Raw genomic sequence first — 72,089 nt, forward strand, 5'->3', positions numbered from 1 at the left:
TAAGAAGACATCATGGAGCAGGTGACTACCCAGCTGTGTCTGAAAGCGTGTCTAAGAATAACTGGCATCTTTGGGAAATACAATTACTGAGGTGGTGCTATCTTGGATAGGTATCCAGCAACACATAAAAGACAAAAAGAGGGCTGTAGTCCTGCTGAATATGCACTGCATTAGAACTGGTGATTTTCCCTTTAAGAAAATGATTATATATATAACAGAATTATCATTGTCCTTTCCTTGTCTGTTAAAAGCATGTCATAGTTACAACAGGGCAAGAAAATCCAATTTCTACTGAGCAACCTAATGTCTATTACGGTTAGTTTTCTGCACACTTAGATGTGAAGCATAACTAAAATGCATAAAATTAGCATTCCCAGCATTAGGGCTGATGTCGCCAATACAGACATTGTACACATGGGGAAGCCTATGGTGGAAGTCAGGACTAAGGGGCAGAGAACGTGGGTCCAGGGTCCTAGTCATGCTCTGAAACTTACCCCACAGAGCTGGGGTTTCCTTAGATATGAAATAAGGGGTCAATCTGTACCTCGCAAGCCAGGAGTCCATACATTTAGTGGAAACTTTGGAAAATGTACAGGTTCTGAAGAGCTAGCCTATGATTTCTGTAGAGAGTAAGACCTAAGAATGTGCATGTGTAAAATCTGCCCAGGAGAGATTGCTGCTCCCAATCAAGATGGAATAACAGGGACTATGTTAACTCTCCTGCAGAAGCAACTTAAAAACTGGACAAAACATGTGAAACAATGGTTTTTTAAGACATTAAACATTAGACAACAAAGAACAATGATCCCTGAGGAGTAGGAAACAAACAGGAGAGCCCTACCACTATGCTGATTACTGTCTGGAGACAGCTTCCAGGTTGTGTTGCTGCTGTCTCCCTGTGTTGGGGAAATAGCCGTGAGGGTCGCAGAAGGACAAAGTGGTGAGAGTTTGCAGAGCAAAGTACTGGAGAAAGAGAGAGCAGCGTACAGAGCGAGCCCCGACCACTGCGGGGGGTTCCCTCTCTAGTCTTCAGCTGAGCACGAGGAGTGCATGTATGTGAGGAACCTGTACAAGGGCAGGAAAAACACAGACTGACTCCCGATAAACACTCTCCGCAAACTAGGAGGAAAAGAGCTTACTCAACCTCATAAAGAGCATTTACGAAAAGAGAAAAAAACACATTATACTGAAAGGTGAAAGCCAGAATGACTTCCTCTTAAGACCAGAACCAAGACAAGGATACCTGCTCCCATCATTTCCATCCAACACAGAGCTGTGGCTCTAGCTAGTGCAGTTAGGCAAGAAAGATAAAAGTAATTGTGTCCAGATTGGAAAGGAAGAAGTAAACCTGGCCTTATTATCTGTGTGGGAAATCTGATGGACTTTACAAAAAGAACTACCAGAGCCACTAGATGAGTTGCAGGATATGAGAGTAAGAACTAAATGAGAAAAGAGCATCTGAAGAGCGTGGCACTTACATTAGGACTTTTGTAATGTTAGAAATATACTTGGTTTCAACCTCCCCCCCAATAATGTTATTTTGGTTTTTTGGGTTTTTGTTTTTGTTTTTAGAAGTTAGAAGAGTAAAAGCATTCCCTTTGGAGAGGAATTATTGTAAGTTATGTACTTTGCTCCATTTCCATTATCGCCATGGTTACCTGGAAGCTCAGAGCACAGTCCTAACAATTCTAAAATGCCTTCGATTTCATATCTGATTCCTCTTTCCTTTAATGCTAGTTTACTGTTTCAATTAACTTTCCTATAAACTACCTATTTCTTTTTGGGAAGAGGGAAAAAGAAAGAAGCAAATAAATATAACTATATAATTTGTTTTCCTATATGTATATACTTGCTATTTATGTCTAGAACACACTAGCTACATATTTACTCACATTCATTCAACAAACATCTATGAACCCCCAAACTGGCTCCATTCGTGCATAATTACCCAGTGTCTGTGAGTGTGTGTGCCTGTCTTGTGTGTCTGTGTCTACCCCGATTACACTGAATTTCATTCTGTAGGGACTTTGAGTTAAAGGAAAGTCCATCCTTTTGGGGCCAAAGAAGAAGGGGCGTTTGTTAATTAAATACTTCTCAGGTGTCCTTCCTGGTGCATTAATACTAAATCCAGATTAAAGTTGTCTTGGCAACTGCCTTGGCGACTGTTACCAGCCTCTTTTTAGGCTTGGGGATAACAATGTTTGAGAATGTAAATCACCAGTTGAGGTCTAACAGATTTTATCCTTGCTCTTCCAATGAAGCTGGGTGCTAATTGATAATATAGAACAGTTTCGTTTATGTCTGCATAATAGAGCAACATTCACAGCTCAGCCCTTGGACGATTACATATATTATTCATGCTTTCAAAATGTAATAAAGATACATAATTTCAGCTTCCCAATGAAAGTTTATGACCAAGCTTGGTGATGGTTATAGTTTTTGGCAGAGATTTTTAATTTTCTTCAAATGCTTCCTTGGGATTCATGAAACAGTGTCAAGCATAAACATGTTTAGCTTGGGGGAGTGGGAGGGGCAGAGACTAACATGCATATGCTTATAACATGTACATGCAAAAATTATTCAGGTGATGAATCTGAGAAACACTGATGATAGTCCTATTTAAAAATTATTTTTAATATAAAAATCCTTTTAGGGTTCATATGCATGGGAGAAATTGGCTAGTGAGTATATTTAAGTAAGTATATATCATTTTTGTGGCTAGCTCATGTGTACTGGTGTCCTTTCTTGGCATTAAAATAGTACATGCTGATAAAACTATTTTTACTCAATAACGAAGTAATTCTCACTTAGGCTTCACATTGAATACTTCATAGAAATCTAGGCTATAAAACAATTATGTAGAATTGAAAGGGGCCTAAGATCATTTGGTCCAACCTCTTTACTTCCAGGAGGGGATCCTGAGATGCAGAGAAACTATAGGTGTCCTGAGCCATGATCAAGCCATGAGTTCCCAGCATTGCCAAAGCCATGTACAGGGTCCTGCCATAGCAGCTTTCCCTGCACTTATTTGTGGCTGAATTAGCCCTTTCCTGATATCTTTTTCTGATCATAGAGATAGCACAGTATGATTTAGAAGTTTGGACTTCTGAGTCATATAGGCTTGGGTTCAAATTCAATTACTTAGTTTTTATTTACTGATAGATTTTTAGAGAGAGAGAGGAGAGAAGGAGAGAGAAACATCAGTTTGTCGTTCCACTTATTTATGCATTCATTGATTGATTCTTGTATGCGCCCTGACCAGGGATTAAATATCTTATTCTCTTTAATAACCTGATACAGATTTTAACGCCAATAGCTTTTAAAGTGCTTTAAGTCATTAAGTGCTTTAAATCCTCACATCTAGATTCTGTTCTTAAAATGGGTAATGATTTCATTTTCAACAGCTCTGGTCACCTACCTCTAGTCTCCCATCCCCATATACTGTGCGAGTATAGATACTAACCATGCCATCATTGTGTGTTCACTCACTGCACAAACACCGTGCTCCCTTCCTTCTGCTGGTGCATTTGTAAAAGACCAAGTCTTTTATAGTAGCCCTTAGGAAGGTTTCCTAATTTCAACAGAAATTTCCCGTGTCTAGCGTCTAGTGTCTGGCCTAGAGATTTTGTTTTGGGAAGCCTTTGTCTCTCAGCTTCTAAAGTTGCATTCCTCAGCTGTGAGTTCTGAGTGCATGGCCCATGGTTCTCAAAGCCCAGCCCTGCTCCTTCAAGATTTGACTTTCTAGACACCAGCTGGCTCATGACCCAGCCAGGTAGGAGTCAAGAGGCAGAGGCTCCTTGGTAGCTGAGTACAGGGTTGCTTTCTAAAGCTGTTGCTCAATAAATAACTTCCCCAAACTGCACCCAAATGTGCACTTTAACCCACTCTGATGACTATGGTCATCTATTCAGCACTTCCCAGCTCCTCCTGGCTGTCCGAAATAGCTTTTTCATATTGTTTCCTGATGATGTAAATGGTTTGCTTCTTGCACCCTTATAAAATCCTGTACCTGCTGATGAACACTTTGATCAATTAGCCCAAACATTGAAAGAAAATCACAGTGTAGGTAAAGAAAACGATGATATTCATTCGTTTAATATTTTGGTGCTTCCTGTCAAATGACTTTGTCTGGGTACTGCTTTTTGTTTGTTTGTTTTTTTGTTTCATTTAACAGCAATAAGAATTATTAGCAAGTTGTCAATACCATTCTTAATGCAGTTGAGGAAACTGCAGCTTAGGACATTCAAGAAAATCCTGCAAGATCTCGGAGCTCAGAATGGTGGAGTTGACAAATCCAGGTCTGTATGGCCCCCAGGATGGCTCTTTCCACTTCTCATACGTTTAATCCTCTTTAGAAATCAAGTTAAGTTGGTGTGAAGTATTCAATTTATACTTCATATTTAGATTCCAGATCCCTTTGCCAGAGAGTCTTATCTACTCATTAGAGCAGGTTGGACAAGACTTGAAAATATAGATATTTGTTTGAGTTAGTTTGTGTCTTTGAAGAAAATGGATTTCTTTAATGGTATTGCAAAGCATAATGTTTCATGAAGTAAAAGTTTCTATCATCCATTAATCCTCATAAAGTTTAAAAATTAGTCCTTATAGAGTTTAAAAAATATGTGGGCATGTGTATATATGTATGTGTGTATTTCCCCCCCACATGCACACACATAAGTCCAGTTTTGAAACTTTACTTTTGTTCCTGTATTTTACTTCTTAGGATAAAAAGGAATCTCATTTTATTTTAAAGATTTTTTAAAATTGATTTTTAGAGAGAGAAAGGGGAGGGAGAGAGAAAAAGAGAAACATCAATGTGAATGAAAAGTCCATCTGATCTGCTGTCTCCTGCACACCCCGTACTTGGGATCAAACCCAGGCCTGTGCCCCAACCGGGAATCGAACTGCAACCCTTCAGTGCTCAGGGCGATGCCCAACCAACTGAGCCACACTGGCCAGGATAGGAATCTCATTTTCTGAAGACTTTGGTTTAAATAATCAGTTCTCGGTTTGCATTCATCTAACAGTTTGCCGTGTAACTTTGACAGAGATCATTTACTCCTGGGGCCTCTGTCTCTCAGCCTGTGAGATGGGAATAATGGCCATATTACTAACGTTTGTCTACTTTTTTCTCACGGAAGTATGACTTATAAATGGGTTGACCTAACCAATACCTAGACCTTGGAAGTAAAATCTGGTTTGTGATGGAGAATACTGCCTTTCTGGACCTCTGCCACTTGCTATTCAATGGCGATAAGTAAACCTCCTGCCCATATAACCTCTGCATCATGCCTGGTGTTACTATTTGAAGAATTCTTTCCACCATGGAGAACCCAGGGCCTTTTACTTCTTATTTCATTTCCCAGAAGTATCAGAATATAACACTACGCTTCACATATAATTCGTGAAAGAATACAACCTACGGAGGTCTGGGATAAGCCTGTTTTAAGGAAGTGGCTGTGACGGCAGCTGCAGAGTGACCACAAGGTGGCAGTCTCTTAGAACATCAGGCCTAAGCAGAAGTCTTGGGGCCACTGCCTTGGCGGTTGATCTGTCTTCATGGCTCAGACGTATCACCAGTGTTTGCCAAGGTGATAGCTGTCAAGAGGTCCATCAGCCAGCCATCTAGGAGATCACTTGTTAACCATGTTTTCTAAAAAGCAGTAACAGCATCACTTTTACTTTAGAGTGCCATAGCTTTCAGAACACTTTATCCCACTCAAGAATCTAAAACATACAGTAGTTATTTTCCCACTGTTTAAAGTCATTGTTTCTCAGCCTTGATTGTACATTAGAATACACTGGGAACTTTCAAACCAATCTCTGGGGTAGGGTCCCAAAGATTGATTTTTAAAAGCACCCCAGCTGTTTCTAAAGTGCATTCAGAGAAGAGAACCATCTCTTCAGGTCCTCTCCATTCATTCATTCATTCATTCATTCATTCATTCATTCATTCGCTCACCATTGACCTCATGCTTCCTCATGTCATCTTCGACCAAGGTGATGGTGATGATGTAAAATGAGATTCTACAATTGCCCCAAAGACTGCATGAGTTAGTAATTCAATTCAATGGAAGTCAATTCAGCAATCCTTTATCAGGCTCCTACTACATGACAGGTACTATGCTAGATACGGATGGGGCTGAGGTGACAGCAATTCCTGCTGTCTAGCACGAATCATTCATTATATGAGGCAGAACTGGGTATCGTTCATGTCTTGTCTTTCTATAACACTTCACAGTAGCACAGGGCATTTTCACCAACCTATATAACTTGAAGCTCACCCAAGAGATTATTTGAAGTTCAGAGAGGAAACTGACATGCTTTGCCTATAACAAGCAGAATTAAGTCCTTACACCCAAGTCCATGGACTCTGTGGCCAGTGCTCACTGCTTCCATCCATGCTGTGTTGTGGGATCAGGAAAGAGTGGCTGATTTTCACCGCAGAAGTAAAGGTATTTGTCCAAGGGTGTATTTGTGCATTTTCCTTGGGAATTTTAGTTCCTGGACAGTGAATAGAGGACCACTTCTGTCCACATTTCCTGGCATCATCCTTCCTCCATCCAGTAAGAGGTCTCTTCTGATGCTGCCTCCATGCTTGTATCCTTTTTACTTTTAAAAATTTTATTTATTTCAGTTTTTTGGTTTATTGAGACATTATTGACTATAACATTGTGTAAGTTCAAGGTGTTCAAATAACAATTCAATACATGTATATATTGTGAAAGGGTTACCACATTAAGTTTAGTTAGTTAACATCCATTACCTCACACAGTTACCATTTTTTCCTTGTGACACCTTTTCAGGTCTACTCTTTAGGCAACTTTGAAATACACAAAACCATATTATTTGCTGTAGTCATTATATCAAACATTAGATGCCCAGAACTTGTTCATCTCATAACTGAACTTTTGTACCTTTTCAACATCTTCGCCCAGTTTCCCCCATTCCTGCCTGTGGCAACCACAAATCTGATCTATTTCTATGAGTTTGGCTTTTTCAGATTCCACGAAGTGAGATCATACATTATTTGTCTTTTGCTGACTCTTTCATTTAGCATAATGCCCTCAAGGGCCATCCATGTTGCTTGTAACCTTTTTTATATGACATCCTCTGACATTCACCACATTTCTGATCTCTAAAATTGTTCTGAATGTCTACTGTCATGAAGGGGAAACTGAAAATATTGAGTTCCATCAGCAGCTCTGCTTGTTATAAGATTTTGTCAATCACAAAAATATTTAATTAGGGGGTTGGAAATTAGTCTAAACATATATAAAGAAGAAGACAGACAAGTCTCATTTTCAGAGATCTCTATTCTGTCAGCCAATAAAGTGTTCAGCCCAATGCCATCTGGACTGGGAGTGGCACATAAGATAGTTGATGATGAACATGTTTTAGGAATTAACCTTTTGGCTGATTTGGAGAATTGACTCTTAAGGGAGTGAGGTATGGGTACATATCCTCCTCATGTGAAGACTCAAAATGATATTAAAATCCTTTAGGGTCAATAAACATTGGTAGATGTTCCTGGGCCACTATTTTATTTTCTTATAATAGCAGAATATCCACTAAGTGATTGAGTCCTAGAGAACCAATGGCCTTTCTACTGCACAGAAGACTTTACTGCAGAAAATCCCTCTGTGGGGCTATGGAATTACCTGTCCTTTCCCTAAAAGCTGTTAGAGGATTGTCCAGATTTAGGTGCACATAGCCTAAGAGAAACACCAAAAAATTGGAGTAGAGCCAGGAGAAGACATTCATATGAAGATCATTTTGAAGAGGAACAGTTGGGGGCCTGTCAAGTTATGGGCTGGAGAAGCAGAGATGAGTTACTTTCAAATATGAAGACATCTATCTGAAGAAGTTCATCCTATCTAGCACCAGAGAGAAGGAACAATAACCAGGGTTGGAAGTGACAAGGGGGCAAATGTTAACTTACCCTGATATGGAAGAATGTTAGAATTATTAAGTAGTAGAAGCAGTTGCTTCACAAACACCCCTTTTTTCAGAGATGTTCAAGAGTACTATGTTAAAAATATGGAACTAGGGATTCCTCAGTTGGGTAAGAAGTTGGTTTTAATGAACTTTCCTAGGACTATCCATCAGTTCTGGATATCCACCTAAAGATGGGTTAATCTTCACGTCTCTAATTATGCTTATCATATTGTCCATGTTATTGAACTTCACTCTCTCAGGTGGGGAAAATATTTGATTGATGTTAAAAATTAGCCACGAATGTGAAGTGGACAGGTAATCCATTACTCACACTTCTAGGTATATAGGACATTCAACTAGTCCCTGGTAAATGAGCCTATGTATAACTTTAACTTTATTTTTCTCATGTCAAATCAGCTGTGTACCAGAGGGGACTAAGGGTCCCACACAACCTGATTCCAGTCTACCTTACACTTGAGTCATATTCAACTGCTGGGAGATTTCAGAACACACTCTTCTTTATCAGATCCTTTGCTTAGGCTGTTCCTATGTCAGAGAACTACTCCCTCTGGCACCTCTACCTGCCTCACCTGTCTGTTTTCTGCTCCTCCTTCAGGCTCATCTCAGACATCATCTTTCATAGGAGGTCATCCCTGACTCCCAGGGCTGTGTTCATTGACAATCCTCTGCTCCCATATACCACCTACATCATAGTCCTGTCCCTTACCGTCCTGGCGCACATTGCTAATCAATGATGGCACACTTTCTTGGCTGAGCCTGGATTCACTTTAGGATTCTTTTCAAGTCATTAGAGGCAGCCCCTACTAATGAACCAGAGTTGACTATGTAGATGAAACCTGGCTGCCAGTCCCAATCTGGGTCATACTCCACTCATGACACTTTCTATATTGCATTAGAACCATTCATGAACTTGTTTTATACAAGGCTGCAGCCACCACTAGGGGAATTGCTGTCATTTAAAATTTTTAAAACCCCCAATACCATGGCATAGTGCTTGATATTGGTCTTTGCATAAGAGCTCCTTGCTGTAGAAGTAAACTGGGGACCTGGCTGGGAGCAAGCTAAAAGGTGGCAAAGAGCTCATCATAAAGGCAGTGTCGTGGAAAAATCTCAGAATTTAAGATCAAACAGAGGTGGGTTCAGGGCCTGGTTCACCATTCTACTACCTGTGGGACCTGGGAGGCCAGTTAACCTCTCCACACCTTAGCTGCATCATCTGTAAAATGGGGATGGTAATTACACCTACTTTGTAGTGTTGCTCTGAGGTCAAAGGCTGCTGTGGATAAAGCACTGAATTCCGTCCTGACACTTGCTGCTCTTGCTCCCCCTCCTCATCTCCCTCCTCGCCCTCCTCTCATCTCACTCCTCTCCCTTCTCTTCATTCTCTTCTGTTCCCTTCATGCTCCCCTTTCTTCTCCCTCTTCTCGTTATGAAATTTATAATGTGGATTAAATCAGTGCATATAAGATACAACTCACTCCCTTTTAATATTCACACCTAACCCAAATCACTCCTACCCCAGGAACAGTTCTAGACCTTCTCGTTGGGTTGAGGCCCAGAGTGGTGGAGCAGCCCTAATGTAATAAGCGTGGCTTTATAGGAAGAGGCATGGCTCCCTCCCCTTCTCGGGCTTAATATGCTTGAAAGAAGGAGTTTTTCCATGAGAAGAAGAGAGAGAGAGTGGATATGTGTAGCCAGTATGTGAGGAATGGCCGGAGCTCAGGAGGAAGCCAAGAATTCACCGCACCAACCTTGCACAACACCACGGGAAGTCCCTCACTAAGAAAAACCCTTCTCCCCCTGTCTGGGGTCTCCCTGGGTGCTTGTACTTTAGAGGTGCAGCAGGAAGAGAACCTGCTGTTTTATCTCCTGGCCTGTTTCTCAACCTCTTGTTGAGGACTTGTGCTGCCTCCGCCCAGGGCATTGTGGGAAAGATCAATTAGCTAATACTGGTAAAGGGCCTCTGATGAGGACTGCTTAGTGTTTGCACCATGTAATTGCCATTTCTCCCCCCAAGAAAATATCCACAGGGTTACTAATTAGGCATTGTTGAAGCACCTCAAGCCCCATTATTTTACAGTTGTCCTGCAATTAACTAGCATCAGTACCATTTCAAATGGCATTTATTGCCCATTTCCCTGGTTTAATTTTTGGAAGTTTTATGGGAAGCCTGGGCATTGTTTCTTAGTCACTGTAACTTGTATAATTAACAGTGTAAATGCAGCTTCGGGTGGTGATATTGTCAATGAGAGTTCTTTAGAGGTTTTAATTAAGAACAAACACTACAGCACTGTACCTCATGCGAAAGTTTACTATGGAGCCTAAACACTATAAGCATGTTTTCCCTGTGGGTCTGTGGCTCCTGCTTGAGTGTTTGTGCATGTGTAGGTGTGTGCATGCATATGTGCTCACATGTGTGCAAGTGTATGGTTTCATGATCGGTAGTGTAACATGAGCTATGAGGATGAGAGCTGAGTCCTCCTTCAACTTAGTCTTCTCTTAGGCACAAACTGGAGAGTTGATTAATAAACTTTTCTCCATTTTCTTACTACAACCTGGAGATTTCAGTTGGCTCAAATCAAGCATCATATGTTAAATGTCAACAGTGCTATCAGGTATTGGAATAGATGTGTTTTATACTTGCTTTAAGCTTTACAGCAAGTCAGTGAGGTCTTTCATGATGATAAAACAAAGTCTCAGAAAAGTTAAGTAAGGTGGCCAGGGTCACCAGCTAGGAGTAAAGACAGGGCTCAAGCCCAACTTTCTATCACTGTCATAGTCTGACTGTTATTTTAACTGTGGATCAGTGGGGAGGACAGTACCATACAATGGTCCTTGGAGACACCTGGATTATTTCTCACTCTGTCTCTTCCTATCTGGGTCATCTTGGACAAGTTTCAGCACCTCTTAAGCTTCATATTGTTGATGTAAAGATGAAAGGGGAACATTATGGAAAGTGCTTAGAACATTTCACAGCACATAGAAAACATATCACACATAGTGGGTGGATAGATAGGTGCATTAAAAAAAGTATGAATAATGAGTGAATGCCAGAGACTTTTGCTCATTTGTATCATTACCTCCCCACAGTCTTTTTTTCCAGTTTTATTGAGAATTAATTGATATATATCACTGTAGAACTTTACAGCAAATGGCATGATGGTTTGGTTCACACATATTACAAATGATTACAACAATAAGTTCAGCTAACATCCACCATCTCACACAGACACAAGGAAAAGAAAAGAAAGAAGAAAAAGAAAAGGGAAAAAAGATCTCCTTGTGATGAGAAACTCTTAAGCTTTCCTCTCTTAACTTTCCTATTTATCACACAGCTCTGGCAACTACAGTCGCAGTGCTGTCCATTCCTAGTACGAATTTACTCCCCAAATTCTTTTTGTTTTTTGTCTTTCATTTGTAATCCTCACCCGGGGATATTTTTCCATTGCTTTTTTCAGAGAGAGTGGAAGGGAGAGAGAGAGAGAGAAACATCGATGTGAAAGAGACACATCAATTGGTTGCCTCCCGATCAGGGCTGGGGATTAAGACTGCAACCGAGGTACATGCCCTTGGCCAGAATCGAACCTCAGACCCTCTAGTCCTCTGGCTGACGCTCTAACCACTGAGCAAAACCAACTAGGACTACTCCCCAAATTCTTAAAAAATAAAATTAAAATAAAGATGAATCTCAAGTTTTGAGAAAGCCTAGTGTAACTAACTGACTGGAGCCCAGGTGGTCTGTCTCTCTGTGGTGGGAAAACTGGGTAGATCACACTGATTATGAAAGGGTAGCCAACATCTTGACAAAAATTTCCATTAAGATCAGAAAATGGTGATGCTTGATGAGCTAAAATATGTGGGTCTGTTGTGTTGTGACTTTTTGCATCCTATTTCAAGGGTAAGGACAGAAAGAGCCAAGAGGAGGCGTAGACTTGAAATCACAAGATTCAATTCAGAATCCCAGTTCCACCACATATAATTATCTATGTAACACTTTGACCTTGAAGAACTCTCTACTATAAAAAGTAAATTTCACAGGAAAATGGGAAAGTCCAGGAAAATGGACTCAAATGGAGATTTTCTTGTAGAAACCAGGAAATCTTGGGCAGTGTTCTGTGTACAACCATCTGCCAGGGACTGAGAGAAGCAGGACTGGGAGAAGGTGCTGCAGCAAAGTGGAAGCTGATCCCCTAGGTATTTCTGGGGCTGGGAGGGCCCTTCAGAGCTGTCCTGAATTAAGAAGGAGGGCCAAACCTTTGAATCCTTGCAGATTGTCCCCCGGAGAGGGGTGTAACTTTGAGCAAGGCCAATGGAGGGCAGTTCCCGGGGAGGGACTCAGCTATGAGCTGTCAGCACCCCACACACCCAGCAGCTACAGGAATGAGTTTCTTAGTCCTGGGAAGGAATCTGAGTGCAGCACTATAGCACCCACTGCAGCGATGGGGCAAAGACTTGAACTCTTAGGAGTGCTCTGCAGTGTTTTTCCTAGTCCTTCCTAACTCCTTTTGCTCTCTGCTCTTGGACTTGCTCAGAAGCTGGAGCCCTTTCCACCAAAGATAAAAGACTGCATTTCCCCAGCTGAGCCAAAACACCAAAGATGTCTCAGCAGGGCAGACCAGTGCAGGCCAGAACAGACTGGCACAGAGTGGAGCAGACTGGCAGGTAGCCGAGCACAGCAGACGGTCAGGAGCAGAGCTGAGCTATCTAGATGGAGAGGGGCCTGGCCCCAGGGTCATAAGGCCCCAGGGCTGCCACACAGCCACGCTCGGCTGTTTTACAGCCATGCTGTATCACAGTTGAGCTGTTTTGCATGAATCATGCTTCTTGTTGACTCTGAATTGGTGCCAACAACCATCCACGGACCATCAGCTGACACCTCTCTTTCTCAAGGCATGCTATCCTCATGCTCAGGGCCAGCTCAGCTTCCTGAGAAATGTAAATAGAGGCCTGTCTGCCTTTCTTTCATAGCACTTTACTCTTCAGCTATGCATTCTCTAATGGATCAATTCGTTAACATTTGCTTTTCCTTTTTGATTATAAGCTTCACAAGCTCAGGCACAATATGGAGTGGCAGGCATGGACCTTAGATGGCTGGATCTAAAGTCTGACTCTTCACTTGTTAGCTCTGTGAATTTAAGTGCACTACTTAACCTGTCTTTGACTTAGTTTTGTCATCTGTAATATGGGGGTAATATCAGTACTTATGTTGCAGAGTTGTTGTAAGGATAAATAATTTAATACTTATTTTATAAAGTGTTCAGAACCGATCCTGACACATAAGTACTTACTATTATTTTATATCTTTAGGAGGCAGATCATGTTATGCCTTTTCAGGTGCCAGCCCCTATAATCACTTCCTTTCGAAATCTCCTACTATTCCTCTAATTGTTCTAGCTTCTTCAGCCTCCTTTTGACCAGAGTTGCTAAAATCTGATCATTTCCTGAGCCTACTTGGATTATAACAACATTGTTTTTCTTTCCCTATGATTTCAACTGAAAAGAAAATTTCCTTTTGATTTTTATTTCAATTTCAAAATTCAAATTTCAATTTCATTCTGATTTCCATTGAAATTTCTCCACTGGTGGGAAGTAGTTCTACAGTTTCAATTATACTTGAGTTCTGCCCCAAGAAAATCTGGTTTAACATATTCAGTCAGCTCCAGGGAATGGTGCTGGGGAGGCAGAAAGCTTGAGAAAGGAGGCCTTTGCCAGTGTGAGTAAGCCCAGCTCAGCTCCACTTTGCTAAGTGGACCTGTAAGTCTCAATGTTAGTTTTCATGCCCATTACTTTCCCCTTTCTCATCTCTCAATGGACCGCTTGGCTAGCAAGTTGACAGAAGTTTTTAACCTCAGCTCTACTGGCATCTTGGGCTGGGTAATTCTTTGCTGTAGAGAGAAGTCTTAGGCGTTGCAGGATGTTTAGCAGCACCTTTGGCCTCCACCCACTAGAATTCAGAGCACACACCCCACCCTCATCACAGCTCAGCTGTAACAAGCAGAAATGTCAAATATCCTCTAGGGGACAGAGTTGCCCTCAGTTGAGAAGTACTATTTTAACCCAGTTTATATCACATTTTCGATCGTAGACAGAACAAACTGTTATTTTTCCTTCTTTTGCCTCTCAAGTATATCTGTTATCCTTATACATTTACAATTCTACTTGAATTCTAGATTCATTTTCCAGTATATTTAAAGTATATTTAATTTATATGTTAATTCAGTGGAAATAGCATTTAAAATATTAGTTATCCAATACAGGTGTTTTCCACTTATACCAGTTTTTTTTTGTTGTTTTTTTTTTTTTACACACCCTAAAGTACCATGTAGTCCCATAATTGGTTATAAGTTTATTATTAAAAATATTTTCAATTTGTCCTCTTGTTTAATTCCTATTATTACTGATGGGATAAGTATATAAATTATTATTTCCATGTCATAGATGAGACTCAGAAGTTGGGTGGAAGAAGATAGAACCCAGGCTGATTACTTGGGGTTCAGGGGCCTTTTCTTCCATCCTCTGCCTCATTTGAAGGTCTAAAATCGGAAAACACTACAAGGAAGATACACGAGACAGCGAGAGGCATTTCCTACATTTAAAAACAGCGTCGACAGCAAAGCTTTCAGCATTTACTAGAGGGAAGATTTCCCCATGGTTTAGTGTCCTAACTTCCATCAGCCCAGAAATCCTATATATTTCCTTCAACTAATTTCCAGCTCAGTCTTGCAACTCAAGGGATTGGTACAGGTGGAATCAGTTTGAAGATTGCCCCTTTACTAGCGATGCGTGGGTGAAACCCTGAGGCACTGGCACCTCGTTCATCCTACCAGAGCCCTGAAACTTCATTTAAAGGACCAGCAGCCTGTGCTAACAGGTGAGTTATGTAGCCATGAACCGACACTCATTATGACCATAAGACTTTTGACTTTCCCCCTCCTTTCCTCTCTCTGCCTAGAGTTAGGCATGTAGGAATAACTTGGAACATAAAAATCACTGTGCTCTCAGATCTTTCTGCATGATCATAAAAAAAAAAAAAAAAAAAAGTCTCTTTTCTTCTGCCTCAGGATGTGTTTAGAAGGAACCTAATTTACTAAAATAGGATGTGGAGGGCTAGGTGGTGTCAGAAACAGCAGTGGCACCTTGCCCGTGAGTCAGGGCCAGCTTGGGGTGACAGGTCAGCTGGAGAGGAGGAAAGCCATCCAGGCCAGGGAGATGACTGTATTATGTCTGGGAGCATGTAGCAGACTATAGGGAAGGTCTACACTAGTAGCTCAGATTACACAGGGTATGAACTCAACACAAGTTAACACGGGTGTGCCAAGAGAGAACCACTGAAAACCCAGGAAGCGAGCAGCATGACAGAAAACTGTCCCCAAATCCGGGCTCCAGCTTCTCAGCAAGTCCAAGAGCAGAGAGGGAAAGGAGTTAGGAAAGACTAGGAAAAACACCGCAGAGCACTCCTGAGTTTTAGAGGAACCACATGATTGAAACGAAAAGCTGGCTCAAGGAACATGTCAGAGACTCTATTATCTGGGGTGGAGAGTAAGACCCTGTAAGATCAGTAGCAAATATTTCTTGATTTTATATCTTTATGTGTTAGATGGACCTGCTTTCATCACACCACAAGTGATAGTTTATCCATTAAATGAGCAAATGCTTTTTGAGCACTTACAATAAGAAAGACTTTATTTAAAAAGACTATTGCAATCGGGAGAATGCTCTGATCTCAGAAGAGAGCAGCACTGTGCAGAAGAGCATAGCTTTCTTCTATAGCAGGAAGTTTGTGGGGAGTGGGGCAATAGGGTGGGGCGGCCAGGTGGCATCTTTGTGGTTAGCAAATTCAATTCTCAGGATTAGGTGTTAAGGAGGGGACGTTTTGCAACTTAGTGAGTTAGTGCTTGCTGAAACTTGAGAACAAGCTAAATTTTAGGGCTTCTGGGAGGAGGGGAGTCTGACTAAAGTTGGTCAAGGCAAAATTCAATGGCTATGTCATGGGCAATTGTGAGCACTTGGTCATAAGGGGAGTGCTTATGTATAATGTTAAACGGGGTGGTCAAAGATGGGCTCATTGAGAAGGTGGCATATTAGCAGACTTGAAGTAAGTTAGAAAGCAAAGACTTGCGAACGACGAGGGAGCAAAAATTGCTGATACTGGGAGAAAACCATCCCTGGCAGAGGAAAAGGTTAGCGCAAGGCATTAGCTGTCACGTTTGAAAAGTAGCATGACAGATTCTATTTTTCAAAGGTTCGCCCAAGAATGCCTCCCATCATCCCACATGCTCCTTTGCAGTGCAGCCTTGCCACACTCTTGTGAACAGGTAGGTTTATCTCTCCATGTCCTTAAATTCTGCCAGGCTCTGGGACTGCATAAACCAAAACAATATGACTCGAGTGTCAATGTGCCGGTTCTAGGTGTGGCTCTTACTTGGCCCAGAAACTTCTACTTCCTGCCGCCTGCAACACTGCTCTTGTGCTGTTGACTGTCAGGACACTGTCTCCCCTAGCTGCCTTGTGAGAAGCCCAAGGCACATGGAGGGGCCACAAGGTCCACAGACCTAGAAAAGGCCACCATCCGCTTTCAGTCACGGGAGTGAGCTGTCTTGAACTTCAGGTACCTTCAGACCCAGCTGACACTGGATTCCAGCCATACAAGAAACTTAATGTCCAGCTGATGTCAGTCAACTGCAGAGTCACAGCGGACAACAAATTGTTGTTTTAAGCCACTTAATTTTGGGTAGATTGTTAAGGAGCAATGAATGGCTGAAACACATTGCAAGGAGGGCACTGTAACTCGGAGCGAGCAAGAGGGAAACTGGTAGGAGGTAAAGTCAGAGAGAAACATGGGAAGTCCAGTTGGATATTTCCTCATAAGGACTTCGGGTTTTACCTGAGTGAAATGGAGGCCGCCGCAGGGTTCTGCGAGAGAAGTGACAGGCTCTGACTTACATTCCCCAAGGCTCTGCCTGGCCGCTGTGTGGGGAGTCAGTCCAGGCGCTGTTGTAACAGTCCAGGTGAGCGACGCCGATGGCTCAGATCCGGTTGCAGAGGGGCGGGAGGTGAGAAGTTGTTGGCATCTGCAGAGGTAGAGCCAAGAAGTGTTACCTGATGGGTTGAGAAGGAGATAGTTCAGCACACCTGACACTAGAAGAGTGATGTTTCTATTCTTAACTGAGATGAGGAAGCCTGCTGGAGGAGCAGGCTATAGAAGGAAGATTGAGAGCTCGGCTTGGAATATATTTAATTTGAAACATTATTGGACATCCCAGTGGAAATATCAAGTAGGACATTATAGGTTTGGAGTTAGTGAAGGTGTCAGAGCTGGAGGTGTACATATGGGAATTATCAGCACATGGGTTTTTTAAAGCCATGAATTATTGAGATCTCCTAAGGGATTAAGTGTTAGAGAAGAAAACAGAAAGGAAGGGCACCAGGGGCTGATCCCTGAGAGGCTTGGAGGAGACAAAGACAGTAAAACGGACAGAGAAGGAACAGTCAGTGACATGGGAGGAAGGCTGAGAGAGTGTGTCCCAGGATTCTAGTGGAAGGAGTGTTTCCAGCAGGAAGGAGTTGCCCACTGGGTCAAATGCTGCTCACAGGTCAAATAAGAAAAACAAATATGGTATGTCAACTGTAATGGAAAAAGAAAAATAATTTTTTAAAAAAGAAGACAACTAAGAATTGACCTCTCTCTTCAGCTACGTGGTCTCAGCTAAATCATCTCACTCACTCTTTCTCCCCACACACAACCCAGTATTTACTGAGCATTTACTACATGTCAAGCACTTCCTATGCCTAGGGGATGCTAAGGTAAACGAAATGTTCCCTTAAGGAGTCTGTTACCATCCAACCGATTAAACAACATTTACTGCATAAGTACCATGTGGAAGACATTGTGCTAAATATTATGAGGGATATAAATGTTGTATCAGACATGTTTAATCTAATTAGAAACATTAGACAGAAACACATGGACTGTTAAATTGTAGTGAAAGTGAAGCCTGAAGGAATATCACAATGAAGAGTAAGGTTTCAGCAAATGGCAGGCATATGTTATAAGAATAATGCTCTGTGATGGGGGGATCGGTTGCCTAAGATGGAAAAATCTGGAAAAGCTTCATGAAAGGCACACAAATAGAAAAATGCAGGCTGGGGAGCATGTGGCACAGGCACGGGAGGTCAATACACAGGCAACTTCCGAGGAATCAGAAAATGGGTATAAAGTAAGTGTGACAACGGGGACGAACCTGGAGGACATGATTCTAAGTGAAATAAATCGGACGCAGAAAACAGTGTATGATTCCAGTTATAGGAGAAATCTATGGTAAGTTAAACTCACAGAAGCAGAAAGCAGAAACCCCCTGGTGGTTTCCATGGGATGGGGGGTAAGGAGTGGGGGTGGGTGGGGGGGCGGGGCTGGGGGGGGAATTGTATTCATGGGGCAGGAGTTCTGCCATCTACTGGACTACATCATGCCTACAGTTAACAATACTGCATTGTACTCTAAAGAATTTGTTAAATTAACAATACTGCATTATACACTGAAGAATTTGTTAAAAGGGTTTCATGGTAAATGTTCTCACTACAGTAAAAAATAACCCCCAATAATTGTGAATTTTAACAAGGAAGTGGAGATACACTGTTGTGCATGACTTTGGATTTTGGCCTTTCCTGAGCTATGACAGGGTGGGGTGAAGAAGTCTGGGACCACTGGATGGCTCATAAATTGCTCTTTTAGGGTGACCAATCTGGTGGTAGAAGTTAGGGTGAAGTGTGGTTGGGGGATGACTAAACTCAGAAATAATATTAATGGAATGAATTGCTACCTAGAATAGTACAGGTATTTTAAAGTTTTTTGCAACCTCATGGAGACTTTCCCTTTTCACTGATGTGTGTTCTTATACATTTAGGGTGGTGTGTGTGAGTGTGTGTGTGTGTGCGCGTGTGCGTGATGAATATCTATTTCTTGATGCATTAATTCATAAAATACTCCATTTTTGCTGTCTGGGACAGAGTCCATTCACTTCACATTCTAGATATCACTTGTACTTAAAAATTTAGTTTCAATGCTTGGGTTTTTGTTTTTGTTTTTAATATCGTACAACAAAAATAACTTGTTTTAGGATTTATTTTTTTCTTATTTTCTAGTTCTACCATCACATCATCCACAAACACTGGTATTTCAGTGTTTTTTGTTCTCACTCTTAAACTTTTATTTTTAATCTAGAAAATCTGGGAATGGTGCCTGGCACATAATATCTCTCAAAAAATCATAGTTTGTTCTTATCTTCCTTTCCCCCTTTTTTAGATGTCTAGAAAAAGTATCCACTAAATATGCCACATTTAGGTGATTTTATTTTTAAGTCACTGTTAACCTTTTATATTTTAAAACTCTTAATCTTATCTTGTAACTTAAAAATCCCTCCCCCCCAATCTCTTCCATTTAAAAACATTTATTGAGCACTCATTACGTGGGTAACAAAACCTGAACACAACCCACCCACCATCCCTATGAAGGTCTCAATCTTTCTGTGGGGACAGACACTAATCAATGTAGACAATATAAAATAATAAATATTCAACAGGTAAAAATAAATTGCTAGATTTCTCATTTCTTGTTTCAAGTTTTATTGTTATATTTTAAAAATTTTGATAAATTGGTTAAATTTGAATATATAAATTTATAATTTTTTCCAAAGCACTCTTAGTATTACTACTGTATTATCCGATATTAATTTTATCTTTCCACTGTTTTATTCATGACTTTATGTTGTCATTCTTCTTTCTCCCTTTTAAATATTAATTTACTACATGTTTGAGGGTAAGTTTAATGTGTTAGTGATAGTAATAGCACGACTTACTACGTTTTTGCTGGTTAATTACTCTTTTGGTGAATATTACTTCTAGTGATTTATTTTTATTTTTTTAAATATATCTTTATCGATTCCAGAGAGAGGAAAGGAGAGAGAGAGAGATAGAAACATCAATGATGAGAGTCATTGATCGGCTGCCTCCTGCACGACCCTGACTGGGGATCGAGCCCACAACCCGGGCATGTGCTCTGACCGGGAATCGAACCCTGATCGCCTGGATCCTAGGTTGATGCTCAACGGCTGAGCCACGCCCAGCCGGGCTACTTCTAGTGCTTTAAATACATGTTTTCATTTTGTTATATTAAACATATCTTTGGAGGCTATTTGTTATATTTTACTTTGAAATTTAGAAAAGATTCTTTTCAGTAGAAACCACCAGGATGTTCACAGTGAATGGTATACTGAACACATTTCAGATTTTCTCATTTACCCTATAAATTTACTTTTGCTATTCCTAGAGTTCCTGCTTCATGCATCTACTTGTGCATTAGATGCTTTAAAACTCCCCCCCCCCTTTTAAAACTCATTTAAACTCATCTAATTTTCATTATATTTAAAATATTAACGTGGGTTTTTACAACTCTTTCTACTTTTCCTTTTATTTACTTATTCGGTTTTTTAAATGAACAGATTATTTCTACTCTCTGAAAAACTTCTGGCCTCAGCCTCTGTTAGTAGATGATGTCAATTTAAACAAAACTGGCTACAAGATAGAGCGAATTCTGGCAAAAGCCTCTTGAATGATTTGGAGGTAAAAAAAGGCTGTATTTGCTACTAGTAAGAGGGTCAGTCTAAAGGTGACATGGCCCTGACATCTGGCAATTAGCAGAGATTTTGTACATTATGGGTCCCATGGGTCCTGAGGCTGGTCATGAGGCCAGCGAACTGAGAAACATGAGTGTGGTTTGAGGGGCTGGGCAGATGTTCTTTAAGATTGATTAACTTTTGGCAACTTTTTCTGAGAAGTGAATTAGAAAGTTAGCTTTTGTTTATTCTCAGAAAACGTACCATAAAAGTAAACAAATCTGAGAAAGAACCTTCTGTACATTTTGTGGTTTGCACTAAGGAAGGTAAAAGGGTGGTGTGAGCTTGAGGCCTGCAGCGTTTGTGAGCACCTCCAGCATCCACAGATCATATCACAAGTCTGCTCTGCCTGACACGGACAGCAATCCACATTCATATAAGTGCCACCAACACAAGGGGGGACTGACCCAAGTCACAGGTACCGCTTCAACTCCACAAAGCTGAAATGGATCCCCCCATTTTCCCTGCTCATTAACCTAGAAGTTAAAGGGAGAGGTTATCTTGTGGTGCCTGTGAGTGACTGAGTGAAATCCAGCACCACATTTTGAAGAACAGCGTGGAGAGACAAATAATAATAGTAATAATAATAACCTTAGGAAAACTGGTAAAGAAGGGCAAACTACTGACTGAACACTGCCTGGAATTCCTAAGGTTTTTACTTGGCTACAGTTCTAGCTTGTACCTGCTAAGCAGAAAGGATGTCTTTCCCTTTCTCTCAGCTCACTTCTAATTTCTCTTACAGTGAGAGTGGACAGTTACAATTCCTGGCAAGGTAAAAACGACAGCCACATCCAATGTCTGGGTTTGTGTGACCACAGAGAGGGGCAGAATCTGCAGCATCCACCTTGACCAAATATAATTTTACGACTTGCTTCTCAAACTACCTATGAAAAAGGGACAGTTTCATTTTTTAAATTTCTAATCCATCATAGTCTGCTGATTCTTTATAAAACATAATAAAAATAAATTACTAGAAAAATTACAAAAAGGCAGAAAGTGAAACTTTTTTATTATTAAATGGAACAGGCATGCAATTTCCTTGTCAGACTCCTATGAAAGTTCCTAAAGGCTTTTTCTCAGTTTCCCTACTCACCTTGTCATAGGTGGATGGCCTGCTTTGTTTTATGGGCAGATCTGAAGTAGCACTTTTCCAATTGTAAATATTTTGAGGGAATATTGTGACTAAGCTTTTAAAACATACACTTGTTGAAATCTCTCTATCAGTATATCTATCTATTTATGAATCTATCATATCTATTATCTATACCTTTGTATATTATTTTCCCTGATTCAAACTGTATGCTTCAAGTGTATTCTATTCTATTCTATTCTATTCTATTCTATTCTATTCTATTCTATTCTATTCTATTCTATTCTATTCTATTCTATTCTATTCTTCTATTCTATTCTATTATTTCCTATTCTATTCTTATTTCATTCCATGGACCCCAAAACAATTGCTGAAAAACAATGGCTCTGGCAGTTCACTTTATATTTCCTGATTGCAGATTTTTAAGTAAATGATGAAAGTCATGCTAAAAAGTGAATCTGTTTCTATTTTAGGCTTGCTCCTCTTCACTTCTTGATATAAATTTCTGGGGGTCATGTTTTGATTGACAGAAATTCCTTTATTCTTTGGTTATACCTTAAGATTTTCACAATGAAATGCCCAATTGACCACTTTTCTTCAGATGCTTTACCACCCCCTTTAAAAAAAAAACCATAGTGGGAGGGAAGCTGGCGGCCCTGTGAGAAGCAGCAGAGGCCCCGCTCCCAGCCACGGACTCGATTTACCCCTAAAATGCTACGCACCCAGCTTGGAAAAGCCAGAGACGCATACCTGAGTGGGCGGAGTGCGAGTGGGGAGCACTGAAGACACATCACGGAGTCCGGTAGGAGGGGGGCGTAGGAAGGGGGAGTCCCCCTGAAGCCTGTGCTGGGCGCCGAGCCCCGAGGCTTGGAGGCTGCAGGGCTCCCTCCCCTCGGGAGTGTGGACGGCATCCAAAAGTGGGGATCCCACACCCGGAGCAATGAGAGGGGAAGGAGCGCCCCACGCACAGGGCAGAGGGACCCCGGGGAGCGGAGAGTCCCGGAGGGAACGGCGCCTTCCTAGGAAACCAGGCCTCTAATGGCGGATGGCGCCTTCCTAGGAAACAGAGCCTCTAACGGCGGCCACGACCCGCATCTAAGCTCAGGGCGCTGCCCATAGGAAAGGCTGTCCCACAGTGTGTGGCACCTGAGTGGTAAGGGACACAAGGACCCTCTGCCTCCCTGTGGGGCACTGTGTCGAGCCCCAGAAAGTGCTGAATCTGGTTGGCGTGGGGGAGGGGAAGGGAGGAGCCCTCCCGCCCTGAGCTCCCAGTGGGAGCGGCTGGGACCTGTGACCAGCCCTGGGGGCGCCGTGGTGGCGCCTGAAGCAGCCCCAGCTTTGCTGAGACCGGCGGTGCGGGGAGCTGCGTGGAGCTGACTTTGGGTCCCCTCCCGCGGGCGCCTTGGTGCGCGGGTGACAGGACCTTGCGGGGTGGTGCTCTGCGTTTGTGAGTCTGATCGCGGAGCTGGCTCCCACCTTCCCCGCGTGCACTGGGGGACAGACCAGCGGAGGCTGGGGTTGGGGTCTGCACAGTGGACGGTCTGAGGGGCGGGCCTGGTGCGACCAGCCAACCAGAGCTGGGAAGGGAGGGGCAGGGCCCGCCGGCCTCTCCTGCAGCCGGGAGCACCGCCCCCAGCAGGAAAGGGGCGGGTCCCGCTCACTGAGCCCCAGACACCCCGCAGGGCACAGTCCTAAGGGGAAGGGAGAGCGGCTCACAGGAGGACTCTGCAAGAATAAGACTCTCGGGGACTGTTGTTTGGGAGCCGGAGGAAATGCCGAAAACCCCTGCTGGGGGCTGGGCAGGCAAAGGACTCACCAGAATGTTCTTTAATTGAACCCACTGGGCCCAGGCTGCTGAAACGGCCCAGACAGAAAAGGCAACAGGCTGAAATCAATCTGAAGCTGCAGCAGGTCAGAGCCTGAGGAACTAGAACCAGAGGACAGGGTAGGGACTGAGGAGCTGGCGGTGGAGCAGAGACTAACTCCCGCAGAGTGACCTCCTGACAGCGACACCTCTAAGGGGAGTGACACCCTGAGCTACACTAGCCACCCTGCACCCTGAAGACTCTACAGAAGACTCGGGGGTAAGACCAGGCAACTACAAGGTTGCAAAATAGCTGACAAGAGGAGGTGGCCCACGGAGAGCCTCAGATCAACCATCTACCTGAGGACACCAGAGCCAAACCCAGATGGCTCCTCACAGTGGCTGATACACAAGCACGTCCCAGGAGAACGGAAATCAGGACACACAGCGAGCCCCAAACATAAGCTGCCCAGAAGAAACCCACCTGATTACTGTCTTTTTTTCTTTTCTGTTTTCTGTTTTTGTTTTGTTTGTTTGCTACTCTTTTTCCCTTAGCAAGAAAAGAAAGGGGGAAAAATTGTTTTTTCTTCTTTTTAAAATTTATAATTTTTTTTTAATTAAAAATTTTTTAAATTAATTTTTTCCTTTTTTTTTTAAAAAGAATTTTGTTTTGCTGAGCTTGGGCTTTATTTTGTTTCTCTGTTTTGTTTTGTTTATTTGCTTTGTTTTGTCTTATCCTTGCTTCTACTATCAAGACTTTCTTGATATTCATGCTTAATGACTAGGACTTTATCATTATAACCAACAAGTTTACTGCTTCCTCTATAGTTTCCCTCAAATCTCTTATTGGACTCCCTCCCTGCCCAGGCTTTATCTCTCTCTCCTCTTGATCCATTGGCATAACTTTTTTTTTCTTTTTTTCTTTCTTTTGTTTTCCTTCCTTCAGCCTTCCTGTGTTTTTGTTTGATTGTTAGTTTCTCTTATTCTCTTTATTGTATTTTTATTTTTTCATTTTCAACTATTCCTATTCTCTCCCTTAATTTTTTTCCTGGCCCTTCTTTCAGAAATTTTTTTTCTGCCTCTGTTATCTCCCAGTGGCTTCCCTTTTTTTTACATTTTAGTTTATTATATTATTATTATTTTCTAAATTTTCATCACTGTTAACAACAATATACTTTTCTCTCTCTAAGCTTTACTTTTCTTTCTCTCTTTGTTTTTATTAACCCCATCTTTTTTTTCTCTAGAATTTGTGTTCTCCCTTCATTCTCCCAGTTCTATTTTCACTTGGGTCGTTTTCATTGTGACTGTCAAGATATTTTGTAAGATACCCCCTGTTTCCTGGAAGTTTAGTTTTGTATTGTTCTGCCTTGCCAGCACCCGTACAACAGCTTACACAATGAGGTTGGGGCTGAGACACACAGTTAGCCAACCTGAGAGGAGGGTCCTCCCAGGGACTGGTCAACAATAATCTAGACCCAACCACAACAGGAGATTCCAAAGAACCCACAAAAGGGAAACCCACAAAAGGGACACACCTAGAGCAAAGAGCTCAAAAGTATAAGGAAAACATACCTCTGGGCTCCACTGAACTCACAATACAAAATCCCACCCCACAAGACTGGGAGACAGCAAATATACCTAATATATAGATACAAACACTAAGATCTACCAAAAAGGGGAGACAAAGAAACAACCCCCAAATTAAAGAAAAGGAAAAATCGCAAAAAAAGACTTTGATGAGATGGAGTTAAGCAAGTTATCAGAAACAGAGTTCAGAGTATTGATTATAAAGATGTTCAAGGAAATTAATGAGAAAAACAAGGCACTAGATGATAAGATCGAGAAACTTAGTGAAAACATGAAAAAAGAGATACATAACATAAGCAAAAATCAGACAGAAATAAAGAATGCTGTATCTGATATTAAGAATACACTGGAAGGTATCAGAAGCAGGCTCAATGAAGCTCAATGAAGATGATAGAATAAGTGACTTAGAAGACAAGGTAGAAAAAATCACTCAATCAGAGTAGCAAAAAGAGAAAAACACTTAAAAAGCATGAGGACAGTCTAAGGGAGCTTTGGGACAACATGAAATGAAACAGCATTCGGAGCGCCAGAGGGGGAGGAAAGAGAGCAAGGGATAGAGAACTTGGTGGAGGAAATAATGACAGAAAACTTTCCTATGCTGGAGAGGGAGAAAACCACACAAGTTTAGGAAGCACAGAGGGTTCCAAACAAGAGGGACCCAAAGAGGCCCACTCCAAGACACATCATAATTAAAATGGCAAATGTCAAGGACAAAGAGAGAATATTAAGGGCTGCAAGAGAGAGGCAAGCAGTGACCTACAAGGGAACCCCCATAAGGCTGACATCTGATTTCTCAACAGAAACTCTTCAGGCCAGAAGGGAGTGGCATGAAGTTCTCAAAGTAATGAAAAGAAAGAACATGCAACCAAGACTGCTTTATCCATCAAAACTATCATTTATAATGGAAGGTGAAATAAAGAGCTTCCCAGACCAAAAAAGGCTAAAGGAGTTCAGTACCACCAAACCAGAAGTGCAAGAAATGCTAAAAGGACTGCTCTAAGAAAAAGAGAATAGTGAGAGAAAGGTACATCATCATAAAGGGGGGAAATGGCATTAAATAAGTTGATATCAATAGTAACCTGAAATGTAAATGGAATAAATTGTCCAATAAAGAGACATAGAGTAGCTGAATGGATAAGAAAACAGGACCCAAATATATGCTGCCTACAAGATACCCACCTGAGAGCAAAAGATTCACACAGGCTAAAAGTGAAGGGATGGAATAAAATATTCCACGAAATGGAAAGGAAAAAAAGCTAGAGTAGCAATACTTATTTCTGACAGAATAGACTTCAAAATAAAGACCATAACAAGAGACAAAGATGGTCACTACATAATACTAAAGGGATCAATCCAACAGGAGGAAATAATTCTTATAAACATTTATGCACCCAATATAAGAGCACCTAAATATATAAAAAATTTCTTGGTGGACTTTAAGGGGGAGATTGACAGCAACACAGTCATAGTGGGGGACTTTAACACCCACTGTCAGCATTGGGCAGATCATCAAGACAAAAAAATCAACAGGGAAACCTTAAATGACTCACTAGACCTAATGGATTTAACTGACATTTACAGAACATTTTATCCCAAAGCAGCAGAATACACATTCTTCTCAAGTGCACATGGAACATTCTCAAAAATAGACCACACGTTAGGGCACAGGGCAAGTCTCTACAAATTCAAGAAGTTTGAAATCATATCAAGCATCTTCTTGGATCACAATGCCATGAACTAGAAATCAACCACTATAAAAAAACTCAAAAATATTCAAACACATGGAGGCTAAATAGCATGTTATTAAACAATGAATGGGTTACCAATGAGATCAAGGAAGAAATCAAACAATTCATGGAAAAAAACGAAAATGAACAAACAACAACCCAAAACCTATGGGACACGGCGAAAGCAGTCCTGAGAGGAAAATTCATATCATTACAGGCCTATCTCAAGAAACAAGAAAAAGCTCTAATGAACCATCTAACACAGCAACTAAAAGAACTAGAATGAGAACAGCAAGAAAAGTCCCAAGGAAGTAGAAGGAAGGAAATAATAAAGATCAGAGCAGAAATTAATGACAAAGAGGCTAAAAAAACAATACAAAAAATGAATGAAACCAAGAGCTGGTTCTTTGAAAAGGTAAATAAGATTGATGCACATTTAGCCAGACTCACTAAGAAACAAAGAGAGAGGACCCAAATAAACAAAATCAGAAATGAAAGAGGCGATATAACAACCGACCCAACAGAAATACAAAAGATCGTAAGAAAAAACTATGAGCAACTCTATGCCAACAAACTGGACAACATGGGTGAAATGGACAAATTCCTAGAAATATACAATCTTTCAAAGCTGAATCAGGAAGAGGTAGAAAATCTGAATAGGCCAATAACAACTAATGAAATTGAAGCAGTAATAAATAAAAAAACTCCCAGAAAACAAAAGTCCTGGACCAGATGGATTTACAGGCGAGTTTTACCAAACATTCAAAGAAGAATTAACACTTATTCTATTCAAACTATTCCAGAAAATTAAAGAGGAGGAAAAACTCCCAAACTCTTTTTATGAGGACACAGTCATCCTAATCCCAAAACCAGATAAAGACACTACAAAGAAAGAAAATTACAGGCCAGTATCCCTGATGAACATGGATGCTAAAATCCTCAACAAAATACTAGCAAACCAGATCCAGCAATACATTAAAAAGATCATACACCACAATCAAGTGGGATTTATTCTGGGGATGGAAGGCTGGTACAACATCCACAAATCAATGAATGTGATACATCACAGAAACAAAGTGAAGGACAAAAATCAGATGATCGTAGCAATAGATGCAGAAAAAGCATTCGACAAAATCTAGCACCCATTTCTCATAAAAACTCTCAGCAAAGTGGGAATAGAGGAATCATACCTCAACATAATAAAGGCCATATATGAAAACCTATAGCCAACATCATACTCAATGGTCAAAAACTAAAACAATTTTCCTTGAAAACTGGAACAAGACAGGGATATCTGCTTTCACCACTCTTATTCAACATAATACTGGAAGTCTTAGCCACAGTGATCAGATAGAAGAAAACATAAAAGGTATCCAAATTGGAAGGGAGGAAACAAAATTTTCATTATTTGCAGGTGACATGATATTGTACATAGAAAACTCTAAAGATTCCATCAAAGTACTACTAGACTTGATAAATGAATTTGGCAAGGTAGCCGGATACAAAATTAACATCCAGCTATCGATGGCATTTTTATACACCAACAATGAACTCTCAGAAATAGAAACTAGAAAAACAATACCACTTACCATTGCAACTAAAAAAAAAGACACCTAAGAATAAACTTAACCAAGGATGTAAAAGACCTGTACTTGGAAAACTACAGGTCACTGAAAAAATAGGCAGAGGAAAATATAAACAAGTGGAAGAATATACTATGCTCATGGATTGGAAGAATTAACATCTTTAAAATGTCCATACTACCCAAAGCAATTTATAGATACAATGCAATTCCTATTAAAATACCAACAGCATATTTCACAGGGCTAGAACAAATATTCCAAAAATTTATATGGAACCAAAAGAGACCCCGAAAAGCCTCAGTCATCTTGAGAAAGAAGAATAGAGTGAGAGGGATCACTTTACCAGACATCAAACTGTACTACAAAGACATTGTAATCAAAACATCCTGGTATTGGTACAACAGACGTATAGATCAATGGAACAGAACAGAGACCCCAGAAATAGACCCACAAAATTATGGCCAGTTAATAGTTAACAAAGGAGGCAAGACCATACAATGGAGTAAAGACAGTCTCTTCAACAAGTGGTGCTGGGAAAATTGGACAGCTACATGCAAAAAAATGAAACTAGACCACCAACTTTCACCACACACCAAAATAAACTCAAAATGAATAAAAGATTTAAATGTAAGTCACGAAACCAAAAAAATCCTGGAAGAAAACACAGGCAGTAAAGTCACAGACATCCCACGTAGTGGAATTTTCACTGATACATCTCCTAGGACAAGAGAAACAAAAGAAAAAATAAACATAGGGGACTACATCAAACTAAAAAGCTTTTGCACAGCAAAAGAAAACAGCCTCAAAATACAAAGGAACCCCACGGTCTTGGAAAACATATTTGCCAAGAATGTATCTGATAAGGGGCTAATTTCCAAAGTGTACAAAGAACTCATACTACTCAGCAAGAGGAAGACAAACAACCCAATTAAAAAATGGGCAAAAGACCTGAATAGACACCTCTCCAAAGAGGACATACAGATGGCCAAGAGACACATGAGAAAATGCTCAATGTCGCCAATCATCAGAGAGATGCAAATTAAAACCACAATGAGATATCACTTCACACCTGTCAGAATGGCTACCACCTACAAATCAACAAATGACATGTGTTGGCGAAGGTGTGGGGAAAGGGGAACCCTAGTACACTGCTGGTGGGAATGCAGACTGGTGCAACCGCTATGGAAAATAATATGGAGGTTCCTCAAAAAATTAAAAATGGAGCTGCCATTTGACCCAGTGATCCCACTTCTAGGAATCCTAAAAACCCTGAAACACTAATCAGAAAGAATATATGTACCCCTATGTTCATAGCGGCGCAGTTTACAATAGCTAAGATCTGGGAACAGCCCAAATGCCCATCAGTAGATAAGTAGATAAAAAAGCTGTGGCACATTTACACCATGGAATACTACGCAGCTGTAAAGAAGAAGGATCTCATACCCTTTGGGACGGTATGGATGGACCTGGAGAGTATTATGCTAAGTGAAATAAGCCAGGCAGAGAAAGACAAACATCACATGATCTCACTTAAATGTGGAATCTAAAGAACTTAATAAACTGATGAACAGAATAGACTCAGTGACATGGAAGCATGGAACAGACTGATGAATGTCAGAGGGATGGAGGAGGGTGGGTGGGTGGATGGGGAGAGAGTAACCAAAGAATTTATATGCATATATGCACAACCCCAGGACATGAACAATGGTGGGGAGAGGGACTGGGGAGGGCGTGGGGTGGGGGGGAGTAGGCCAATGGGGAGAAAAAGGGACATCTGTAATATTTTGGACAACAATAAACAAACAAAAAATCATAGTATTTATTTTAAAAAAATAATATTTCACTTAGTTTGATTCTTGAATCTTTAATTACTTCTATTTTTAAAACAAGAGGGACTCAGTTACAGTCTTTTTGAATCCCTACATATTATATCTGTTTTCTGTGTCCTGGGAGGCCAAAATGAGCACATCTGGGGCTCCATGCTCAGCATAATTGTTTCATTTATCTTAGACATGTGCTGCCTTTCATTAAACCCTTGACTTCTCAGGTCTAAGAGTCAACACGTGCGGTGTTTCATATTCTTGTATCTTTAATTTTACTTACTTCTTCCTGGATCTGGATAGGATTGCATCCTTGAATTTGTAGTGGAGAAAAAAAATCTTTTCCTTCAACTCTTTTAAGTTTTGGCTAGGGCTTTCATAGCAAAGACAGATTAACAAGAGAAAAACAGGCAGAGGTTTGTAAACATGTATACCTCATAAATATGTAGGAGAAACTCAGGGATGAGTAGCCTGAAGGTCTGGTTAGAACTTGCTTAGCAAGGAAATAATACATTTTTAGAGAAGTGACAAGACCCAGGAAACAACTTTAGGTCTCCAGGGACAGTGAATTGTGTTAAGGGAAATATAAAGGAAACTGTGTTGGGGGCTTTTAGCTGGTGTATTAAATTAAGAATATGCAGATTGACCCTGGCCAGGTAGCTCAGTTGGTTATATCATCCGTTGTCCTGATATGCCAAGGTTTCAGGTTAGATCTCCGGTCAGAGCACATGCATCCAATGAATGCATAAGTAAGTGGAATAACAAGTTGATTTTTTTTTCTCTCCCTCTCCCTCTCTGTCTCTCTAATATCAATACATTACAAAATTTACAAAGTAAAAAAATTATAAAAATAGAATATGCAGATTATGGCATAAGCCACCTATTCCATTCAGCAGGTAACCCCCTCGGCATCCATGCTCTCACTCTGGGGAAGTGATTTAATAAATGAATTCAGCAAAGTAGCAGGATACAAAATTAACATTCAGAAGTTGATGGCATTTTTATATACCAATAATGAACTCTCAGAAAGAGAAACTAAAAATACAATCCCATTTACTATTGCAAGAACAACAACAAAAAGATTCCTAGGAATAAACTTAACCAAGGAGATAAAAGACATATACTCAGAAAACTACAGGACATTAAAAAAAAGAAATAGTGGAATATGCAAACAAGTGGGAGAATATACCATGTTCATGGATTTGAAGAATTAACATCATTAAAATGTTCATACTACCCAAAGCAATCTATAGGTTCAACACAATTCCTTATTAAAATACCAACAGCATATTTCACAGATCTCGAACAAATACTCCGAAATTTTATATGGAACCACGAAAGATCCTGAATTGCTGCAATAATCTTGAGAAAGAACAAAGTAGGAGAGATCAAAATACCAGATATCAAATTATACTACAAAGCAGCCTGTACTAACATGGTCACACTATTTTTGAAGGGCAATAGGGAGAGATTGATATTTTTGAACAGGTTAGTAACAAAATCAGATTTTCATTTTAGTTCACTCTGACTGCTTCATGGAGACCAAATTGTGAGAAAACACTGGAAGGAAGAAGACCATTTAGGAAAGTAGTAGCCTTGAAGGGGTAAGGTGATATAATGATTGAACCTGCATCTTTACCAATGGAGAAATGTGGATAGAGGTAGTAAGTGGGAGGAAGAGAGACTACATATAAAGGGGGGGCATGAAAAATAAGTACATTCCACGCAGAAGAGTCAGTGGGGCTGGGGAAGAAGACATGATTTAGCCTAGATGCAGGGCTAGAGGACTAGAGACTAGACCAGAATGTAGTCTAGACTCATGACTAGAGTCTAGAGACTAGTCTAGATGAGTTATTTGTTTTATCGTTATTTCTGCTTGAAACTCTTTCCTATAGGATCTTTGTTCACATGTGACAAAAGAAAATTTCCCTTTTGCCTGAATCTGCTGACAAGGCAACACTTAGACACTTCAGCTTCCTGTTCTTTGTCGCATGGTTGATTATCTGCAATTGAAATTCTAGCGCACTTAAGCTAGCTCAAAAACCACTTCCTGTTCAGATGACTAATATGCTTTTAGCACACTTAAGCTAGCTCAAAAACCGCTTCCTGCTCAGATGACTAATATGCTTTTAGCACACTTAAGCTAGCTCAAAAACCGCTTCCTGTTCAGATGACTAATATGCTTTTAGCACACTTAAGCTAGCTCAAAAACCGCTTCCTGCTCAGATGACTAATATGCTTTTAGCACACTTAAGCTAGCTCAAAAACCGCTTCCTGTTCAGATGACTCATATGCTTTTAGCACACTTAAGCTAGCTCAAAAACCGCTTCCTGCTCAGATGACTAATATGCTTTTAGCACACTTAAGCTAGCTCAAAAACCGCTTCCTGCTCAGATGACTAATATGCTTTTAGCACACTTAAGCTAGCTCAAAAACCGCTTCCTGCTCAGATGACTAATATGCTTTTAGCACACTTAAGCTAGCTCAAAAACCGCTTCCTGCTCAGATGACTAATATGCTTTTAGCACACTTAAGCTAGCTCAAAAACCGCTTCCTGTTCAGATGACTAATATGCTTTTAGCACACTTAAGCTAGCTCAAAAACCGCTTCCTGCTCAGATGACTAATATGCTTTTAGCACACTTAAGCTAGCTCAAAAACCGCTTCCTGCTCAGATGACTAATATGCTTTTAGCACACTTAAGCTAGCTCAAAAACCGCTTCCTGTTCAGATGACTAATATGCTTTTAGCACACTTAAGCTAGCTCAAAAACCGCTTCCTGCTCAGATGACTAATATGCTTTTAGCACACTTAAGCTAGCTCAAAAACCGCTTCCTGCTCAGATGACTAAGGTAACCGCACTGTAAACCACCAATTTGCCTAATTTTTTTGTCATTCTTCTCTATAAAAGCTGACAACTTCCTGAAGATCTTCAGATTGGGGTCAGCTCCCTACTGCAATAGTCTCAATAATGTTAGTCTCCTAACTTGTCTGTTTTTTGTCTTTGACAGTTTGGTGCCATGACTCAGGATCATAACTTGCCGTCAGATTCTAGTCTTTTCCAGGTAATAAGGCCACTTGGAGTTTCTGTGCTCCATTCCTGACTTGCAACCCAGGGATCTAAAGGTAAATTCTATCCTTGGTCCTATGTTCCAGTCTCTTGTCTGTTGGTAGCATGGTAAGAATTTGATTTTGACTTTTTTTGAATACATAGTTGATTTCTGGTACTGGATTTGTTTTGTTTTTGTTTTACAGTCTGATCATTTGGCAGTCTCTATAAAGAATTAAGTGGTTCACAGATATCTTATCTCTGTTCTAAATGATGTCAGAAAATCAAGTTTGTCACTTTTTAAATCTATTTTTCCTTATTTTGAACTAAAATCTATTAAGAATTTTTATCCACTTAGAAGACAAGAACACTTTTTATATGAAAAGTGAATCCTGTATTTCTGGATTTATGCCTGACCCATCTGCTGAAACTTCAGAATTGAAGCTCTAAGTTCTCTAAGTCTGGATGTATATTTATGTGTTTTGGGTATATAATATTTTCCTATTTTCAGGTAGTATTACTAAATTAGATTATACATTTTTTAATTGAATTTGTTGGGGTTACATTGGTTAATAGAATTATATAGGCTTAAGGGGTACAATTCTATAATATATCATCTGTATATTGTATTGTGTGTTTACCACCACAAGTCATATCTGTTTTCATCACCATTTATGCTCCTTTTACCCTCTCCTACTTCCCCCCACCCCCATTTCCCTCTGTTATCTGTCTATGAGGTTGTTATTTTTTGCTTAATCCCTTCACCTTTATTACCCATGCCCCCAACCCCCTCCCCTCTGACAGCTGTCAGCCTTTCCTCTGTATCTGTATGTTTCTATTTTTTTTTTTGTTAGTTTATTTTGTTCATTAGATTCTACATATAAGTGAAATCATATGGTATTTATCTTTCTCTGACTAGCTTGTTTCACTTAGCATAATAGTCTCCAGGTTAATCTGTGGTGTTACAAAATAAGGTTTTCTTCTTTTTTATGGCTGCATAGTATTCCATTGTGTAAATGTATAAAAATTTTTAAAGAGCACTATTCTTATTGACTTAGAACTAAATAAGGCCTTACACAAGTGGAATATTTCTAAAATTCCCAGATATATAAAAAAAATTAAACTTCCAATACTTTTAATGTGCTAAAAATATTCTTATAGGCACTAACTTAAAGGTTCTAAAAATTCAAGTTTATATAATTGAGGTCAACTTTGGCAAATGAGACTAATTTAATATCGGTTTAATAATAAACAGCTATATCTTCTGAGTTATCATCTCTAGATATAATACAAACATATTTTTATTCTACTTGGGTGCATTCTTCCTCAACTTATAAAGGTTTTCTGATTTAATAAGCTAGCATTTCAGTTACAATATTTTTAAGATTATAAAAAATATAAATTTGTATTTTGTGAAATTAATTCATTATCCTAACAAAATTTATTTTAAAAGTAATTGTGTTTTATAGTATGTCAGCTTGAAGATAGTTTCCAAAATTCTTTGGTAACTTAAAACCTGGGACTGATACTCAGTTGAGTTAATTAATTTGTCAGCTACCTAGAACAGATCTAAGTAAGATAAAATACAGCTACTTTAAAAAATTTGTGTTATTATTTTGGTTAAATAGATAACCAGATATTGTTTCTCAGTAATCCGTGATCCTACGGAGTCAACTGTTGAAACTTCTTCATAACTTTGTATACTTTACCTTCCAAAAATCAAATCCTAAATGATATCTTTTGTGTTGTCAAGGAAATCAATGTAAATCTAGGCTTGAGTAAAGAAAGACATTATTTAGCATGAGTTTTGCAACAGGAAGATGCTCAAAGCCTAAGCTAGAGAAGTTTCAGGCAAGGTGTGGGCAAGCAAAACTTTTATATGCAGAGACCTGGTATAGATAGGTGCCTGCTGAAGCCAGTTACCAGGCCCGTCTTCCCAAGAGAGACTTGGTAAGCATTGGCCCCACCAAGTCAGCCTTAGTTCCTAGAAGCATCTGGTCATATCTGATTAAATGAACATCATTCTCAAATATGACATTGTAGGCAAAGCCTTGGTTGCATAACCAGTGCTTCCAAGTATGTCCTATTAACAAGGTGGACAGAGTCCTGTTGAATCTATGCAAATAACTGTATTGCCATGAAAATAAGAATATCAGTAAGAGTTTCAGAATTGTGGAAAGGAGAGTCAGGGTAAAACAGATGTTTCATTTCAAGAGCACAGTCTACTAAATTGTTATGAGTGATAGATAGCTTAATAGAAAGTGGTTCCTTATATCCAGAAAATAGAGCATTAGTGCATCAGCACTACTCCAAACAAAGCCCATATCCATCCATCATCAGTTCATTCAGCCCTATGCAATGAAACCTGTCTCCCTGTATCTTGGATTAGCAGTCTCATAAATCCATCTCCTTCTCAACTTAAGTCTGGAATCCTGACTTAGTCCACCAATAACCAAAGTTATTTAAGCAATGCCATCAGGAGCCTGTGCAGAGTCCTTTCCATGGGTCTCTGAGAATGTCCTTTTCAGCTGAAGACAAAGCACCTGGGCTGGTAGCTGGTCTGCAAGTGCTCTTTGCGAAGCATCAGAGTAAAACACAAAACTATCTGTAGATGACAAAAGATTACTCATGGTTAACATATTTTTGATAATTTTCAAAAGGGAAAAGTTTGATGACAGTTCAGTATAAAAATAATACAATTGATAAGAAAATTTACTTATGTGACACTTAAGTGAGTCCAAAATGTTTTAAACAAAATATGCATAAACATGATGATTGATCTTATTTTCATAGACTAGTGGATAAGACATCATTTTATGAAAATAGAGGAACATATTCTTTATAGGGACAAATATCAGATGTAATAATCCTGAAACATAATATTGCCATAAATATATCAAGCATATAGTTAGAATAAAGCAGTAATATATCTAGGTTATAAAACAAAGAGGTCCAGTAAGCCTGTATAAGTTTAAGAAAAACATGTCCAATTAGAATAAAAATGTAGTTTCATGAGATTGATAACTCAGAAGACAAAGGTGTATTTATTAAACCAACATCAAACTAGTCTCATTTGCCAAATATGTATCACTTATATCATGTAAGCTTGAATTTTAAAAACATTTTGGTAAGTTTATGTAAAAATACTCTCCTCCCCACACTGTTTATATATTAGAAATTTAATTTCCATAGTTTCTGAGAATTTCAGGAATATTTAAAATGATAACCTCTTATTCATCTCTTAGCCAATACAAAAGGAGCTTTTAAAAAGGATTTTATAGTTTAATGTAATAATACAATTTATAATTAGGAAAACATCAATACACATACAGAAGGACAGAGAGCTTATAGCTTAATTTTTAATTTTAAAATTGTAGTCATGGTTCAGGCATAAACCCCAAATATAAGACTCACTGCTCATGTAAAAGCTGACTCTCATCCTTGCCTCACTTTTACATTTTTACAAGGATTATATTTCTGGAGGATGGGACAATTGAAGTAACTTGCTCAATATGAGGGCTGAAGCACCTTTGCCAGTATTTGTGGAGCAGACTTTGAAGATGTCCTTTGCCATGAAGTGCAATCCTATCCTATGGAGACTGTGGACTAAATTTTGGGAGAAGAATGGAGGAGAGACCAAGCAGCCATCTGGTGTCCCCAAAGTCCATGTGAATGGAAAAATTACCCAGCCTATTTCCTATTAGCCTTTTCAACATCAGGCTGTTGCTCTTGGTGTCTCTGAGCTCCTCCCAAGCCCCAATAGTGTTAGAGGGACTTAAGTCTTGAGCGACTACAGGGAGGTTGAAGGGCTGGAGTGAGAAAGGAAAGGTCTGGCAAGGGTATGTAGAGGTGGTACAGGGCGAGACCAAAGGATTCAAAGGAGCTTCAGGGTGGAAAAAAGGCAAAAGCACAAGCTGGGAAGGTGAGGGATGAGAAGAGATCGGCCTTAGAAATTGTTGAGGAAGGAGCCTGGTCTCTGAGAGAAAGAACTGTGTCGGAAACATCTTTGTGGGAGAGCCATTTTTCTGGTTCTTTGTATTGAACAATAAAAGCAGTTCATTGTTTGAATGAGATCTTGGAATCAGGGGATTCAACAGCCCTGCTCATAATGAGCCCATATGGACTAAGCTTCAGGAGAGGGGTGGAGGAGAGACCAAGTTCCCCAAAGAGGCCATTGAAATTCTAAGTGGTCATTACTAAAATTTTGCCACGTTTAAGAAATTGGTTGGAATTAGTACCACAATGATGTAGGACATACTCCACAATGAAGAGATCTGGGGGACAATGATTAGACTGACCATCTCCCATGAAAACGGAAGGACCACCTGTCTGAACTGAGACCTTGGGACTTTAGCCCAGGTATAATTCCCAGGGAGAGAGTCAGGGGCTTTACCCCCACTCAAAAATGGCAGAATGAGAAAACAGAGAAGTTGAAAAAAAAGACAAAAATAAAAGGACAATAAAGCCAAGTCGTTACCATGCTACAACAGACAAATATTTGGAGCACTGGGTTAGGAGTTATCACTTACCGCTGTGGATCTACATTTCCCCAGTCAGGAAAGGACACAGAGTCTAATGAAATAGCCTTAATGCTTGAGTGAGAAAAGCAGGGTCCAAGGGGCAGTCAGTACTCCATCAGAGTCATGGCATCATCACTGTCAAAGGAAAAAAATGCAATCTGGATGCTAGCATGAAAGACTTCATTAAGAGTATACTGCAATAGCAGCAGGGGAGAATTAAAATGGAAAGATGCTCAAAGACTAACCCAGAAATGTCCTAGGGAAGAGATGGGCAGGCAAAGCTTTTAAATGCAGAGATAGCTGTGGAACGTAGGAGGGGGGATGGTGGTGAAGCTGGTGGGGGGGGTGGTTTGAAGCTTAACAAGCTTTATCAAATATGTACTAACAAGAAAGTCACGACAGGAAATGTTGTTTGTGGTTGTGGTGAGGCAAATAGGCTAGGTCTGCACCTAAGATGAAACAAGTTAAAATACAGGAAGTTCTCATAGAACGGAGGGCCTCACCATCTTAAAGTTGTGTCAAGTTCAAAGTTTGATTAACCTTGTCAGCACCTAAAATTACCTTTGCAGTTTCCCAGGGGGCCCCTGGAAAAATCACCACGATTTGTTCTTTACCTTGTGAAAAGAGAAATGGTAGAAATAGTTAGGGTCATTTGGTATGTTACTAATGATGAGTTACATGAAAAATATTGTCAAATCACAAGAAATGCTTAGACTTTCTTAGGTTAAATTTGTATGGGTAAAATGTTATTAACATAAATACTTAAACACTTGTATTCTGTATGAGAAATTTCCAGAGAATTGTCAATGTTTTTGCTGTCCATGATTTGTTTCTATTTACCCAAGTCCTGGTGTTGCTTTGCCTATAAGACAAAAGCAGTATAGTGTTAGTAGTCATAATTTCACTTACTTTTAAAAACATTAACTTGGTTGTAACTCCTTTAATTTGAATATAGTATATTGCAGCTCAGTAACTTTCTATTGGGAATTCACAACACTTTTTTGTGGAGTTTTATTAATCTATTGATGCTTAAAACCATTCCAGATGTGCCAAATCTATTTACTTGATAATCCTGATGTATTCTTGTTATATTCTAATGATGTGCTAGGTATATATGGCATCCAGTGTCTCAGGGTTTTTACATATTATATGTGAAAATGTTTTCTCTGTGAAGATTATGTTCTTCCATTTTCATAAACTAGATGTAATATATGCTTTCGTTGAAAATATACTTAAATCTTTATGTTCATAGATATTCTGTATAAAATTGTTTTGGATTGTCTTTGTTTGCATGCCATGGAAACAACCACATATGATTGTTAATTGCATTATTCTTATAACAAATCTCTCTTTAGATTATCCTCTTTTGTAAACAATAAGTGAACAATAGCCATCTTTAGTCTTTTGACATCTATAAAGATAGTTTTGTTTGCGTGTTTTGTCTTACTCCGGATGCTTCCATGAAATCACTTGCAATCAGCTACAGGGCAGAGTTCCATCTTCAACAAAGAAAAACTGTCCCAGAGCCTGGTGTAAAAGGACAGTGCTAGGTACTCTTGGGCACAGGCTTCTGATGGCATTGCTTAATCAACTATGAAACCATACCAGTGGACCAAGTCAGGAGCTCCAAACCTCTACTGGAAAGCAGGTGTGTTCATGAGACTACTGACTCAACTACAAGTGGAAGAAGAAATAATTACCTAGGACTGAATTGCCTGAATGAACTGGATGAATATGGACCTTGTCTGGAGTAGTGCTGATGCATTAATGTTCTATTTTCTGGAAATAAGGAACCACTTTCTATTAAGCTATCTATCACTCATAACAATTTAGTAGACTGTGCTCTTTTAAACAGAAATGATTAGCTACCTGCCCAAGTGCTTTGCTTTCAGCTGAAGAGGACAGTCTCAGAGACCCATGGAAAGGACTCTGTCGGGTACTCTGGTGCACAGGCTCCTGATGGCATTGCTTAAATAACTTTGGTTATTGGTGGACTAAGTCAGGATTCCAGACTTAAGTTGAGAAGGAGATGGATTTATGAGACTGCTAATCCAAGATACAGGGAGACAGGTTTCATTGCATAGGGCTGAATGAACTGATGATGGATGGATATGGGCTTTGTTTGGAGTAGTGCTGATGCACTAATGCTCTATTTTCTGGATATAAGGAACCACTTTCTATTAAGCTATCTATCACTCATAACAATTTAGTAGACTGTGCTCTTGAAATGAAACATTTATCTGTTTTACCCTGACTCTCCTTTCCACAATTCTGAAACTCTTACTGATATTCTTATTTTCATGGCAATACAGTTATTTGCATAGATTCAACAGGACTCTGTCCACCTTGTTAATAGGACATACTTGGAAGCACTGGTTATGCAACCAAGGCTTTGCCTACAATGTCATATTTGAGAATGATGTTCATTTAATCAGATATGACCAGATGCTTCTTAGGCTATTTGGGGGACTTCAGGAAGAGAGGAATTCTCACCAAATCACTGGGTGCTGCAGGTGAAAAGTGGTGGTGAATTCTTGGCTTGGCTTCCTATCCTCAAGAGGCTTTGAAAAGTCCAACCTGAGATTCTTTATGAAAACTTCCACCAAAGCCAATCTAAGACCTCTGTGGTAAACTGTCATTCTTGGTGCATCTATGCAAATGACCAAGCCATTTATGGAGACCAACCTTATTTTGTGATTGAGAATATTCTTTCTTTGAGATTGTCTTTGACCCAAAAGGGAAGAGAGGCCATAGAGAGAAAATTTGTGTTTCAGTGGGAAACTATAGCACACTCTTCTGGATGATCAGATTCGGGTCCTATGCATTGTCTTTAAGCTATGTTGCACAGCTCTGTAAATTGCAGTTGACTGATCCATATGCAAACTTTGTCTTATCTGGTAACCAAGCTTTCTCTTTCACTGTGGAAAAATCTGTTTGGTATTGAACTGGATTCTCTCACCTTGCACAGATTGTCAACCAGATTCTAGTTCTTCCAGACTGCTTAAATATCTGGCTACAACCTAAACAGCCTCCAAACTAAGCTTCCATTTTTTCTCTCTTCTCCTTGACTTGGAGTCACTGAGAACTAAACCCTGACTACCAGATTCTTATTGAGACTCCACAGTTGCCTCGTTCCCAGGATATGAAGAGTCATTCCAAGCTCAAGCCTGAGGACTTGATATAAGCCTAGAACTAGGACTCATCATTTCAGCTGACCATTCATGGTACAGATCTTTCCTTGGATAACCTGCTGCTTGGACTACTGCAAGTCTGGTGAAATTCTCAGGTCACCCATGCCCTGATTGAAGTAACCAACGCTTTGGACAATGTTACTAATGCAGTCGACATCATAACTTCAAAAACCTCGAGCGGTGAGAAGCTAAATATATATACAGGCAATGGCAAGGCCACATATAAAAATAAAACTCTGACATATATCCTCTACAGCACTCAGACTAAGAGTCCATCTACAACCCCTTCAACATCAGCCCTAAATCAGGACCCTGTCAATAACTGTCAGCTTCCGTAGTTTGTGCCCCTACTTCTAACTTAGGACTGACCATAGAAAGCCAAATATGCACTCCTAACAAATTATACATGATGCCTCACTTCTAGTTAGCCTGCTTCCAGCTTCTGCATGCCAACAGCCTCCAGATAGGGCACATCCGAAGCTTCCCCTTTTTCCCACAGGAGCTTTCCCACTACTCTACATGCATTTGAGTTCCTGCCAAACTCAAATGCTGGTGGTGACTCTCTTGCTATAGAAAGCTCTGAATAAATAGCATTTGTTTGTTTTCATTTGTGTGATCTTCATTTATTCCCATAGTTTTCTTGGAGGTTCCACCAAGATACAGTTTGCATTGACCATGACCATGGACTCCAGTCTTCATCTGGGTATGGAAGCCCTTGTGCTTTGCTGCTCGCCTCTTGTCAAGTCCACAACAATGTAGTAAGTCAGCACCAGGTCTGCCTTCCACTCTCTGTGTTGAGTCACTTGGTTATTTATTCTTAGTTTGGCACCCAGGTTTTGTTATCAGTTTTCATTTGTTTGATGTCCTTAGTGCAATCAAGCAACTTTTTTCATTTCCTTTTACTGCTTTTGTGTTACCATTTCGTGGTGTGCTGTCTCAAAGTGTTAATTTGTCATAAGAAGGACAATCACTGGGTAGAGCGCAGGCATGTGCCTTGTCAGCCTGTTGTTCATGGCCGCCTGCAGACCAGTGACTGCAGTCCTTATCAGAAAGGTCATTTGGACAAACTTTGCTGTAGGTCACCAATAAAACTGGATGAGGTTCTTCTGTCTCCAGTTTTAGTCCTCAGAACTTTAGTTTTTGGATTCAGAGAAAACATTTTCCCTGGTATTCCACCTACCAGGGGGTGAAGATTGTCGGGTCTGAATCTGGGGGCAGCCAGCCACCAGTTTGGGGACCCTACACACGGGATGCACAAGCATTTTGTTTGTACCAACCATTGCCAGCTCTCACAGGCTCATCTAAATCTCAATCTCCTTTTCCAGGGAAACTGTTGCTTTTTATATTTATTCTCATTGCAGTCCTAATTCCCTTATATATCTCTCCCAATGACACAATTATGATTTAGGCCTTCAGTGGGTACTCTGGGGAACATTTGACTTTAACAAAATTGTTCATTTGAAAGGTTCCTTAGAAAAGAAAGGGAATAAAATTTCTCAGTCCAAATGGGCAGCATTTTTTGATGGGTATTCAGATACCTCCCAACAGAAATCTGAATAAAGAAACTGCTCCATAAAAGAATCTTTGGCCAAAGCTATGGGCAATTTGACAAACTTAAGTAACAACAAAATGGACTAATTTACTTAGTAAATCTTCTTGTCCTCCAGTTGCTTCTCTATATCCTGCTCTCTTCCCTCTGATCCTTCAGTTCCGATCTCTTTTCTTCCACATCTCTGTCAATCCCTCTCTCATCTTCCCTTGGTCCAGACCTTTATCTTTTCCTAACTTTCCTAAAACCCCCAATGTCCAATGTCTCTAAAAATTCCTCTTTCCATGTGCTAGGTATGCAGGAAACTATGGAATTAAGCCTTGGACTGAAGCTGAATTAAAAGCTGAAAGATTTCTTGAAACCTAGATAAGACCAACAAATATTCATCAAATAATTTAGAATTCTTTTGGGTACATATGACCCAGGGTACTTGATCTATATCAACTTATACACAAGTTGGTTGGAACCTCAGATGCTCAGTTTTGTTGGCAAAAGCTGATGGGACTTGCCCAGAAAGAGACCTACCAGATCTTTCTTTTCACAATAAGCTCAAGGGTCAAAAAGTGGCTTCAAAACAAGGCAAAATATACTAAAAACCATACTGGAAACATTTTCATAACAAGCAATTGTACCATAATTAAATCATGCAAAAAGAAAAAAAAAGAGTAAAGATGAAACTATACGAGATTTTTAGGATAGACTAGAAAATATCTTCTAAAAACATTTGGGAATTAAAGAAAATGCTGGTGTAACAGCAGCCCCTTCATCTCATTTTGTCAATGGAGCTAAACCTGATACTGGGAACCTAGTTCAAAGAAAGAAATTAGAATGGAAAACAACCCCTTTACCTAAACTAAAACAACCTGGCATAACATTTTGAAATGGCTTTAGAATAAAAATCCAAAATAAACTTGTGGCCCTAAAGATCAAACAGCTAAGTAGACCACTTCCCAAACCACCTATTGATAAGGGCTCTTGCAGATATTATAAAAAGAAGGGACACTGAAAAAAAAATTATCCCATGTTATCAAAAAAAATCCCAGACAAAAAAAATTCTTCTATTCAGATCAGCTCTGAGGAGGAAGAAAATGCATCTTTTATTCTGCTTTATTTTTAAAAAAACACATAATGTTCTTTGGCTAACCCATTCGCCTTATTTCATTCAGTCCCCCTCCCCTCTGACAGGTGTCAGTCTGTTCCATGTATCCATACTTCTGTTTCTATTTTGTTCGTCAGTTTATTTTGTTCATTAGATTGTTATTTTAAATCAGCATTGGTGAGAAAACTTTAAAAACACAGCTGAGGCTATTTTCAGGTCATGTATCACCTGTCAACACCTTAATCCTGGAAAAACTGCAAAGATGAGACAGGAAGGACCCAAGGCCTCAATGACACTTTGGACAGGTTCTGATGGATTGCAGCCAGCTTCAAACCTCTATGGGGTCTGAATATGTTTTAGTAATTGTATATCCATTTTCAGGGTGGGCTAAAGTATTTCCTTGCTGAAAAGCTACAGCCCTTATGACCACTAAAAGGCTGCTTGATTTTGTGGTTTCCACTTGGTTGATTTTGGGATTTCAAAAACTGTACTTTCCTTATTACCTACTATCTTCTGAGAAGGTGGAAAAGACCAATAGCAATCCTTAAATAAAAATTAGCATAACTTTCAGAAGCCCTTGAGGTCCCTTGGCCAAAGGTACTCTAACCAGCTCTTATGGTTTCTTATGGTCACTCCCTTGAGGATACATCGGTTATTTCTTTATGAATTGGTAACTAGAAGGTCCATGCATTTCCATATTCTACTCCAATGTTAGACACTTCCCTACTGCATGGTGACATGGAAAAATATTGCAATGGACCCTCGTACTATACCCAGCTCTTTCACCAATGGGTTTAGGATACCTTTCCAAGACATTTTCCTAAACCATCTCTTCATGATCTTCAAACAGGATATTTAATTACTGGAAGAGACGTCATAGGAGAACTGCTGCTCCTGACCTCACTGGAAGGGACCTTATCAGGTACTACAAACAATAGATACAGCAATAAAATGCTGGGGTCACGGCTTGGATTTGTGTTTAATAACTCAAGAAGTAACTCAGAATTCCACACAATTGGAAGGCTGCTCCAACAGGACTTCAAACTGAGGGCACTTGGAGATCTTTTAGACACAGCTGATCTTTGGAACAAGCAGATGACTTTAGACAATGGACGGCTTCTGCCCATGAGGTTGGAGTAGGACCTCCATCTGATTCCCGTGTTGGTTTTTAATCCATCTGCTAATCATCATTCTTTTTCTCATTTTCTAGAGACCCTTGGTTGTTATCCACATATAATAGCAATTTCTCTTTTCCTGCTCCTCATATAATTGTTAGGTCAAACATATTTATATTAATGACACTCTTATAGTATCTCAAACAGTAGCCACTGCCTTCAGTCTTACTGACTGCTGGATATGCCACCTATCACTGGATCCCACTATAAAATATCTGGACAATTCCAATCTCATCAAATGAGACCATAAGGAAATATAGCTGATGGCATTCCTACTTGCACCTACATGTAAAAATGATATTAAGCAAATCATTTGGTAAATTATTTTACAAGCGTCCATTTCTCCAATTATTACAATCTACTGATCATACCCTACATAATTCTAAATTATATTTCCACAACCATTTGAGGACAATGGGCCAGCTTCTTGCCATCTGGAAGAGACTAACAGAGATCCAAATATGTAACCAAAGTGATGTAAGGCCTTGGTTCTGACTTCATGTCCTTTTCTCCTTAGATCCCGACATGTCCCTACTGTGTACGCCTTCCTTTGTGACCAAAATGTCTGGTTCTGTTTGCTTCAGACTCTATCAAACGTAAGTGATGCTGGCCTTCCCCCTTGCCACGTCGCAGGCTGTGAATAAATAGTCTTTTCTCATTCTTATGTGGGTGGCCTTCATTTCTTTTAATGGCAGTGCTGCTTAATCAAAATATTTTCTTCCACCAACCTCTTGGAATCCACTAGACTTGTGCCCCGCAGGGTGTGACTCAAACTTTTATATTAATATTTCTCTTTTTCATTTCAGGAATCCTGTTTAAGATGCCTGGACTTCAAAATTCTGAAACAACTGACGTGTGCTGTAGCCTTTCACCAGATGGTTCAACTTATTTCACAGAAACAATACCAAGAGTCCTAGAAAGACTATTAATTAGAACCTGCTTCATCTCCCTCTGGAGCTTTATACTGGTCTCTTAGTTATTCAGGGACCTATTATATTCATTAATATTGAACAGAAGGGGGGACTGACAATGTTGAACTTTACCCAAGCTCTGGGTTCCTGGAAAACAAGTGATGCCTAGGGCTGGGAAGGCTGGGGGGCGGGCAAGGGATGGGAGGGATAGCAATCATAAATTTTTTTCTTGAGGGGATGAAAATGTTCTAAAATTGACTGTGGTGATGGTTTCAAATTTGTGAATATAATAAAAATCATTGTAAGATCCTTGTTAAGACCGCATAAATACTGAAGATGGTGCCTCATGTAGACAAATGTAGACCCTCTCATGTAGACAAAAGGGCTTCTAATGATCCTTTGCATCCTCAGAGTCAGCCAGAATTAGATGAAGATATGGCTGAAACATAATTATGAATGTGCCTTTGGGGTATAGAGTGAACTGCTCATCAGATTTCTAGAAAACCCACAAAGTTTTAAGAGAATTCACATTGGTGAAAGTACTGGCCGTTGGAATTCAAAGGGACAAAGTTCAGAATGGTCTCTCAAATTCTTATGTTCAGGAAGCAGGCTTCCAAGAGCTAAACATCTACAAACATGGGTCATGTGTTTTCTGTTATGTTTAACAGCTTTATTGAGATCTAATTCACACACCATACAATTCACTGGTTTAAATGTATTAGGGCAAATAAAATATTATTAAAACTAATCTCACATGTTCTCACTATTTTGAATGTGGCTGCTAGAAAACTTAAAATTCTGTATGTTGCTCTTATTTACTTTTATTTGACAGGACTGCTCTAGAATTATTTTATTTATCAGATAAAAATACAAAGCCCAAATTTTGAAACACTCTCCCTACCATGTAACTGCATGATCATCAGAAAGAAAAAAAACTCTCCTTTATGGCTTTCTGACTTTTAAATTGTTAGCTGCCATTGACTTTCTTGGTGTGGTTGGTCCCAGCCTAGAGTCTGCGAGGCCTGTTCACACCTGGAGAAGGAGCGCGTGTGGAGAGTGAGCAGCACCGTCCAGATGCAGCATTCATGGCCCATCAGAGGCCTCGGGCTGCTCCGTCTAACCAAGCCTGGCAGCCATTTATTGCTTGCTTGCCTAAAAAGTGGTGAAGGACCTTTCTCCATGAGCTCTTTCCAGGGAATTCCTATCAGGGCCATGCAAACTACCTGTGTATATAGGCCAGGGATGAAACAGGCAGGAGAGATGGGCAGGAAGAATAAAGCTGAGAAATGTGAGCGTTTCAAAGCGGCCCATGCCTGTCCATGGCATCGGGGTGTCACTCAGAGCCTGGAGTTCAACCCTCTCAGAGGGGAGCTCTGGTCCTCGACGACATGTAGGACTGACAGAAGAAGCAGTCCTAAAAGTACACATGCCCACGATGTATAGAATTTAAAAAATTTCCCCTTCCAAATGAAGACCCACACAAATGTCTGAATTTCCTCATTTATCAAACATTTACCCAACGCCTGACACGAGCTCATGGACTGAATGTGGATGGAAGGAAAAGAGAGGACTGAAGGACTAAGCCTAGGTTTCCGGCTGGAGCAACCCCCGGTGGTGCCATCTAATGAGATGCGGAGGATTCCGATCTGAGGTCGGGGGGAGAGGAATGAAGTGGCCGTTGTGCACAGCGACATTCTCAGAACCCTATGGTGCATTCAAAGGTGGGGGCGGTGTGGGTTCCCGGTCCGCTCCAGAACAAAATATATAAAAATCTCTTGAGTGATACTCTGGTTTGGGTATTTTTTCACTCTTCCCAGGTGACCCAACAGTGTAGCCAGTACAAAGAACACCGGTGCTGATTGTGGTGCTGCTAGTGTGACCTGGAAGACGGCTGGGCAAACAGGTTTTAGAGGCAAAAAAGATCCTTTCCGTTGGGGACATGTGAAAAAGAGGGCAAGCACTGGGCTGCACTGAGTTTAGGAATCCTGAATCCTAGCCTCAGCTCTGCAAGCTTGCAGAAGTGCCTCCCCATTCTAGCCTTAGTTCCCTCACCTGTAAAAGGAAGACATTGGTCTAGATGAGCCATCCCTTAACTGTTCCCTACACACCCAGGGGTCCCCAGTCTTTGACAATATACTCTGAGCGGTACATGGATTTGAACCCCAGTACTACCATTCCCCAACTCTGTGACCCTGGATATGTTAATCAGCTTCTCTTACAAGTGATTTCCTTAGCTGGAAAAAATAGATGAGATAAACCTATCGCCTGAGTCATCATAAAGATTAAACAAATAAATAGCTGTGTAGTACTTAGCTTGATGACTCTCACCTGAAAGCTGGTCAATAAAAATAACTATGATTATTATGTTCCTTTATGTTCTTTTAATTTAACTTGTTAACCCAGAGTTCCAGGGAAATCAAGAGAAGAGCACATAGAAAGTAGACTTAGTTGATTTTACACGTTTGGCTAATTTCTCCATAGGTTCACATGGCCACAGTCCCCCACCCCCTCCCTGTGCTTGAATGAAAAGAGAGGATTACAAAAACCTTCACAGTCAGCACAGCTAATTATCATTCATTTTCCGCCCTCAGACTCTTTCCTACTGTATTTGAATAATGGGATTATCCCTGGGAGCTTTCCAAAGCATTTTCAGGAGGAAATTTTTATTTACAAGCGGGGAAAGTAAGTCTCCCGTAAGAACGCAAAACTTCATTTGGAAAGGACAACAGCAGTAATTGTTTTGCGCACTTGGAACAATTTCACCAGCCCAGACTTACCCCGAAACACATCTGTCTGTCAGGAAACCCCACTGGCAGAGAGCTTGTTGCACATTTTGCAAAGAAGGGAACAGAAGCGTGGACATTTACTGGGTTAAGCCCTGTGCTGTGCTTTCTCTGTTAACTTTTTTAGCAGCCAGGCAGCATTTTGAATGCATAGACTCTTTCGACCCCTTTAAAAACTACTTCAGGCACATGTGATGGGTGCTGGGTGCATGCACAGGTACTTGTTTGGTTATACCTTACCTTTTCCTACGTCTGAAATACTTTCTAATGCCTTTTGTTTTGGCAGTGGTATCTGCTGTATGAAGCCAGCCTTGCAAGGAACTCTGCTGCGTCTTGGTGCTACATTCAGCCCCCCTTGCACCGTAGTTTAGTTTTCCACACATATTTGTGTTGGGAGATATAAATGCTAAATTGGGTTGTATTTTTCAGTAAAATTTCCCATTATTCCTTAAAAAACAATAATTCTTCAATTGTTCAAAGAGGACATGAAAAGAGGATCTTATTAAAACTCTTTTCCTGATCATTTAAAATTTCTTATTTACATATTATAAGAAATATAAAAATATTATATATAGAGAGTATATAAAATATAGAAATAGAATATAGAAATATTTTAAAAAGTCATGAATAAATCTTCAGAGCAATAACCCATGTGGAGCTCCCTGATTTTATGAGAGAGGAACTAAAAGAAACGCTTTGGCTTTTCTTCTGTAATGTTTTTTCTTCCTGCATCTTTGCTCCCTCAGGCAAATGGACTCTTGGCTTCTTTTCGCTTCCTGCTCTCTGACCTCATTTCTTACTTCCCTCTCCAACCTGCTGGAATTGTCTTCAATGGGACAGTCTCCTTTTCCATGGCTGTGAAGAGGAGAATTGTAATCGATGTATAGGTGGTGAGGACTGAAAGGCATTTGAAATTAAAGATCACCTATAGAGTGATTTGCATCAGCATCACCCAGAGAGTTTGTTAAAACAGATATTGTGGGGCCTCTGCTCAGAGTTTCTGATCCAGCTGGTTGGCGGTGAGATCTGATCGTTTGCATTTCCAGCAAGTTCCCAGGCAGGGCTGATGCTGCTGGACCACACTTTGAGAGCCACCGATCTGTGAGTGAAGAGATCAGTGCTCTTCCAGGCCTCAGCTGCTCATTTTTTTTTAATTGAAGAAATGCTTACAGAGCACTTTCAGTGTATCAGGCAATGAAGTCACTTAACTGTCATAGCACTGCTACGATGTGATGTTCTTCTGACTCCCATTTAACAGATGAGGGAACTGAGAGAGAGAGATAAAGCACCTTGCTTGAGGTCACCAGGCTGGTAAGCGGCAGAGCTTGGTTCAAGCCCAGCAGCCAGCCTTCAGGTTTGGGCTTTTCACCCCTGTGCTCTGCTGCCTTCCTGCCCAATTTCAATAGAATAAACAAGGTGCAATGTGGGAACATGGGGAGCGGTGATGATTTTAAACAGGAAAGATGTAGAAAAGAATTTGGGAATGTTGGAAGCATTTTCACCTGGTCAAAAAAGAAGAGTAGAATTCTAATAAGCCAAGACGACAGGAAGAACGTTCCAGGCTCAGGGAAAAAAAATGAAATCATGCAATAAGACACGATGAAGATAAGTGCATGAAGTATCCTTGCAACGAGGAGTCTGGCTTGAGTGAACCATAGCTTGCCTAGAGATGTTAAGAAATATGGCTAGAAAATACGGAGGAATCAGATTCCAAGGGCCTTGAGTGCTTGCTGAGGAGTTTAGATTTATTTTTTCCTGTGGTAAGGGCTGGACAAAAGGGAATCGTTGCAGGGGTTTGAGCCTGAATGCAGCCAAGTTCACTTCCCTTCGGGCCTCCGCGCAGAGAATGAATGGACAGGGAGGATACTAACTAGAAAGCTGCCCACGACCGGTTGAGGGATGATTGTGGCCTGGACTCAGGTCACGAGAGAGAGAATGGAGCTGCGAGGGGCTGGGTTTGAGAGTTATTAAGGAGGCTGAATCTACAATGTTGAAACATTGATTAAATAGAAACAGATGATACAGAAAGAAGCAAAGGGAAGTGGGACTAAAGCAGACAAACCTTTATTGCACAGCTGCCTGTGTTCCAGCCTGTGTAACAAGCACCAGAAACACAAGGATCAGTAAAACACAGGTTTAGTGCCTGCCCAGGGGGTGCTTCTGGCTTGTGGGGAAGACCACGAGACAACATCAGTAATCACTCCAGTTAAAAACACACTGGAAGTTGCATGGCCCAGAGTGTAACTCTCCAGGCTGAAGCTTTGTTGGACTAAATAGCTTTGGACTCAGGAGAACACTTTCCCATCAGGAACAATAAAATTAACTAGCCACAGTCAGCACGTCCCACCGAAGACAAATGCCTCTCCAGCAACAATCCTTTCAGCCGGTAAATAGGCCTGACATTTAAGCATCTATTGCTCTGTGTGCACTAATAAGTCCAACTCGAGGCCCAGAAATCATTAGAGGAACGAGAGCTTTTAATGAGCTCCAGGGAAAGAATGCGGTTTAAAAAACACCTTACCTGTAGCTAAGTGGCATCAAGGACGCTAATGTTAAGATGTACGAGAAAAGTGCTCAAGGAAGGCCCGCTATTATAAATGCTAGGCACAATTCCTATTTTAGAAAAACAAATTAGATCATTTTTTTAACAAGGGTCTACCCTAGAGTTTATTTGCTGAAACCTCATAATAGGTTTTGCCCTATATTTCTATTTTGCTTCCCCTTTCCTCCCCACGGCGGTTCAAGATTAGGCTGGAGAACAGGAGGCAGTCGGGCTTTGTTGTGAGCTCATAAGTGCACCCACCGGCTTATCTTTCTGCATAAGGATGTTAACGGGGAAAGTGGAGGGTGGTCTCCCAGCATCTTACCAAAACAGTGTGCCAGGTAGCCACTAGCAAGGAACAGGAGCGGACAAGCAAAATGAAACTTTCTGCATCTGACTTAGAGAATTACCAGTTTTTCTCTAGGTAGATGAGAAATCTTAATTTGTAAGAGTGAAATTCTAACAATTAGAATTTTACACATTTAATGGCATAGTATGTGGGGGAGGGGGCAGCCAACTAGAAGCTTTGCCAGACATGTTTAGCAATACGAACTAAAGAAAAATATGTTCTATGCCGATAAAGACTTATCTTCCTAATGGCTTCATTTCTGGCTTTTCATTTGAAGTTTCAATTCAATTATCAGAGAATTGGAGAAAATTAAAACAACTACTCAGTTTCTTACTAGTGTGCTGAATTAGAGCTCAATGTCATAGTGGCTTTTATGAGATAAAACTGATTTTATGTTGATTATTTACTGGAAAGAAAAGAGTTAAGCAGCAAGCCTCCAATCCATTTACTCCTTTTATGAGGGTGGTGGTAGAGTGATGAGAGAAAGACACTCCTGAGAAAGATACTTGCACTCAGTCTAATCTCCTTTTAACATACTAATGCTAGACCTCCCGTCAATCAAGCTCAATGGTGTCTGCTAGCAGAAGAACCCTTATCTAAAGAATCCTTTTAGCAATTTGTGCCTGGCTGTCTAGCATTGTTTATAGCCAACAAATCTGGAATGTATGAGTTTATAAGGGGCATTTCCCTGGAAGAAATTGAACACTATAGGTATAAAACGGAGAAGTTTCAGGAGTTTGTGGGGTGATCATACATCTCAGAAAATGCATCCTTAAAAATATTAGTAAATCCCAGTAATGGATAGAATCTCTGATTCCTGTGAATCTCCCAGGGGTGGGGAACCTTGTTCTGCCAAGGGCCATTTGGATATTTATAACATCATTTGAGGGCCACACAAAATTATCAACTTAAAAATTAGCCTGCTATGTTTGGTCAAACATTTAATTAACTCACCCCTAACGGGATGGCTGGAACTGCTTCTCTTTGTGAGGCCTTGGCAGGGCCAGAAAGAATGATTTCGCCGGCTGTATATGGCCTGCGGGTCAGACGCTCCCCACCCCTGCAGACAGTCGGCTCTTTTGGGTTGTTTCAGCTCCTTGCCATGGAGAGAACACACCCTCCTTTAACTTTTGACTGTTCCCATGAAGGGGAGGATTCTTGCAGGAGTGACAGATGACAGTTTCATTTTTGCTTCTCTCCTCCTGGTCACAGATCAGGAATCAGCTTGGAGTAGATGTAAAGACAGACAGACATTATTTCAACTGCCCAACTTGTTGAGGGCCAAAGCAAATAGTGGGTTAACTGTCAAGGTCTGTCAGTGATGTCTGTGGATTCTTGAGCCTCGAGAGAGCATATATTCAATTTCTGCACTTCAGATGACAGCCTGAAATTTGCCACAGCTTCCCGCTCTTGTTCCAAACGCAAAATCACAAAAAGGTATATAGGCAAATAGAGTCATAAGTGTCATGCGCACAAGAGCCATTGCATGTGCCAGGGACTGTGAGAAATCCCAGAAAGACTTAAAATAGACAACACAGGCCTGAAGAGAGAAATCTCAGCTGAAGCGTTGGCCCGATAACAGAATTGAGGTTGGCAGCAAAAGCCTGCCCACCTGGGAGTGACCTGTATGCCCAGAGTAAGAAGCAATTCAATGGCAGCCACAAAGGGACTCACTGGTTTTGCCCACAGAATAGGCACTTGCCCATGTAGCCATGTCCCCTCATCTGGGGGTCTATGTCAGGCTCAAAGTAGAGGGTGTGGGAGCTTGGGTTATACATAAAAGACAGTGTCCTGGGTGGCTGGCCCCTCCGAGGGAGAATGGTGGAGCATTCTCAGAGAAGACAGCCTCCAAGCCGGCACCGCAGGGAGGTGCATCCGAGAGTCTCACAGGAGCAAATCTCACATACAGGAATTAACACACGCCCTGCGGTCACCAACCATCCGAGGAAAGACAGGGAAGACCAGGGAAAGGGAGGAGGGGAACTGGAGCTCAGGAGGCCCAGCAGCTCTGGGCATGAGTCTGATGCGGCTCCTCAGGGCTACAGTTCTGAGAAAGGACTTCAGGCGAGGAGAGAGCCCAGAGGAGAAAGGGACAGGCTCCTTCAAATAACCGAGGGACAGCCCCTCGTTTGGTTCATTACCCTGTGCTCGGGTGGCAGCAGCAGACATTCTCACTCTGCACTAGGACCCGAGGAGGCAGAGAGCAGGAAACCGCCGACCTCCTTCGTGAGCGGCCGCCCCCAGCCGCCCGGCGCAATGAGCGAGGCGTCCCGGCGCGAGCTTGAAGTCATTAAGGCCTTTGGTTCTGATGCGAAAACTGGGACATTGTTACCAAGGGCACAGAGAAATGTTTTTTAAATGGGTCAAAACTGATTACAAGCCTGAGAGTTCTTGAGATTAAATATATGTATGTGTGTGTGTATATATATATATATGCAAAGAGATTTTATTTTACTTGACATTGGAAGGAAAGAAAATTTCTGAAGAGAGCTACCAACCTCAAAATGTCATGTATAAATAATGCTTCTGAATCTCCCAAGGAGAAAAACTCTAGGCCAGGAAATAATTATAAAAATTCAGGAATTGCATTGCTCAACCGTGGCAGTCACTGTTTTCTGCTTAATGTAAAAAAATTCATTTATTGGTGTATGGAGGGTGAAAAAAGAGTCCGTAAGTGTTTAGTTAAATGCCCCTTAAATGAAAATATCTCTGAAAACATAACAATCTTATTAAGACTCCATAGAGAAGACACAGACAAAAATATTTTTTAACCTAAAGGCTACAGAGAAACAAAATTTGCAGATTTTAAAATTTATCCTTCAAATTCTGCTTGCCTTCTTCATACTCTGTTTTATTTGGAGAAACTTGTTTCTTTTCCTGTCTTCAAATTTTATGTCTTCAATTTAAAATATAGGGATAATATGGGCCTAATGTGTTTTTTAATTAATTATATAAGAGTAAATAAACAAGGAATTATGGACATGCAAAGCTATGAAATTACATCTATACCATCTTGTCCTGACAAAATTTTCAAGTTTAATCACCTAACACTTAATGTAGTGCCTTGCTCATACTTGGCTATAAATATTTGTTGAATGAATGAATGGACTTATATTTCTACGTTGGAGAAGTAGACAGCACCCAGGCTGTGGATGGATTTGATTTCCATCCTGGAAAACGTTGTTTTGAGCTGAGAAGTTTTTTTGATCAAATGCGATACGGTAATACGGAGTATGGGGCCGAGTGTTGGAAACAGTGGTGGGGCATCTTGATGGAGGCTTAGTAAACAGACGTGGTGAAGTAAGTTTGGTGGGTTCCATAAAAGTCCAAAGGATATTATCTTCTCTACATTTCTGTTTATTATCTTTAATGGCGCCTTATTTTGAAAGAAAAAAGGAGGCAGCAAGAATAAAAAGAGAGCAAGGAATGCAATCGCCTCTTCTTACTGGACTCTGTGATTGGTCTGATTTCACGCTGGGCAATTCCAAGTGTCTGGGAAATTTCTCACCTTATGGACAAACAAGCCTATAAGCTAGACACCCTTGCCCACCGCCCTTTCTAATGAGGGAACTGAGACCAAGGCTGGTTAAACACCTTTTGACACCTCCCCAGACAGTGACTGTTAATTTTCAGACCAAGGTTTGTATGACTACAAAGTCTTTTTTCCCTTCTGTTAAACATTTCTTCTCCAGATAGGAAAAAGAAAATCAAGTTTCTTAATATTACACTGCAGGCTCCCTACACTAAATGGTACTTGAATTACAACGAAGACCCAATCACCGCCCTTGGAGAACTTTTCTTTTTTGAGAAACTGTCCCATCCCTTCTCCTGGCTCATGTTGGAATTGATGTCTTCTTTTCTTCATTTCTCTTGACATTACAAATACATTAAAAAAAATAATGATCTGATTTATTCCATATTTACATGTTAAGGTTTTGGCATACAGGGTCATACATTATTAGCGCAATATCTTCGGTGCAGTAGGATAAGTTTGCATTGACTTATCCCCAGTAGCCCAATAGCATCCCTTTCAAACCTCCCTGTCCACAACTGTTTTTGTCCCTGGATATGTGCAGAACTCAGGGATACCGAGATTTCCAGTTAAAAAAAAAATCTGGTCCTTCTTAGCCCCAGACCTCAATCTCAGCCATGGAGTCCGTCTTTTAATTCTGTGTCCCCTGCCTGCCTCATCTTTCTCCAAAGAGGCTGACGACCTTTTCAGAGCATACGGGAGCTAATTGGTTCTTTCCATAGACCAAAATTATTAACACAAGTTCATGAGAAAATGTATGAATGGAAGTGAATGATCATAACCAAGAACATCAGGTCCTAATAAAAAAGAAAGAAATTGAGTGAAAAGTGGACCTAATAAGTAGAAATGTAGAATAACTTTCTAAATGAGGTTGACAGTACCTTTTTTTTTGGAGTCAAAATAAAGAGAAAAGGTCACTGAAGAGGTCTCTGTGTAAGGCAGCGTCTGAGTGTCATGTTGACCAACGTGTTGACCTCTTCAGTTCTCCTGATTTCCATGGTTCCAGGAGCTGGCATTCCCTCCCCTGGCCTCACTGAAAAAGAGACAGGTGTTTCAATGACATTACTGAATGCTGACCTTTCCAAGAGAAAGAAGCTCAGACACTAATTAATTTAAAAATAGGGATATCTATAGTGTGTCAGTTTAAATTTGAACCTGAAGATCAAACACTGAATTTCAGAAGTCCCTTTAGATGTGTGCAAATTGAATAGAAACTTAATAAAAGAACAATTTCCTCCTTGCATCAGTGCCTGGATTGTCAAGTTTTACTGGCAGAAATATTCAGTAAAATCTCAACCTTATAATTGTTTTTGCTGTCATCTCCCTGCCACCTGGTATACTAAAAATATTATTAGGCACTGTATTCTGAATTTAAAAGAAAAATGCATATAGAATCTCTATATTGTGTATTAAACTTTTAAAATGGTCTGTACATGGGAGGAGGGCTGAAGTGTAGCATGTGTGTTGGGTCTGTCATGTGAAGATTACCCTGGTCGGAGAGACAGGAGCATTTGATTCCAATCCACTCTCTAGCAGGTTAGAGTTAGCCGTATGATTTGAGGCAGACCACTTTAACTTCATCGATCTCAGATTCCTGATTTGTAAAATCAGGGCTTGGTTATCTCAGAGACTGCTGTAGACAGAACAATGGTCCTCCAGAGATCTCTATGTCCTAATCCCCGGACTCTGTGGTTATGTTAGCTTACGTGGAAAAGGGAATTAAGGCCGCAGACAAAATTAAGATTGGTAATCAGTTGTCCTTGAGGTGGGGAGATTACCCTGGAGTATCTAGTTGGACCCAATGTGATCATAGGAGTTCTCATAAGGAGGAGAGAGAGGCAGAAGATGGCTTGGAAGATGGAGGCAAAGGCCACAGAGTCAGGCATGTGGGCAGCCTATGGGAGCTGGAAAGGCTGTGGTTTTCTTGTCTTTCATCAAAACATGTAAAATACATATTACTCTTGTCTTCCTCATGTCTCCCAATGTCTGTCTGGAGCTGCTTTGATTATTTCCCTCTTTAGCTGCACACATTTCTTAGGAATTACAGTCAGCCTTCCAAATCTATTGAGCACCAATCCGCAAATCCAACCTCCAGGGAAGAGTCGTAGGCATGTAGCCTCAGTGATTTGTGAGCCACTGGAGCTGAACTGCAGACTGAAACTGCACTGCAGAGCCCAGGTCCTGTTTATGTGAAAAGAAAACCACACTGAAGCTCTTGCTGGTTAGTCTACAGTGTTCACCATTTTTCCTTTCTGAAAAAATAATTCCAACTCCACCTTCATTCAATGCCATCCCCAAAGACGAGCGAGTCATTACCCTCAAGTTGTTTTGTCCTAGAACCGAAATCATTCATTTTCTGTGTTGGAGTCGGAGAACCAGGCCTTGGATGAACAGTGGAGCGGTGGCATTTAAACTGAACCCGACATCTGGCCCGATCACCTTGTCTTTCTGGCTGTTACTGGCTCTCTGACTCTTCAGCAGGATTGACTGAAGGTATGAGCTGACCGCCCCCCAACTTTACTATCCCTCTTACAGCTAAGACCCAGCATAGAGAAATAAAATCCCATTCAGTTAAAGCACAAAAACAGCAAAGGGAAACAAGGAATAGAGCCAGAAAAACAAAACAAAACAAAACAACAATACCCCACCATGCCCTCCTCCTCTCTAAGAGCAGGTGAGTTCCACTAGAGGCCCACCTGCTGTAGCTGGAAAACTGCTAAAATAACGCCTGTCCAGAGGATGCGGGTGTGAGAGGGCATCCAGCAGAGCCCCAGCGAGTCACGCACTCTGCCTGCTGGCCAGCGGTGACACGGGATGGCTGTGGAAAGGCCTCGTCTCCACCGAGCGCCCAGGGCAGCCCGAACACACAGCCTGCGGAAAGTGCTAGAGCGGAAGGATGAGAAACCCTGCAGCCCAAGAGAAGGACCCATCTGAGAACTGCCTGCTGCAGGCTCAGCATTAGACTTGCGGACCCTGGGGTCCTCAGGAAGGGACACAGAGCGAGCTGGGCCTGCTGCGAGCGGCATCAGGAGGTGACAGGCTGATGGGGGCCAAGAGACTGACTCTCAGAGGGGACACGGGGTGTAAGGAAGGACCACAGGGGACGCAAGTTAAAGGAAACTAAAATTTATCATGGGGAACGTGAAAGCCAAGTTGAAAGTATAAAATGTCAGATCAGATATGTGGGGAATGCAAAGGATAAACTTTCTAGAAACAGTGAAGAAAAAGATAAATGGATGGAAACAAAAGGCACTAGACAGAGAGGATTATGATTGGAAATCCGGCTGGTGAACGTTCTGCACATTAATAATCAACAGCTTAACTTTAAGAAAACTTCCTGAGCTGAACCCCCCTCCTCTGCACCCGGTTTCAAAATGAAAAGGGTCTGATTGAAATTGAGGCAAAGGGATACTTTTAATATTTTGAATTGCAAAGTTCTATAATATAAGCCTCATTGTCAGATATCAAGATGTATTTTGACATATAGTAAGCGAATATAACATTGTGCCAGAAATTAATACATAGACCTAGAACAAGGGAATATAATAAAGAACCCAGAAAAAGACCCACAAATTAACACAGAAATGTGATCTATGGCAGCCGAGGCACTAAACCCGATGGGGAAAAAGCAGACTAATCAATAATGTTGCTTCAATCATTTGTTATGAACATATAAAAATGATATAGCCCTACCTTACATGGTACACAAAAATACATTCTAGGTGAATTAATTCCTAAATGTGTAAAGTAAAACTTTTGAAAAAATATTATGATCTTTGGAAGGACTGCAAAACCCAAATCATTTAAGAAAAAAAGGGTACATTGATTTTTAAAAATTTTATACTTCTTTCAGAAAAACGTGTTATAAAAATAGCAAGTGGTAGATTTGGAGGTTATAATAATGCATGTCACTGATAAAGATTTTGTATCTACAATAAAAAGTAGAACAACTACTGTTAATTTGTAAAAAAAAAAAAAAAAAGCAACCGAAAAGAAAAATATGAATTGGTAATGCACAGGGAAGACACAGCCTTAATAGGTGTGCAACCTGGCTAGTAACCAGGGAAGTAAAAATAAAACTCATAATAGAAAAGTTAATTGCGACAGCATGGCAGACACAAAAATTCTGATAAAACCAAACGTTAGCAGGGACGTGAATGGAGGTGGCAACTCTGCCTGTGGTAGTTTAAGCTGCTGTAGTCACTTGGGGAAGACTTTGGCACCATCCAATGAAGTAAAAAGCTACGTAAAGTCAAATCCACGGCTCAGGAATCCACTTCAAGGCTTTGACCCTGGAGATCAGTTCACAAGAAAATGCATCCAAGACTTTACAGCCGCGCCTCTGGTAATAGCAAGGACCTGGGAAGAACCCAAACGTCTGTTTACAGGCGACAGGTTAGCGTCAGTGTGTTCAGCTCCACTTTCAAATTATCCAAATGAAGATACGTGCAGCAGCACAGATAATCCCCAAAACACAATTTTGAGTAAAATAAGGTGCAGAATAGTCTGTGGAACAACATATCATTTCATGAGGCTTAAAAACATGCAACACACCACAAGATGCATGGTTTATGGAATGTGTATATATACATATGTACACCTGCTCATATATGCACACATATATGGAAAAGGGTACATGGAGTAACAATTTTTAAGTGTAGGAGAAGGAAACCCAATTCGGGAAAGTAGTTAAATTTGATGGTCCTAGAAAGGGAAACCTTCATTTGTCTTCGTGAAGCTTTATTTCACAAGCGGGGCTGCGGGCACACGGGTGCTTTTATGACTTTTTTGGTGCCATTTGCAAGCACAGGATATTTAATAAAATCATACAAAAGACTGTAGCAACAATAACAATTTACAGCTCCAGATTCCTTTCATACACATTGTGAAGCACGAACTGCAGGGGATGGGGGAAGGCTGAAGGTGATAAAATGCACTGACTTCTACCTCTTAATGTTTGGAAATGAATGACAGCATTTTTTTTGCCGCTGTTAATTAGAGAAATAGAGCTTAAGGGGTGTTTTTAAAAAAACTTAGCAATTTCTATATGTAGAATTACAATAACAAGACATATGAACTCTTTAAAACACTGAAAAGATAAAAGCAAATGAAACTTTGTGCTTATAGAAAATGACGTGAAAGAATAAAGAAGCAAAACCCCACAAAGCACAGGAGAGAGTAACAGGAAAAATATCCACCCCTAAGGTGAAGAGAAAATCATTTACCTGAAATATCCAGTACTTGAACTGTTTGGTTTAAGAATTTGTTTCTGAGGTTTAGAAATCTTAACCTCAAAATATGTTTTATATCTTTTAGTTCACATGGCATTATATACATTTAGGATTTTGGAAGAAAAACAAATTTAAGGGGAATATTTATCTTAGAAAAGCTTGTATTTTTCCTAAATATATCTTGCCAGTCAATTGAAGACTGTGTTAATTATTTGTTATTACTTTGCTTTTGGGTTGATCTGGTATAGGTTGAAAAAACAACAAACCACCACCATAATTTTAGTACTAAAAGAACATAAATGCAGTTTCTTATCAACATTTATGACAAAATAATGGAACTTTGAATGTGCACTAATTCTCTTAAAAGGGTAATTTAACATCATGCAATCACATGATTATGTTAAATAAAAAGTGGTGGAAAAATAACTAATTAGAATGGTAGATTGCCAGGCAGTAAATCATCGTGGTCAAGAGCATAAACTGCGGAGCTGGCCTAGCTGTGTTTCAGTCTCGGCTCTGATGTTTACAAGTTTATAACTCTGGCAGGCTACTTAACTCTCCTATGCCTAGACTGCTCTTCTGCAAAATAGAGAATAAAAATAGAGCCCAGATGCTCAAACTACTCATCCACCAGTAAAGTAACTTAAATTACTATTTTAAATAAACACATTCATTAAATTATATTCCCTTTTATTTACCAAATATACTCACAGAGTATGTAGGGTAGTGCTTACTAAGTAATACATTATAGGGTAAATTCTTTACAAATCATTTTGTTAATTCATGAATTGTTTGTTAATTTTTAGATACTATTCTAGATCTTTAGTATACATTAGTGGGGAAAAAAGGACAAGCATTCCTGCTCTTATATATCTTATATTTTTGGGCTTACAGTCTTGGCCAAAACCCTTGAAAATGAGGAGAGCTGAATAGTATGTGGGAAAAGATATCTATATACTTGATGAAGAACTTCCATGTAGAATACATAAAGAATTTCCACAAATCAAAAAGATGGCTATCCAATTAAAAAATAATGAATCATTTAAACAGGAATCCCACAAAAGAAAATATCAGAATGGCCAATTATACGGAAAAGTACAGAACATCATTAGTCTTCAGATAAAAGCAAATTAAAACCATGAAATATTTTCCCCTAAATTACCAAAAGAGCTGCTTTAAAAGACCAACAGTGTTGAGTTGTGGGCTCCCAAGAGCACCCTCAGATCCACTGCTTTGCTAGAAGCACTTGCAGAACTCAGAGAAGCTGCTGTTCCCACAGTTACAATTTGTTACAATGAAAAGGTACAGATTGAAATCAGCCAAAGTTAAAAGCACATAGGTCTCTCCAGCAGAGGACAGGTACAAGCTTCCACTTGTCCTCTCCCAGCTGAGTTGTATGAAGGGTGGATAATTCCCCCAGAAATGATGAGGGACAGACATGGAATATTGTCAGCCAGGGAAGCTCGCGCCAGGTGCCCAGAGACTTATTGGGATTTGGGCTCGTGGGCGTGTTGTGTCCATGTGGCTGCCCTTAGCTACTTAGTCTCCAACCCCTTTGGAGGTCGAATTGATATCTTACGGGCCCAGTTCCCATCATAAATCAGACTGCTAGCATGAACTGCTTGCATGGTCCAAGGCCCCAGGTATACAAAGTCACTCTCATCAGGCAGGATATTCTGAGGGTTCAGACGTTATTTCCCAGGAGTTGGTCATGGACCAGTTGATTCTTTAGAATGGACAGGGTTTGAGCACCCCAAACCTGCTGATTTAAACCTTTACTGCAGAAATAAATAAGTAATCTAGAGAAACTGCTTGTGGGAATTTAAAATAGCAATATCACTTTAGAAAACTTTTTGAAGTTTCTAAAAAAATTAAAGATACAGCTTATCCTGTGACCAAGAAATTCTACACATAGGGCTATACCAAGGATAAAGAAGTGCATATAACCGTGAACTACTTCTACAAGAAGATCCATAGCAGCTTTATGAGAAATGGAAACAGACTAAATGTCTATAAACAGGATAATAAAAAAACAATTTGTGGTAAATTTACACAATGGAACATTATTTAGAAATTAAAAGGAACACATTAAAGTATTGAATGAGTTTTTAAAATATGCTTTTGATCAAAAAAAGACAGATTCAAAAGAATACAGCCTATATTTCTCAAATATGAAATTCAAGAACTGACAAAGTCAACCTAATGTGTTTTTTTCTTTTCTTTTTTAAAAATATATCTTTATTGGTTTCAGAGAGAGGAAAGGAGAGAGAGAGATGGAAACATCAATGATGAGAGAGTCAATGATAGAGCCAGCAACCCGGGCATGTACCCTGACTGGGAATTGAACCCCGATCTCCTGGATCCCAGGTCGACGTTCAACCGCTGAGCCACACCCGACCCAGTGAACCTAATGCTATAGACACAAGAATAATTGTCAAAGAATTGTGGGGAGATACTGGCAGCAGAGACGTTTCTGAGCTGTTGGAAATACTATATCTTGATATAGAAGGTAGCTGCACAGATACAGACTTGAAAAATTCATTGAGCCAAGCAACCAATATTTGTGCATTTTACTATATATACATTTTCCTTTAAATTAAAAATTGCTTATACTTTTAGTTTAATTTCTTGGAAGTTCCTACCACATGGTATGCTCTAAACCAGGCCATTTGAATGAATGAACAAATTCATGAATCCATGTCTTGATATCTTGGCTCTATTTCCTTGCTCATCAAGCCACGTTCTGAAAATAAATGTCTATCTTGTTAAATTATGCACAGAAAGAGATTGCAATGAGCAGAGGGCACAGGCAAGGAAGTTCACTTGATTATTTTGTTTCTATTGTAATTGAATATGTTGTCAGTCTAGTATTTATAGGTCAGTAATGGAATCCAATATCTATGAGCTGCACTGCCACTGGGTAGATTAGTAATTTTATTTTAAATAAAGATGAAAACTAGGCCGTGAAATACAGGGACTTCTGTAAGATTCTCCCCCATGTGCACCTGTCTGGGTAATCTGTCAGCCTTTGTAAGGCTAAAAACAAAAAACAAAAACAAGAAACTAAAAACAAAAAAATCCCGCCCAGTTTCATGAAATGCCTCCATCAAAATGCATGACATATTAACTTCTTGAAAACTCTGGGTTATTGTGAGCCCCTCAGATGGCATTGTGTGATATTATTGTTCATAGAACAATAGACTGTTGGGTCTAGAAGGGATCTTAGTAACAGTCTTGTGTAATCCCTTCATTTTAAAGATGGGGAAACTAGATATTTTTTTTACTAGAGATTCAAGGATTTGGGGCTCTTGGTGGGTTTGTTGAGCTATGAACTAACTCTGAATTCCCTGCCCCATGACTTCTTTTTACATGAAACAAATAAATTCCTATGCATCTACTAACCCATTCTTAGTAAAAAAAAATTTTTTTCCTTGCCACCAGGAATATTTCTAACATAAAACCCCTTGTACATGGTCTACTATAGCCCTGTCCTTTTACAAATGCAGCACTTGAAAGCCGAGAAATTAATTTTCTGAATGATGCTTGACTTTTCAACATCAATGCTTTAGCAATAGTTAGTGGTGTAGTATCTATAAGATGTTGGAAGAAAAGAACTTGGGATTTAGAATTTACATTTAACTAAGTACCCATCTATAAAGAAGAATGTAATAATAACATTCTTACGCAAACGAAGTTTTTCGGGAGTTTGACCACATTAAGTCTCTTTGAAAGAGTTCTTGATGGATATATCCTAACAAGATAAAGTTTAAATCTGGGAATTAATAATTAAGCATATGAAATGTAAACAAAGATTTTTATAAGGTGTATTATGTCCTTAATAAATAATTACTTATAAAAATATTTTTAATAACCTTGAAATCTAAGAGGGTGGGAGATGAGACCTGGTCTGAGAGAAATATACATGTTGCTAAACTTTGAGCATTGAAAGGAAAAATAATTTAAGTGTGAATATCACTAAGACAGGATTAAAACTCTCTGTTAGAAGGTAAAGGAAGTAAAGCTAAAAGCAAAAAAGAGCTTAGTAACTAAAACACATAAAATTAAGGGACAAAAATAAATCATGATATTTATATACAGACACCTACATACAAGGTGGGGCAAAAGTAGGTTTACAGTTGTTCATATGGAAAATAATACAATAACTAGTAAATAATAATACAAGAATAAACTCTGTATTTCACATACAACTGTAAACCTACTTTTGCCCCATCCTGGATTTTATGCTATATGCTGAATGTAAATTTTAATTTAAAAAAATCTGGTTAGACTCATTGGTTAAAGATAGCAATACTCAGATTGTATTAGGGAACGAGAGTATAAACAGCAACAGCAGACATACAATAAACTTACATTTCATCACTGATTTCTGTAGGAGACATTCTGTTTTTTTGTAAGAGACATTCTTAATGGACATACAGGAGTGAAAAACAAAGTTAATGTCAAAACATGAAGCAAACGTAAACTGGAAGAAATACAGAGTAGCAATTTTAGTATAGCAAAAGATAGATTTTATGGCAAAACCATAATCAGTGAGAAAGAGGGATGCTGTTTACAGTGAAAACCAGCAATAGATCCAAACTATAATCAGCAAAGACATGTATATAACTAACTATATATAAGTGCAAAATATGCTAAACAAGTGATAGAGTAATGTAGTGATAGAGTAATGTAGTGATAGAGTAATGTAGTGATAGAGTAATGTAGTAACTGGAGATTTTAACACATTCCTCTCAGAAACTGATCGAAAGAACAGGCAAAAATAAGCCAGATCAAAGACTTGTAGGAGTTGATCAATGAGGACAACACAGAGAACTTTCTATAATTATTGGAACAGTTACAAAAATCTATCACGTACTAGACCACAAATCTACCTTTAAACATTTCCTAAGAGCTAACATTTGCCCATACAGTGCCTCTTATACACAAAATATATTAAGTTAGAAATGAATGTCCAAAAGGGTAGAATTTTAAATTACTTGTGTCTTTAAACCAATAAAGCGCTTATAGAAAACCCATGTTAAACAAGATACATAATAAATGGCAAAACACTTAGAGCTAGATGACAATGAAAAAACACATAACATGTGTGAGATGTTAATAGATACATATGCATTTTTTAATCCATTGGTAGGAAAGATAGACTGAAAATACACCAGCTAACTTAAAATCTCGAAATAATGAACAAAAACGTATCTTGTTTTTCCAGCAGCATGGCAGTCCAGGTGTTCTAAAAACAGCTCAGCTGCCTGAAAATACAGTTACAGGATAATTTACAGCAAATTTATTTTAAATACATTGCTGAGTGCACAAGGAAGCATGGGAAATCCCCAAGGGCAGGGATAATAGGGGGAAAGGGACCTGATCCTACAGGGAGAGCTGCCTGAGAACTTGCGCACACCTGCCTCCCCGCCTCTAAGCCCACCCTAGGAGCTCAGGGTGGGGAGCATTGCTCCTGCTTGAGGCAACAGGAGGTAGCCAAGTGAGTTCCTTCGAGGTTGACCCTAAACTAAGGATTCTTGTGCAGGAATTTAAGGAATTATTGCTAGAGAAAGCCAGTAAAGAGTGCAGAAAACAGGAGAGGAAAGAGGGGGAAGTAAGCAAAGGTGTAATCCCAGGCAAAGGTCATGCTTTGATCTGGCTCACATATTTAAAAGATGAGTCTGTTCGTGATGTGAAAACTATTCTGGCGGTGGAGTAAGAGTGTTAACTGGGAGATCGTTGGATGGCTTTTGCAGTTGTCGAGGAAAGAGAAACTAGGAGAGATGAGCAGTTAGACTAAATTTTATAGCTAGTTTGGATGTGGAATGTGGGAGAAATAAAAGTCAAAGAGAAGTCCAAAGGTTGGGGCCTTAGATATTGGGTGCTTGGTGCCTTTTGCAGAGATGAGCAAATGTGGGGGTTGTCAAACAGTTGAGTTAGTTGAGATTGAGGTGCCTATTACATATACAACTGGATATGCGGAGCGAGCAGATGGAAATGAGAGTCTGGATTTCAGGGCCAGGTAAAAGATGGGCCTAAATTTGGGAGTGATCAGCTTACTGAAATAATATGTCTGGACGATATAACATAGAGAGTGTGTGTACACAAAACAGCCCATAGACTGGAGCTGGAGACACACTGACATCTAGAGTTTGGCAACGGAAGGGAAATCTGACCAAAGAATTTTAGAGAGGAAAGAAAATGTTGTTAGTAGAAAAAGTGACACCAATGTCTACTTTGAGGACAGATATTCTGAAAGGCAATTTTGCTAAAGGAAGAACAGAATGCCTAGGACTCGTAAAAAAATGCAAGTTTCAAGGTACTGCAAGATGATTTTTCAGCTTCCACAAAAGATGCTTGGGAACCTTGACATTGCTCTGAGAACCTTTACTCTCGTAACTATAAGCTGCTCTTCTTTGGCTAATGATCATAATGACACATATCTCATTTTTCAAAGCTTCTTCATGTTCCATCCCATTTTATGTTTACAGCAACTCTTACTTAGGAGACATGATAAATTTTAACAGCCATTTTATAGATGAGAAAGTCGAGGTTCAGTAGGTGAAGTGGTTTCTGCAAAGACGCATCACGAATTAATGCAACTGAGTTCTCTTGAGACCTACTTCTTTCTCTTTGCATTGTATTTATTCAGCATTTTAAAATTTATACTCATGATGTTTTTATCACAAAGAGCATTGTATATGGTAAATTTCCCATACACAGCACAAAAAATACCAAGGGAATATCTTCAGTACTCATCCATTCCATATAACCATCCACAGACTTATCAATTCATCTATCAGTTCAATAAATAAATTTTGAACACCTTCTATGTATGTCAGACGCCAGGTTTCATGGATATAAAAAGATGAGAAACAGGATTACTTGCCCTCGAGATGGTTTTGTCTCGGGGATATTTTCACATTTTTACTCAATAAGTAATAATGGTAATTTATAGACTTCTCTGTGATTGGTTAGTGTCTAAGTTGAGAAAAATGTTCAGATTTCACCATGGGCTTTACTTCTCCAAAGTAACAAGTTCTAGCTTATGGGGAGAGAGGCTTATATTTTATGCTCTCATTTGAAAGTACAGGTTACAGATGCATAAGTTGTTAAAAGAGAGCTTGGGTGTCAGTAATACAACACTTTCTGGGAACTAGAGTCCAGAGACAGGAAAGTGATCGGACCAAGCCACAGGGCGAGCCCGTGGCCTGGGCACCGAAAGCTGTGCTGTTGTTAGAGCAGTTTCTCAGATCGCAAAGCTCTGGCCACGGCTGCTTCCTGGCTGCCAAAAGTTTTCAAGAAGTTCATCTTGGAAATTCCATGAGCTTCTCACTCAAGAATTTTACCAAACCAGATGGCACTGTTGGCAAGAATGGGGTGTCACAGTCCAATTTCTTCTTCCTTAGGCTTCATATCCTTATTTACTAATGAGCACAATCAGGGGAGCTCATATTTCATTATGTAATTCAGATGATTGATGTTGATTATTTTAGATTTTAGATATTGTCATGCTTGGGAGAGTAATGTATTAGAGTCTCTAGATAGCGTGCAGATTTTTTCCTTTTTTAGCTTGAGCATGAAGTCCCTTATTAATAATATTATATTAATCTTCTTAATCTCATCGGAAAACTGATTTACTAATGTGAAGCTACCAGCAATATGTTTTGAGGCTTATTATGGTAATTTTAGTGTCTTAATGAAAACAACCAAGGTTAATTTATTTTTGTTTTAAGAATAGTTTATTGATCTTTAGACAGAGAGGAAAGTAGAAGGCAAGAGAGAGAAACATCGATGTGGGAGTGTGACATCGACTGGCTGCCTCCTGCACACCCCTACCTGGGATCCAGCCCACAACCCGAGCATGTGCCTTGTCCGGGAATTGCACTGGCAACGTTTTGGTGCACAGGACGATGCCCAACCAACTGAGCCACACTGGCCAGGGCAAAAGTTTATTTCTCACTTGTGTAAAAAGTCTGCTGCAGATTGGGGCCTCTCTCTGGGGTAGCTGCTTTTCCTGCTACGGCTCAGCAGAGTCTCCATAACAAGCCCATCTCCACAGTCACCTCCGTTGAAGGCTTAGGTATCAGTGAGTGAATTTTTCCACATGGAAGTGCCACACGTCACGTTGTTTGCACAGCCACACCCAAAAGTTGAGGGGAGCAACAGTTACATCTGTGAGAGATAGGCTTGTTCAGCTTAATGGAGAGATCTTTTTAAAAAAGTAATTAGTTAACATTGTTCACATTTTTGGGCCCTATTGAGAAAAACTTGGTGAAAAGACTATCGATGCAAATTCAAGGTGACAGAGTCAACCTAGAAGCAGCTGAGCCAATCACTGTGAAAAAGAGCTTTTCATAGGTTATTTTTAAAAAAGTAGATTCACAATAACCCTACAAGTTGGTATCATTGTTGCCATTTTACAAATGAAGAAAGTGAGGCTCAGTGATTTGTTCAGGGTTTTACAACTAGCTTAATGATGGGCAAGACTTTTTTAAAGCTCCTCCCAATAATTTGTGTAATATCATTCTTATAATCTAAACTTATTAAATAAAAAGCATATCAGTCATACAGAAAAATGTAGAGTCTTGCCTTTTGCTTCCCAAGAAAACATTTACCTTCTTTCCAAGGAAGCCTCCAAAACAAGTAAGAATGTTAGAGCCACTCAACTCTTAAACTTTTTATAGCATTTATTGTTGGTACTTACTTTCGGTAATAACTCCTATGCTGCCCTGACAAATGTCTTTCACTGTTATCTGAAACTGTACTTTACGCCATTTTTATGGTAGAAATCATATCCTGTGTTCTCATTAGGAATGAAAAAAGGACCTGGCACATACAAGGTGCTTCATAAATTTACTTTTTAAGGGATTGTCACTGCAGCTTTGAAGGGAACAAGTATACAGAAAAAAAGCATTGTAACAATATTATTATGACTGATATGACACATTTGATGATCTCTTTATTTTTGCATTATAAACATCTTTACTTAGAATTTTAAATGTTCTCTCTCAGTGGTATGCTTATTATTTAATCATGGAAAACAGAAAGGGGGCATGGCATCTGGGGAAGGCTTCGCCTTGGAAACACTCATCTTGAGCCCATGTGGTACTTAATTTTCATCTTGGTGGATGTGAGAGAGTCCAGGTTGGAATAATATTTGAATTGCTTCTCAGGCCTGTTAGATAAGCTGGCATAAATCTCATTTCACATTGACATTCTTCAACTAAGATTTAACAGTCTAAAAATTCAGGTAGAGGCTGCCCCAAACACCACAAAACCTGAAGGCTTGGAGTGTGTTCAAGGAAGGACGAGCAGAAGTGACAATTAATTTCCTTGTAGGTCACAGTCCAAGAATGATGCAGTGTCTTTAGAATTTTGACAACTTGGCTGCCTCAAAGAGGCCCCTGAAGTATTGCTTGCAAATATTTAATCATGCTTCTCAAAAGAGACCTTGCTTTGGAAATTTTAGAATGGATTTTTGGCTTAAAAATAGTTTGTTTCTCCCTTCTCCCCTACCCTTCCTGGATAATCTAGATAATGGAGAGTGACTTGGAGAGTTGAGTGTATGCTAGAGAAAGCAAATCCCATAGAAAGAGGTCATGAATAAAAGTTGTGTAGGAGAGGAAACTATCTTAATCTTCCTCATCTCCATTTTCTGTTTTTTTTCCTTTGGTTCCTACCCATGCCTCAACTTTTTTTCACTTTTTTTCCTCTCAAGTCCCAAATGATGAGCTCTCATTTATAAAAAGTAGACTGCGCTTTCCTTCTTTGCCTCATTAACTCCCATTCATCGGTGAGACTTCAACCAACGCTAAGTGGGAAGTTTCTCCTCACTCTTGATCCTGATAGTACCCTTGATATTGGAAGAAAAGCTAGTTGACATGAATGTTGTATTTACTTATCCCAAGGCATGAATGACTGGCAAGGCATCATACAGATGAGGTTTCTTGTAAGAGGTGAGGTAGGTAAGCGAGATAATCTGTACCAAGTACCACCTATATGTTAGTAGCCAATGTCTTGGTTGGATGCGTCCATTCTACTGTAACCTAGGATGTCTGGGTCAAAACTGGAAACAGTCTGGAGTCTGGTCTGGAAATAAACCTTTTAAAAATCCTTTTATTTTAGAGGTTTCTATAAATGGGGTGTCATTTGAGGCACATATTTAGAAATTATGCTCGTGATGGTGATGTTAGTAAAGATTTTGCTGACTACGTCAAGGATCAATGATCTCTTTGCTTATTACCCAGGGAAAGGTAAAACAGGACTTGAGAATTCCCTTCCTCAGCAAAAGTGTACCTTCTAACTCCCTGAGGAATGTAGAGACCTGAAAAGAGAGTGGACCAATTTTCCCAAGGAAGCCCTGTCAAGGAGAAGCACTAAGTCCCCCACCCATTCTCTCAGAGATTCAAAAATAGGGAAACCAAGAGTGGACCTCACTAACAGTCATGGAGAAGCAACAGGCCCAGAATGAAATTACCATGAAGAAATAAAGAAATGAAAGCAAAAAGCTGGCTCCTCCCATGAATCAGCAAGGGGAACCTAGGAATGAAGTTTCTGAAGTTTGAATTAATTTCTATGGATTCCAACCCAATTCTCCCAGGGGCAGCATTTCAAAGTCTGTTGATTGATCAAATGAGCTTTAACCTTATAAGGGAATCTAGACCAATATTGTGTAGAACTCTTTGACCATGTGTGGCATCATTTGTCCTGGAAGGTGGCTGGAATAGTTAAATGCACTAAAGCCTTAGCATGAGTTGATTTCTTTGACCAAAGCCCCAAGGAAGTCCTCATCCTAGACCAGGTTTTCTTTACCTTTGTTGGTACTACTGACATTTGGGGCCACATAATTCTTTGTTATGGGGACTGTTCTGAGCATTGCAGGATATTTAGCCACATCCCTGGCCTCTACCCACTAGATGTCAGTAGCATCACCCCAGTGGTGACAATCAAAAACATCTCTGAATATTTATCCAATGTCCCTTAGGGGAGCAAAATCACCTCGGTTGATAACCACGGCTCTAGATAGTATTCTTTCCCCAGAGACAGTGGGGGCCAGATAACCATAATCTTATAGAGGAAAAGACAATGGTTTGGGACAAGACAGAAACAGAAATGTAACTAATCAGAAAACAATATGAAAATTGTTAAAACAGCATGAACAACCCACAGTAGAATCACAGAACCAGGGGCGATTGATTCTGCCTTGGGGGAGAGGTAGGCGACTGAGAAGGCCTATTATTTGCAGTTTTTATTCAAATTCTTCCTGATACATAGCCTGAAGTTTGTATCAGGCCCTGCTTATGCAATTTTCCCTGGCTTTCCAGTGGGTGGAAAAAGTAAAATAAAAACTAGAGGGGATTTTAAGTCGATTTTATAAAAACCCAGAGGAGGAGATCAACATAAGAAGGGTTTTTTCTCTTTGAATTTCTGCCTGAGAGCAGAAAGGATTTTTTTCTACTTTCTCTCTTCCTGATCCCCTGAGAAATTTAAAATCCTCTTGAGTAAAATGCTTCCTAGGGCATAAGAAAAAAATAATCTTAATTGGTATTTTTTCAGTCTGTATTTATGAGAATATTTATGATTGTCTCTCACTTATTTAACTCTGATGGTATTTTTAAAAAATATGTTTTTATTGATATTAGAGAGAGAGAGGAAAGGAGAAGGAGAGAGAGAGAGAAACATAGATGAGAGAAAAACATCAGTTGGCTGCCTCCTGCATGCCCCCTACTGGAGATCAAGCCCACAACCCAGGCATGTGCCCTGATCAGGAATCGAACTGGTAACCTTTTGGTGCCTGGGGGGATGCTCAACCAACCAAGTCACACTGGCCAGGGCTGATGGCATTTTTAATTTAGGTAATTATTTTAATGAATGATAATAGATGCAATGTAAATTTCTTTCCCCCTTAGAAGCAG

The sequence above is a fragment of the Miniopterus natalensis genome, chromosome 16 (assembly GCF_054644295.1).
Source record: "Miniopterus natalensis isolate mMinNat1 chromosome 16, mMinNat1.hap1, whole genome shotgun sequence".
Lineage (NCBI taxonomy): Eukaryota > Metazoa > Chordata > Mammalia > Chiroptera > Miniopteridae > Miniopterus > Miniopterus natalensis.